General features: G+C 43.3%; 4 protein-coding genes across 4 annotated transcripts in view; 2 read left to right on the forward strand and 2 right to left on the reverse strand.

Moving 5' to 3' along the window:
• Positions 1-2,866: 2,866 nt before the first annotated feature.
• Positions 2,867-21,352, forward strand: timp2a (TIMP metallopeptidase inhibitor 2a). The gene is made up of 5 exons (XM_036960448.2): positions 2,867-6,439; positions 15,600-15,700; positions 15,802-15,910; positions 16,582-16,706; positions 18,692-21,352. Exons 1-5 carry the CDS (start codon positions 6,310-6,312, stop codon positions 18,887-18,889), a joined length of 663 nt encoding a protein of 220 aa, XP_036816343.1. The 5' UTR covers positions 2,867-6,309; the 3' UTR covers positions 18,890-21,352.
• Positions 21,353-29,683: 8,331 nt separating this feature from the next.
• Positions 29,684-32,629, reverse strand: sfxn2 (sideroflexin 2). The gene is made up of 11 exons (XM_021581009.3): positions 32,461-32,629; positions 31,914-32,084; positions 31,674-31,772; positions 31,476-31,551; positions 31,301-31,386; positions 31,132-31,192; positions 30,932-30,998; positions 30,688-30,737; positions 30,427-30,476; positions 30,232-30,279; positions 29,684-30,110 (listed from the first exon to the last, which is right to left on the reverse strand). The coding sequence occupies exons 1-11, from the start codon at positions 32,613-32,615 to the stop codon at positions 30,011-30,013; spliced, it is 963 nt and encodes a 320-aa protein (XP_021436684.1). The 5' UTR covers positions 32,616-32,629; the 3' UTR covers positions 29,684-30,010.
• Positions 32,630-40,062: 7,433 nt separating this feature from the next.
• On the forward strand, positions 40,063-59,866 carry arl3b (ARF like GTPase 3b; the record flags this gene model as incomplete). The annotated part of the gene is made up of 6 exons (XM_090218054.1): positions 40,063-40,137; positions 46,984-47,127; positions 55,449-55,565; positions 55,705-55,755; positions 55,855-56,040; positions 56,142-59,866. Coding segments are annotated over 6 exons (621 nt in total), but the record flags the coding sequence as incomplete, so codon positions are not given.
• A 9,558-nt stretch (positions 59,867-69,424) lies between these two features.
• Positions 69,425-72,089, reverse strand: part of trim8b (tripartite motif containing 8b) — a 7,374-nt gene continuing 4,709 nt past the window's right edge. Inside the window, exons 3-5 of the mRNA XM_021581011.3 lie at positions 72,069-72,089; positions 71,738-71,853; positions 69,425-71,608 (exon numbers count right to left, since the gene is read on the reverse strand). The exon at positions 72,069-72,089 is cut by the window's right edge and continues 245 nt beyond it. Of these exons, the coding sequence (XP_021436686.1) occupies positions 70,944-71,608; positions 71,738-71,853; positions 72,069-72,089 (802 nt within the window). The 3' untranslated portion in view covers positions 69,425-70,943. The remainder of the gene's footprint in view (positions 71,609-71,737; positions 71,854-72,068) is intronic.

Below are 72,089 nucleotides of genomic sequence, written 5' to 3' on the forward strand. Positions count from 1 at the left end.
CAAACAATAGTACGCAAGTATAAACACCATGGGACCACGGAGCCATCATACCGCTCAGGAAGGAGATGATGTTCTGTCTCCTAGAGATGAACGTACTTTGGTGCGAAAAGTGCAAATCAATTCCAGAACAACAGCAAAGGACCTTGTGAAGTTGCTGGAGGAAACGTACAAAATCCACAGTAAAACGAGTCCTATATCGACATAACCTGAAAGGCCGCTCAGCAAGGAAGAAGCCACTGCTCCAAAACCGCAATAAAAAAGCCAGACTACGGTTTGCAATTGAACGGAGAAAAATATTGTACTTTTTGGAGAAATGTCCTCTGGTCTGATTAAACAAAAATGGAACTGTTTGACCATAATGACCATTGTTATGTTCAGAGGAAAAAGGGGGAGGCTTGCAAGCCGAAGAACACCATCCCAACCGTGAAGCACGGGGTGGCAGCATCATGTTGTGGGGGTGCTTTGCTGCAGGAGAGACTGGTGCACTTCACAAAATAGATGGCATCATGAAAATGATGTGGATATATTGAAGCAACATCTCAAGACATCAGTCGGGAAGTTAAAGCTTGGTCACAAATGGTCCTTCCAAATGGACAATGACCCCTAGCATACTTCCAGAGTTGTGGCAAAATGGTTTAAGGACAACAAAGTCAAGGTTTTGGAGTGGCCATCACAAAGCCTTGACCTCAATCGTATAGGAAATTTGTGGGCAAAACTGAAAAAGTGTGTGCGAGCAAAGAGGCCTACAAACCTGACTCAGTTACACCAGCTCTGTCAGGAGGAATGGGCCAAAATTCACCCAACTTATTGTGGGAAGCTTGTGGTAGGCCACCCGAATTGTTTGACCCAAGTTAAACAATGTAAAGACAATGCTACCAAATACTAATTGAGTGCATGTAAACTTCTGACCCACTGGGAATGTGATGAAAGAAATGAAAGCTGAAATAAATCATTCTCTCTACTATTATTCTGACATTTCGCATAATTAAAATAAAGTGGTGATCCTAACTGATATCATACAGGGAATTTTTATTAGGTTTAAATGTCAGGAATACTGTTAAATGTTGTGATAAACTGAGTTTAAATGTATTTGGCTAAGGTGTATGTAAACTTCCAACTTCAACTGTAATAACCTTATTTCTCGAAGTCTTCATCTCTCTGGTGGATAACACAACTCTAAACCCAGAGGGTTTTATACACTGGCCTGAGGGGTATATTACAAAGTAGGATCAAGGACTTAACCAGCTAACAATCTAAATATTCAAACATAACTACTTTTTCGTGATATCCAATTACTATCTTGTCTCGTCGCTGCAACTCCCCAATGGGCTCGGGAGAGGCGAAGGTCGAGTCATGTGTCCTCCAAAACACCTACCTAAACGCACTTCTTAACAGCTTAACCCGGAAGCCAGCTGCAACATTGTATTGGAGGAAACAACATTCAACTGACTACTGAGGTCAGCCTGCAGGCGCCCAGCATGACACAAGGAGTTGCTAGAGCCCAATAAGCCAAGTAAAGCCTCCCCCAGCCAAACCCTCCCCTAACCCAGATGATGCTGGGGCAATTGTATGATGGTGGGGAAATTGGTGGCAGGGTAGCCTAGTGGTTAGAGCGTTGGACTAGTAACCGAAAGGTTGCGAGTTCAAGCTGACAAGGTACAAATCTGCCGTTCTGCCCCTGAACAGGCAGTTAACCCACTGTAACCTAGGCCGTCATTGAAAATAAGAATTTGTTCTTAACTGACTTGCCTGGTAAAATAAAAAATTACAAAATTGTGCGCCACCCTATGGGACTCCCGGTCTGCAGTGATGACTCAGTGCCTTATGCAGTGCCTTAGACTGCTATGCCACTCGAGATGCCACAAATCAATAGTTATTTCTGGTTACTTTTTAAAGTCAGCTGTGTAACTCATTGAAATGGCTTTCTAGCCCTCTGGTTGCCAGGTCTTTTTTAGCCAAATGTTTTGCTCTCCACACGGTGGTGCTATTGCTTCAAGTGACAAAAACTTTGTCCTCAACATTCATAAAACAACCTTATTTACATTTACGATTCATACATTTCGGTAACTAAAGTGGTTGTAAAATCTCACCATGGACTGAGCAAAACAGCAATGGAAGGTTGCGTCTGTGTGTGATTACCTGTGTGTGTTTGAGAAGCTGTGTACTGAGCAAATGCATGTGTATGTGTGAGTGTGTACCAACGAAGCTGTAACTTTCACAATTGTCATGCCCTGGTATTGCTACACATCTCTTCTGGGCACAGCTTCTGTATATTATCTGCATTTCCTCACCCCCTAACATCCTATCATCAGAAAGCAGAAGAGTTAGAAGTAGTGTTGCAGCCTCACGTGATGATGAGCCTTGCTTCAGACATGGAACATCCACTTTTGCTGTCAGACCGGAATCTAGCTTTGATTCACTCACTCGCATGAACACACACACACACCTTATTATCATGACGGTTAATTGCCTGTGCTGATAGAGTTGGTGCTTACAAATGAACTATGATCACTGACTACTGAGCAGACATCTTGTTTTGGGGTCATTTCATAGTGAGATGAGAGCAGAAAGATGACTAAACCACCAGTTCTGGGCACACACTGCACATTCTCTGCATAGTTTCCCAGTTGAGTCGATCACCACAGCCATTAAAGTACATTTGTCCTCCCTGCTCTCTCTTTCTCACAAACACACACGCACAAACAAAGACAAACATACACACACCCTGCACATCAGCGACACCAACAGAGGCATCCAGATAGTCAAGCCACCATATTGCATTGTTATACAGAAGCACTTTTTTAAAACGTGTGTGTATGTGCTTGTGTGCACGTTTTTAAAAGGGGGAAAGATAAGTTCTGCAGGGTTAAAAGGTTATTTGTCTGGATTGGGTTGACTCAGCCCTGTTGGGGTTTCCATGGTGACAGTGACACATATTTGTACTTCTGTACTGTCTGTCATACTATGTCTTGTGTGTCACTTCCAGAGGTGTCCCCATACATTCAACTGTTGTCATAGATGTACGTCAACATATTCTGTTTTAAAGGTCAACTCTCGGTCGTTAAATCCTAACTTTGGTGACCAACAGCCGCAGTGTCGAAAGCCTGATGTAAATCCTGACCTCTTGACCTCTATCTCTATCAGGTCAGGGGTCAGGGACAGCGCACAGTGGGGTCAAAAGAAAACCCCTACTCTTCTGACCTTTCAGAGGGTCTCTCTCTCTCGTTCAATTCAAATTTGCCTTATTGGCATGGGAAACATACTGTATGTATGCATTGCCAAAGCAAATAAACAATAAACAAAAACAACATCAACAAAAAACTATTAGAAATTAACAGTAAACAAGATTTCAAAAAGATAAAAACATTTCAAGTGTTTTATACTGAAAAATAGAAACTCAATACGTAAAGTGTTGGTCCCATGTTTCATGAGCTGAAATAAAAGAACACAGAAATGTTCCATGCACGCAAAAGGCTTATTTCTCTCAAATTTAGTGCACAAATGAGCATTTCTCCTTGGTGGTGTTATGGTATGGGCAGGCAAAAGCTATGGACAATGAAACAATTTTATCGATGGAAATTTGAATGCAGAGATACCCTGACGAGATCCTGAAGCCCATTGTCGTGCCATTCATCCACCACCATCACCTCATGTTTCAGCATGATAATGTATGGCCCCATTTCGCAATGATCTGTACATAATTCCTGTAAGCTGAAGATGTCCCAGTTCTTCCATGGCCTGCATACTTCACCAGACATGTCACCCATTGAGCATGTTTGGGATGCTGTTGATCAATGTGTACGACAGCGTGTTCCAGTTTCCGCCAATATCCAGGAACTTCGCAAAGCCATTGAAGAGGAGTGGGAGAACATTCCACAGGCCACAAAGCCTGATCAGCTCTATGCGAAGGAGATGTGTCACAACGCATTAGGCAAATGGTGGTCACACTAGATACTGACTGGTTTTCTGATCAACAACCCTACCTTTTTCTTAAGGTATCTGTGACAAACAGATGCATATCTGTATTCCATAGATTAGAGCCTAATGAATTTGTTTCAATTGACAGATTTCCTTATATGAACTGTAACTCATATAAAATCTTTGAAATTGTTGCATGTTGTGTTTATATTTTTGTTCAGTGTATTATCAGCTATATACAGTGTTTTACCAATGTGCAAATAGTTATAGTACGAATAGTGGGGGAAGATACATTGACCCAAAGTTACCTCTGCTGCAGAGGATAAGTTAATTATAGTTACCAGCCTCAGAAATTGCAGCCCAAATAAATGCTTCACAGAGTTTAAGTAACAGACACATCTCAACATCAACTGTTCAGAGGAGACTGCGTGAATCAGGCCTTCATGATTAACTTGAGATGGTGTGTCACTGGTCTACACACAATACACCATAATGTCAGAGTGGAATTTGTTTTTAGAAATGTTTACAAATAAATAAAAAATGAAAGGCTTAAATGTTTTGAGTCAATAAGTATTCTACCCCTTTGTTATGGCAAGCTTAAATAAGTTAAGGAGTAAAACTTTGCTTAACAAGTCAAATAATAAGATGCATGGACTCACTCTGTGTGCAACATTCAATTATCTGTAAGGTCCCTCAGTCGAGCAGTGAATTTCAAACACAGATTCAACAACAAAGACCAGGGAGGTTTTCCAATGCCTCACAATGACAGGTACCTATTTATAGACGGATAAAAATAAAAAACAGACATTGAATATCCCTTTGAGCATGGTGAAGTTATTAATTACACTTTGGATGGTGTATCAATACATCCAGTCACTACAAAGATACTACAGGCCTCTTTCCGAACTGAGTTGCTGGAGAGGAAGGGAACCGCTCGGGATTTTACCATGAGGTTAATGGTAACTTTTAAACAGTTACAGAGTTTAATGGCTGTGATAGGAGAAAACTGACGATGGATAAACAACATTGCAGTTGATCCACAATACTAACCTAAATTACAGATTGAAAAGAAGGAAGCCTGTACAGAATACAAATATTCCAAAACATGCATCCCGGTTTGCAATAAGGCACTAAAAAACTGCAAAATATGTGGCAAGTAAATTAACTTTATGTCCTGAAAACAAAGTGTTATGTTTGGGGCAAAATCAACAACACATCACTGAGTACCGCTCTTCATATTTTCAAGCATGGTGGTGGCTGCATCATGTTATGGGTATGCTTGTCATCGGCAAGGACTAGGGAGTTTTATAGGTTAAAAAGAAATGGAATAGAGCTAAGCACACTCCCAGAGGAAATCCTGGTTCAGTCTGCTTTCCAACAGTAACTGGGAGACAAATTCACCTTTCAGCAGGACACTAGCCTAAAGCACAAGGCCAAATATACACTGGAGTTGCTTACCAAGATGACATTGAATGTTCCTGAGTGGCCTAGTTACAGTTTGGACTAAAATTGGCTTGAAAATATATGGCAATACTTGAAAATGGCTGCCTAGCAATGAGCAACAACCAACTCGACAGAGCTTGAATAATTTTAAAAAGAATAATGTGCAAATATTGTACAATCCAGGTGTCTAAAGCTCTTAGATGTACCCAGAAAGACTCAGCTGTAATCACTAGCAAATATGATTCTGACATGTATTGACTCAGGGGTGAGAATACTTCTGTAAATTAGATATTTATGTATTTCATTTTCTATACATTTGCTAAAATGTCTAACATTTTTTTACTTTGTCATTATCGGGTGTTGTGGGTTGATGGGTGAGATAACAAAAATGTAATCAAAATGTGGAATAAGTCAAGGGGTATGAATATTTTCACTGTAAATAAACAGATAAATATTGGTGGTATTTATAATGTTCTCACTCTCTCTGAATATGCTGATAACGTCAGCAGCAGCTACAGACGGAGAAGAGGGATGCGATTCAGAAGAGAGGAGAATATGAGAAGCTTCAGCGCCTACCGCAGGACGAATCGTTACCGAGGGGGGAGGAGTCCAACATACAGCAGCCTTTAAAACCCATCTGATCCCGAAAGGAAGAGCAACAGACTCCAGTGAACGGTCGCACTGTTCGACAGTGCATCAGCGGTTCCTTCACGACGTTCTGAAGGTGGATTTTCGTTTCCTCCTGCTCAGAACTGCTAAACTGCGTGTCGTTACCTGCGGTCTTTTTCCGTTATTCTTGTCATTGGTCTCGGAGCAACACACTCATTGTAGTTGTACTCACACACAGATCGCCTACGCACACAGACAGCGCTCAACGGATTTCACTCTCAATAGGGACACTTTTTTTCCCCCCCGCATTTCAAAGGAAGGTAAACAACGCGGGAGAAAATGGCGTTGTCAATTAACGGCGTCCTCTGTACGCTGACCGTACTGATTTTGTGGCGGGCAGAGGAGCTAGTGGAAGCTTGCAGCTGTGCACCCGTGCATCCGCAACAGGCTTTCTGTAACGCGGACGTTGGTAAGTGATTGACAGGCTACGCCCTCACGTGTACCTTCTGTTGTTGCGTCATTACTATAGCCTCTGTCAAGAAGTCTGGTCCTTTAAGGTGTGCTTGCCAGTTCTGTCTGTTTTCCCAAAGTCACTACACTGGTGGCAGAGTTGGTCACTTCTTCAGGGTCTTACTCATTAGTAGAAAAAGTTTGTTCCAAATCGGATGTTAGGTACTATATTTATTGAATATGTTAAATAATTTAAATTAAAATGGCCAATTTGTGTCCAATCAATCAATTAGCTTGATGTCTCATCAAATGATATTAAAACAAGCATAAGGAAACATTTTTGTGTTTAAAAAAAAAACCCAACTAATTTCATAATCTGAGATGGTTGGTGTCATGGTTTGCTGAAATGACATGGAACCACCCTTCTTTTCCACACTGGCTGTTGACTGATGAGAATCGATTGACCAATTTCCAACCTCAAATGTAAGCAGGAGATGATTAGTAACTTTGCTTGAGAGATTTGAAGGCTTGCATTGTCTCTACCTGAGAATTCTGCAGACATATTGGACAGGGTCTGATAGTAAGGCAGAGGTGACACATGCATGACATTGTTTCCCCTAGATTTTTTTTGCGTGTGGTGGCAAAGAGTGTGACATGCCCCCAGAATGTTTTATTTTTTTGTAGAACTGTGAGAAGCTAATTTCTGGTGTTTTTTACTCCAGTGAATGAAACTGAATGATGCCAACACCAACTATCTATAATCCCGGCCCAAAAATGAGCCCAATATTGGCAAAAAAAATATTAAGGCTCTTAGCCTGTACATGGCACCATACAATATTATCAGGTAGGTGTGCTATTAGAAATAAGCAAGATTTTTTTCTGGATCAAAGGGGCTACTTTCCTGCAATTCTACACATTTTGCCATGGCTAATTATGTGTTCTTATGCTCAAACAAAATCAATTGGTTTCATTGCTTGAGCTTTTTCTGGGGTCATTTCAAGTTATCGAAGATTGAATGATTGACCTTTTTTATCATTTCTACAAACTTTATCTGGTTATACTCAAGTGTACACTGAAAGTGTTTTTCCATCCCAAAAAGTTATATTAAACCAATTATTTTTGTTTTTATTTATATTAGTACCAGTCAAGTTTGGCCTTACCTACTCCATTCAATGATTTTTCTTTATTTTTACTATCATTCTACAATGTGGAAAATAGTGAGTACATCAACTAGTAAATAACACATATGGAATCATGTAGTAAGCAAAAAAGTGTTAAACAAATCAAAATATATTTGACTCTTAAAAGTAGCCACACTTTGGCTTGATGACAGCTTTGCACCCTTGGCATTCTCTCAACCCGCTTCATGAGGTAGTCACCTGGAATGCATTTCAATTAACAGGTGTGCCTTGTTTAATTTGTGTAATTTCTTTCCTTAATGCATTTCAGCCAATCAGTTTTTTTGTTGTGACAAGGTGGGGGTGGTATACAGAACAGTTACATTAGTGATTTCACAGTAGTGCAACACTAAAAGTTTTTTCCCTTTAGATATCCTAAAGATGTCATTTTCTTTGTCATATTTATATTTAGTAAATATTTGAATTATCAGCTGTTAAAGATAGGAATTTTGAATCATTTGTTTTTTGGTATTTGGTAGAAGACCGTCCATTATTATGGAACAGTTCAAATAAGCAAAGAGAAATTAGTCCATTGCTTTAAGACATGAAGGTCAGTCTGGGAGAAACTTTGAACATTTCTTCAAGGGCAGTTGCTAAAACCATCAAGCCCTATGATGAAACTGGCTTTCATGAGGACCGCAACAGGCAAGGATAACCCAGAGTTACTTCTGCTGCAGAGGAGAAGTTCATTAGTTACCAGCCTCAAGCTGCAGCCCAAATAAATGCTTCACAGAGTTCAAGTAACAGACACATGTCAACATTAACATTTCAGAAGAGACTGCGTGAATCAGGCTTCATGGTCAATTTGCTGCAATGAAACCCCTACTAAAGGACACAAATAAGAATACTTGCTTGTGCCAAGAAATATGAGCAATGGACATTAGACCGGTGGAACTCTGTCCTTTGGCCTGATGAGGCCAAATTTATTATTTTTATCTTTTTGGAGGGGTGGGGGGTCCAACTACCCTGTCTTTGAGACACTGAGTACGTGAACGGATGATCTCCCCATGTGTGGTTCCCACCATGACGCATGAAGGAGGTGTGATGGTTTGCGCTTAGTGGGACTATTATTTGTTTTTCAACAGGCAATGACCCAACACACCTCCAGGTTGTGTAAGGGCTATTTGACCAAGGAGAGTGATGGAGTGCTGCATCAGATGACCTGGCCTCCACAATTACCTGACCTCAACCCAATTGAGATGGTTTGGGATGAGTTGGACTGCAGCGTGAAGGAAAAGCAGCCAACAAGTGCTCAGCATATGTGGGAACTCCTTCAGGACTGTTGGAAAAGCATTCCAGGAGAAGCTGGTTGAGAGAATGCCAAGAGTGCATAGCTGTCATTAAGGCCAAAGGTGGTTACTTTGAAGAAAAGCAAATATAAAATATATTTTGATTTTGTTTGAAGCTTCTTTTTTTTTTTTTGGTTACTACATGATTCCATATGTGTTTCATAGTTTTGATGTAGAAAATAGTAAAATGTAAAAACTCCTTGAATGATTAGGTGTGTCAACTTTGACTCTGCGCACACACACACATACATTCACACACGCATCTCAAGCTCTGCTAGAGTGCTGTTATTGTGAAGTGGAAACGTCTTAGCGCAAAAACGGCTCAGCCGTGACGTGGTAGGCCACACAAGCTCACAGAACGGGACTGCCGAGTGCTGAAGCGCGTAAAAGTGTCTGTCCTCGGTTGTCACACTCACTACCGAGTTCCAAACTGCCTCTGGAAGCAATGTCATCACAAGAACTGTTCATCGGGATCTTCATGAAATTTCCATTTCCATCCGTTTCCATGGCCTAGCAGCCGCACACAAGCCTAAAATCACCATACGCAATGCCAAGCGTCGGCTGGAGTGGCGTAAAGCTCGCCGCCATTGGACTGGCGCATTGACGGAACACTTAATGCTACAGCATACAATGACATTCTAGATGATTCTGTGCTTCCAACTTTGTGGCAACAGTTTGGGGAAGGCCTTTTCCTGTTTCAGCATGACGATGCACCCGTGCTCAAACCGAGGTCCATACAAATGGTTTGTCGATCGGTGTGGAAGAACTTGACTTGCCTGCACAAAAGCCATGACCTCAACCCCATTGAACACCTTTGGGATGAATTGGAACACCATATCGCCCAACATCATTGCCTGACTTCACTAATGCTCTTGTGGCCGAATGGAAGCCAGTCCCTGCAGCAATGTTCCAACATCTAGTGGAAAACCTTCCCAGAAGAGTGGAGGTTGTAATGGCAGAAAAAGGGGGGACAAACCTCATATTAATGCCCATGATATTTGGAATAAGATGTTTTTGCAGGTGTCCACATACTTTTGTGTTTTTTTTTTTTGTGTGTGTGGCAGCAACAATTTAGCAGTGGCGGTGAGCTGCTGCTAAAATAATACAGGGGAAACACTGCACACAGTCCCCTGTGAGTTTACAGTGCTTCAGCGTCTGCTGTGGGGCTAGGAGTATTGCCTGGTTTGTGGACGTGGCACAGCAGGATGAGAGGAAGACATAAAGAGCGAGCAAGGGAGGATAAGATGGACTAAGTAGGTTAGTATAAATTCTGCTTTAGAGTCCCTCTAAGAACTACAGTCTCACAAGTCCTCTCTCGCTCTTTCTCTTTCTATCCTCCTTTCTTCTTTCCCTCCTTCCTCTGAGGGGTGTAGCTGCGAGGAATGACAGGAATGTTCCTGGGGTTTTCCCGCTCCGCACCAGACTAATGCAGTGGGACAGCAACAGACACACAGACCACTTCAAAGAGATTCTGCTGGGGAAAACTGGTTGAGCCAATGTTGTTTCCACGTCACTTCAGCAACAAAAATAAATACAACGTTGAATCAACGTGAAAAAGATTGGAGTTTCAAGAAGTCATCAACATAAGGGAATTGCATATTATTTTTTTTGACATGGTGACATTTGTTGAATTCAAGTTAGTTGACAACTTAACCAAATGTACACTGATCAAAAATATGAAGTCAACATGCAACAATTTCAGATTTTTACGGAGTTACAGTTCATATAAATCAGTCAATTTAAATGAGTTCATTAGGCCCTAATCCATGGATGTCACATGACTGGGAATACAGATACCTTTTAAAGGTAGGGGTGTGGATCAGAAAACAAGTCAGTATCTGGTGTGACCACCATTTGCCTCATGCAGCATGACACATCTCCTTCTTGATCAGGCTGATTTTGGGCTGTGGAATGTTGTAGAACTCTTCAATGGCTGTGCGAAGTTGATGAATATTGGCGGGAACTGAAACACACTTGTACACGTTGACCCAAAGCATCCCAAACCTGCTCAATGGGTGACGTGTCTGGTAAGTATGCAGGCCATGGAAGAACTGGGACATTTTTAGCTTCCAGGAATTGTCTATAGATCTTTGCGAAATGGGGCTGTGCATTATCATGCTGAAACTTGAGGTGACGGCAGCGGATGAATGGCAAACCAATGGGCTTCAGGATCTCGTCATGATATCTCTGAGCGTTCAAATTGCCATCGACTAAAATGCTATTGTGTTCATTGTCCATAGCTTATACCTGCCCCTTACATAACCCCACCATCACCATGGTGCATTCTGTCCACCAATGTTGACATCGGCTAACCGCTCGCCCATATGATGCCATACATGTTGTCTTCCATATACCTGATGCAGGTAGTCTAGCGGTTAAGAGTGTTGGGCCAGTAACCGAAAGGTCGCTGTTTCAAGTCCCTGAGCCAACTAGGTCAAAAATCTGCACTTAATCATAATTGCTCCTGTAAATTGCTCTGGATAAGAGTCTCTGCTAAATGACAATGTACATTTGAACTGTGATTCATCCATGAGGCGCACGCGTCTCCAGTGTGCCAATGGCCATCGAAGGTGAGCGTTTGCCAAATGAAGCGACAGTCACTTACGACACCAAATTGCATTCAGGTCAAGACCCTGGTTAGGACAACAAGCAAGCAGATGAGCTTCCCTGAGACAATTTCTGACAGTGCAGAAATTCTTTGGTTGTGCAAACTCACGATTTCATCAGCCGTCTGGGTGACTGGGCTCCGACGATCCCACAGGTGAAGAATCTGGATGTGGAGGTCCTGGGCTGGCGTGGTTACAAGTGGTCTGCGGTTGTGAGGCCAGTTGGACGTACTGCTAAATTCTCTAAAACGACGTTGGAGGGGGCTTATGGAAGATTCAATTCTCTAGCAAACGCTCTGGCGGACATTCCTGCAGTCAGCATGTCAATTGCACAATCTCAACTTGCGGCATTGTGTTGTGACAACTGCACATTTTTATAGTGACCTTTTATTGTCCCCAGCACAAGGTGCACCTGTGTAATGATCATGCTGTTTAATCAGCTTCTTGATATGCCACACCTGTCAGGTGGATGACTTATCTTGGTAAAGGAGAAATTCTCACTAACACGGATGTCATTTTATTGGTCACATGTTAAGCAGATGATATTGCGGCGAAATGCTTGTTTTCTAGCTCCAACAGTGCAGTAATATCTAACAATTCCTTTACTTTAGATTGTGTGTATTAAGAATGTATAAATATTTGGCCAAGTAATGTCAGAGCGGCATAGACTAAGATGCAGTATATACATGTGAGATGAGTAATGCAAAATATGTAAACATTATTAAAGTGGCCAGTAATTTCAAGTCTAGGCAGCAGCCTCTAATATGCTTGTGATGGCTATTTAACAGTGTGATGGCCTTGAGCTAGAAGCTGTTTTTCAGTCTCTCGGTCCCAGCTTTGCACCTGTACTGACCTCGCCTTCTGGATGATAGCGGGGGGAACAGGCAGTGGCTCAGGTTGTTGTCCTTGAACTTTTTGGTCTTCTTGTGACATTGGTTGCTGTAGGTCAGGTAGTTTGTCCCCAGTGACTCATTGGGCAGACTGCACCATCCTCTGGAGAGCCCTGCGGTTGGGGGCGGTGCAGTTGCCTTACCAGGTGGTGATACAGCCCAAGAGGATGCTCTCAATTGTGTATCTGTAAAGGTTTTAGGTGCCAAGCCAAATTTCTTCAGCTTCCTGATTGTAATCAAATTTGTGGATAAAATCTGAGCGAAATAAATTTATGCGTGTGTAACCAACACTTTACATTGCGTTGCGTTTTTAAAATATTTTTCAGTGTAAATCAAAACTAGTCATTGAAATTACGTCTCTGCCCAGTGGGATGGGTGCTGTGCACACACACTACTGTACATACAGTACACACACATGCATACACTACAAAGAAATGTATATCTTTCTCTCTCTAATGCATTGACATGGCAGCTTATAACATCTGGCTGTCAGTTTTGGGTACTCAAAAGAAAAAAACAAAGTTAAGGACTTCTCACATATGCATGGTATCCATGGAAATGGCACAAACTTCCCTCCTATCCTTCTGACCATTCCCTCTATGATAATCTTTCTCAAACATCTCCAGAGTGGCGCAGCGGTCTAAGGCACTGCATCTCAGTGCTAGAGGTGTCACTACTGACCTTGGTTCGATTCCAGGCTGTATCACAACCGGCTGTGATTGGAACTACCATATGGCGGTGCACAATTGGCCCAGCGTCGTCTGTTTTAGGGTTTGGCCGGGGTAGGCCAAATAAGAATTTGTTCTTAACTGACTTGCCTTGTTAAATTTAAATAACACACACACTATTGACTTGTAGGATGGGATCCTCTGACTTTCAAGTGTTGACTCCTCTTCAGAATCCCTCTGTGTCCTGGTCATTTTGAGCATACGTACATACCTCTTAGTGTAGCAGTCCCACCAAGCTCATCAAAATGAGTTGGACTGCAGTGGGAGGCCAAGAATATGCTTAAGCTATGCTCCCGTCCATATTCAGAGGAAATAAGAAGGAGAGGATGGTATGATAGGATGTGTACTACCGCCAGGATGTGTACTACCGCCAGTTGATAGAACAGAGTCCGTATCCTCTGCAGCCCACACACACAGAGTAGTGGCACTAACAGCTAAGTGATTAACATTTGTCCCTGGTGTCACACACACCTCCCTGCTCCCATGTCTAACTTGTAGGCAGATTTTATTTATTACGTTTATTTGGACAGGGACAATGTACAACAAAAGCATCACTCCGAAGTGAGAACTCACTGGACACATGACTATTCTACCTTGGTTCAATGTAATTTAATTGAAATGACACGGAAACAATGTTGTATCAACCAGTGGGAAGTGACGCATTGCACCAGATTTATTTTACAGCTAATGTTACATCTTTATTCCCTGGGAAAGACAGGGGACTTCCCAGCCTGCTCCAGCAGGGGCTGGGAAGGGGGAGGCCATGTCACCCCCTAGAACCACTGCTCTGATGGAGAGATGGGGTGTGGTGGAGGGTTGGGTGAACTCAGGATGGTTTTCATGGAAAGACATTGCTTAGTGCTGGGATGTATAAGTAATTCTGCATAGCTATTGTTTGTGTGTTTTTTTTTTTATTTTTTTTTTATTTTTATTTTTTTTTTACCTCTTAGCTTTCTCTGCTGCACTCAACACGGGGTGCTCATATGACCTAGTTAAGAAATCGCAAGCAGGGGAAATGGTGCCTATTTAGGAAAACAACATATTTCCTGCAAAAGTCGTTAAACAGGCAGCAGTCCTGAATCACTTTTACATTTTAGCAGACGCTCTTATCCAGCGTGACTTACAGGAGGGTTGAGTGCCTTGCTCAAGGGCACATCGAAAGATTCTTCACCTAGTCAGCTCTGGGATTTGAACCCACGTCCTTTCGGTTACTAGCCCAATGCTCTTAACTGCTATGCTACCTGCCGCCCCTACACTTTTACCCTGAGCTGAGCGTTCTCTCTAGGGCTGGGAATTGATACGGACCTCATGATACGATATCACGATACTTAGGTGCCGATACAATATGTATTGCTATTCTCACGCTTCTATATGTATTGCGACTCAATACTGTGACTGTGTTGTGATTCCATAGTCCAAACAAATTGCTCACTGTATGTCTGCTGCAGAGGGACAAGAGAGCCACAAACGAGTTTGGATCAGTGATGGAAATGCATAAATACTGCAGCCAACTAGCGCAAAAAATAATATTGCCACATTGTCAAAACGATATATCTTGTCAAAAATAATATCCCGATATGTGATGGTTTCCCCCAAAAATGTATCACTAGTTCTCTCTACACTGTTGTATACCCAGGGTCCTTAGTGCTCATTAGCCTCTGGACCTGAATGAGGTCCGGAAATGAGAGGGGAAAAACTCCCCGGAATGCAGGAAAGGGAGCCAGCCAGGTACACCGCTGGCGTGTGTTTTGCATCAGCCTCAGTCAGCACCATGTGTATGAACTTGAAGTGGTTACATGTGCAGAAAAGCATGCGAAAGAGAGCGGGGGGGGGGGGGGGGGGGGGGGGGCAGTGAACCCCTCTGTATTTGTCTGTTCCATGCCATAAAGAGAACCCAAGGGTGTAGAGCAATGGCAGTCACCCCTGTGGTGTGTGTGTGTCTCTCTGGTGATTTTACGTTATTGCTCATATTTTCCATTCCCATAGCTGAAGCATGATGTAGTCTGAGAGGTCTTTAACACACACACACACAGGAACTACAGCTCGTTCACACTTTCTGTCCTCTATCCTTCAGTGTCCCTATGTTGTGTCCTCTGATTTCTTTCTCTTGCTATTGCTGTCCCTGTCTCTCTTGCGTGCTCTCTTTCTCCTTGATAATGTGCCTCAATCACTCCCTTGTTTCAGTGAAGCACACATCCCTCCCTGACAATATGTGCTGACAATATGTGCTAACAAATCGTGATGTGGAATGGTACTGGCAGCTAGTTCACAACCTGAAACAGTATTAGTACTGTACAGTACTGTATTGTGGGTTGTGTTGGGTCTTATTGATGTAGGAACTACAAGCTGCTGTTTAGGCTGCCTGGGCTCCATCTGCAGGTGGTTAATGAGCTGTACTGTTGCAGGAAGTATTCAAACAGAAGCTTTGCTTTGTTTTTGTGTGTGTATTCTTGATGTCCTCTGACCCCATATCTCTGTCTCCCTGCAGTGATCCGAGCGAAGGTGGTGGGGGAGAAGGAGGTGGATACTGGGAATGATATCTATGGAAACCCCATCAAGAGGATCCAGTATGAGGTCAAGCAGATCAAGGTGAGAATACATCCATGAACTTTAACCCCCCCCCCCTGACCTGGGGTTGTTAGATCGAAGACCTGTGTTCATCTAACCCCTTACCTGTTATTGTGTTGTAGATGTTTAAGGGTCCTGACCAGGACATTGAGGCGATCTTCACTTCACCGGTCTCTGCTGTGTGTGGTGTTACCTTGGATACTAGCGGCAAGAAGGAGTACCTAATATCCGGTAAGGCTAGTCATCTGACCAGACACTGATGACATGGCATAATAATCTCCCTCCGCTGTGTGCTAGAAGTAGTCTGCTCCCAGAGCTGTTTGTGTTCTCGTGCCTACTCCTACGGTTATTGGTATTACAATGACCATAGGAATTGGCAAGACGGCACAAACAGATCTGGGATGAGGCTATGCTAGATGGTGCTGAGTGAGCACAACTGGAGTAGACATACAGAGGGGCATTAGATCATGTACGCTCTGGTTTCCCTACACACACACTCAGCTTAATTACAGGGAACACCAGAACTGGAACTGCTGAGGCTAGCGTTTTCCTCCTTCTGGATTCTTTAGGACTCCGGACGGACCTCAGTATGGTGAAAACCAGTTTCTGTCCGACAAGCATTTCAACAACTCACCCCTCTCGTCCCTCCTCACCATCTCTTCTCCATTTTCTTATCGCTGTCTGCCCCGATCTATAGGGGGGGGGGCTAGTAAAAGAGAAGCTGCTGTCTGATTTCAGTGACTCAGTTATCACGTTTCAGAACCACATCTGTTGCTGTTTTAGAGAACCTTTCTTTCTCGTGCTCCCTCTCCTTACCCCACCCCCTCTTTTTTTTTTTTTTTTTTTTCCCCCCCACCTTGCTCTCACCCTCCTTCTCTTTCTCCCTCTGTTGCTCCCTGTAGGCAAGGTGGAGGCAGGTGGGAAGATGCATGTGACCCTGTGTGACTACATAACGCCCTGGGAGTCCATGAGCCCCACTCAGAAGAAGAGTCTGACTCAGCGCTATCAGATGGGCTGTGACTGCAAGGTAGGGAGGGAGGTGGTGGGAAGCAAGGAGTAATGTGGCTAGGACAACCAATCTTAAAGGCCTAGTGCAGTCAATTCTGTTTCCCTGTGTTTTCTATCCTAGTTTCATCAGCTGTTGTACAACTTTTCATTTTTGTATTTTTTTTTATCAGTTATTTCCTGATTTTTGTATTTTCAACCAGCAACTATCTAGAGGGCCTTCTAATCAGCAAGTTTGCTTGGGTGGGAGTTTTGGCTTTACAGTGCAAATTGGTTAATAGACCAGTAACAAACCTCTCTGCCAATAATAACAGCTAGTTTAGTTTTCCCCTCCCTACTCTGACTTAGCAAAATTCTTGCTTAAGAACAAGTTTTTTTTTGCTAAAAAGCTACAGTGGCACGAATAAGTATATGAACCCTTTGGCACTACCTGGATTTCTGCATAAATTGGTCATAAAATTTGATTTGATCTGATCTTCATCTAGGTCACAACAATAGACAGTCTGCTTAAGCTAATAACACAAACAATTACACGTTTTCATGTCTTTATTGAACAGTGTAAACATTCACAGTGCAGGATGGAAAAAAGTATGTGAACCCTTGGATTTAATAACTGGTTGACCCTCCTTTGGCAGCAATAACCTCAACCAAATGTTTTCTGTAGTTGCGGATCAGACCTGCACAACAGTCAGGAGGAATTTGGGACAATTTCTCTTTACGAAACTGTTTCAGTTCAGCAATATTCTTATGATGTCTTGTGTGAACTGCTCTCTCGAGGTCATGCCACAGCATCTCAATCGGGTTGAGGTCAGAACTCTGACTGGGCCACCCCAGAAGGCGTATTTTCTTCTGTGGAAGCCATTCTGTTGTTGATCTACTTCTGTGTTTTGGGTTGTTATATTGCATCACCCAACTTCTGTTGAGCTTCAATTGGTGGACAGATGGCCTAACGTTCTCCTGCAAAATGATAAACTTGGGAATAAATGTTTGTCTGATAGAAAAGCAGCCCCTAACCATGATGCTCCCATCCACCATACTTTACAGTTGGGATGAGGTTTTGATGTTGGTGTGCTGTGCCTTTTTTCTCCACACATGGTGTTGTGTGTTCCTTCCAAACAACTCAACTGTAGTTTCATCTGTACACAGAATATCTTGCCAGTTGCACTGTGGAACATCCAGGTGCTCTTTTGCAAACTTCAGACTTGCAGCAATGGTTTTTTGGACAGCAGTGGCTTCTTCCGTGGTGTCCTCCCATAAACACCATTCTTGTTTTACGTATCGTAGACTCGTCAGATGTTAGCATGTTCCAGAGATTTCTGTAAATCTTTAGCTGACACTCTAGGATTCTTCTCAACCTCATTGAACATTCTGCACTGTGCTCTTGCAGTCATCTTTGCAGGATGGCCACTCCTAGGGAGAGTAGCAACAATGCTGAACTTACTCCATTTATAGACAATTTGTCTTAACGTGGACTGATGAACAGCAAGGCTTTTAGAGATAATTTTGTAAACCTTTCCAGCTTTATGCAAGTCAACAGTTCTTAAGAGAGATCTCGTTTGTTCAAGGTATGGTTCACATCAGACAATGCTTCTTGTGAATAGCTAACTTAAATTGTGTGGGGTTTTTTTATATGGCAAGGAAGCTCTAACCAACATCTTCAATCTTGTCTCATTGATTGAACTCCAGGTTAGCTGACTCCAATTAGCTTTTGCAGAAGTCATTAGCCTAGAGGTTCACATACTTTTTACAACCTACACTGTGAATGTATTTTCTTGTCTATATTGAATACATAATTGAAACCATTTGTTTTTATTAGTTTAAGCACACTGTCTATTGTTGTGAGATGAAGATCAGCTCAAATTGACTAATTTATGTATAAATCCAGGTAATTCCAAAAGGTTTACATACCTTTTCTTTCCACTGTATTTTTGCCCATTTTTAAATGGATCTATTACAGTAAGGTACTTGGTCCTTTTAACTTGTGTATCTGTCTCGCTCTCTGTGTAGATTGTGCGCTGCCCCTCCCTGCCCTGTGCCATTTCTGCTCCAGAGGAGTGTCTGTGGACAGACCTGATGATAGAGAAGCAGGTGCACGGTCGCCAAGCTAACCACTACACCTGCGTCAAGAGGGCCGATGGCTCCTGTTCCTGGTATCGCGGTGTGACTCCGCCCAAGAAGGAGTTCCTGGACATCGAGGACCCCTAGTCACTTTCTGCCCCTACCCCCTTCCAGCTGCCCACTGCACAACCTGATTAAAGAAAAATGTTTCTAAACATTTCATGAAATATTAGGGGAGAAAATAAGTTCCTTGTGAAAGGACAACATTAATTTGATACACATATAAAATATAACGAGGCAAAGCAGAATGATTTAAGAGAGCTTGGTTAACAATGTACTGGTCCAAAAACAACTCCCAGCTACTACCCCTTGTGTTTGCAGATCTAAAGGGACTGGATATGTTGATAGTATGGTGATGGCTCCACCTAGCCCCCTAAATGGTATTTGTCAAATTGCTTACACCCATCCGGTTCCTTCAGGACTGCAAAACACAGAAGGTTTAGAGGCTAGGGGAAGGAGCTAGACAGGGGCTCAGGATGTTTGTGTAGCTATTTAGTGCCACAAGACCCGTCTATACAGGTCGTGTGGTGGTGATGATGTCACATTCCCCTGAGGCTGGCGTCAGGAGGACAGAATTTCTTGGGGTTATGGCAACAGAGCCCAGGTCAAAAGTAGTGCGCTCTCTACCCCTGTCAAACTACCCAGGTTAGAACGACTCCATATCTATTCAATGATGGCTCAACATTACTTATGTTTCCTCATTCTGTTTGATTTCAAAGCCATATTCCAAGATGCCTTTTTTCTTTTTAACTAGTCAAACGCTATTTGTTGCTTCTCATAACCATGCTGTTAGGACCAATCAGATTGATGGCGAGGCGGGACTTCCCAGCTTGTTCTAATAGACATTTGGTAAGAAAGGTGTTTAGTTTTTATAAATAGTTGCATTTCATTTTGTCTGAATAACCAAAGCAGACCAGTCAGACAAATATGGGAATAACAACATTTTAAAATAACCTTCTTGAATGCATGTCTCACCGGACCAGTCTATGGCATGTGATAGAGATGGATGCCTATGGTATCACATATTACCCCTGCACCCCCCCCCCCCCCCCCCCCCACCTCGATGCCCCTTCTAGACTCAACAACCCCCTCACCCCTCCTCACTGTCTCTACCCACTCCCTCTAGATTGCTGTACAGAACCTATGCATATACTTTTTTGTTTGTTATTTGCATCATTAGATCTAGAACTAGATTTGCACTTTGAAGAGGAATTCCAGTAAAGACCAAACCATGTGATTCTCTAGTGTTTTTAATATCGTACTGCAGTCAGGCAGACTGTGTATCCCAAATGGCACCCTATTCCTATTTATAGTGCACTATATGGGCCCTAGTCAAAAGTAGTACTACAAGTCTCCCAGGTGGCACAGTGGTCTAAGGCACTGGGTTCGAGCCCAGGCTCTGTCGTGACCGGGAGGTCTATGGGGTGGTGCACAATTGGCCCAGCGTTGTCCAGGGGTTACTAGCGACCCCTGTGGCGGGCCGGGCGCAGTGCACACTGACCAGGTGTACGGTGTTTCCTTCGACACATTGGTGCGGCTGGCTTCTAGGTTGGATGTGCATTGTGTCAAGAAGCAGTGCAGCTTGGTTTGGTTGTGTTTCTGAGGACGCATGGCTCTCAACCTTCGCCTCTCCCGAATCCATACGAGAGTTGCAGAGATGAGACAAGACTGTAATTACTAATTTTAGAGAAAAGGGGGGGAATTAAGTAGCACTACAAAGGAAATAGGGTGTCTTATGGGACTCAACCAGACAGCCAGGTCGTCTTAACTGCAGTCAGTTGCATTGTGCAGGTGATCAGATCTCACAATGCCTGGAGAAGTGTAACTTCTCAGGAAACCACATCGAAATGAAATGGCATCTTCTGAGGTCTGAGGCACATACTCCTCAGATCTCAGTAGATTGCTATATTATATTAATTTGGATTTAAAGAATTATGGAATAACAAAAGTGGACTTTCCATTTTTAGTACATTTTTGTTTTCCAGTGTTTAGATTTAACTTTTTTTTTTTTTTTTTGTCTCCCCATCAAGTCTGTCGTTCTCTTTAAAGTGGTGAAAGTCTTCTTGCGCTGGGAGCATGTGAGAGAATGAATCTCACCAGTGGAGGCTACTGAGGACAGCTCATAACAATGGCTGGAACTGAGTCAATGGAATGACATCAAACACATGGAAACTGTTTGTATTTGATCTCATTCCGCCCCAGCCATTACCAAGAGCCCATCCTCGCCAGTTAAGGTGCCACCAACCTCCTGTGAATCTCACCCTTGTATAGATCTAAAGCAGATTGGATATAATAAACATGGTGCTCATTCTCTTTCAGAAGGCAATCCCTTGGTAATACCATATTTCTTCTACCTTATCCAATGCTTTCAGATGTACACGTGCTAAGTTGGTAGGGAAGGGTTGATGGGGTTTTGTGGGTGTAGAGGTGGAGTGTGAAGACAACCAGACTATGCATGTGTTTAGTGCTTTGTAAGTCCCTTGTGGACGTTCAGCCAATGTACAAAAATATACAACAGTATTATCAAATAAAACCAAACCTTTGAAATAACTTTCTCTGTGTGTCTCTGTGCTGTTGGTAGTTATCAGCCCTTGATTTAGTGTTTCCCATGTTGCACCACTAAAGGGTGCTGACTAAATAGAGACTATTGCTGTTTTGGGTCTGAAAATAGAGCCTGCATCCCAAATTGCACGGAGTACTTGAATCACTTTTTCTGGTGAAAACTTTGGTGCTGTTTGTTATTCTTGCAGTGGTCAATAATGGGGCCTTATGTTGGAAATGCCATTCTAAATGTATCAGAAGGCTTAAATGCTAACATAGATTAATACATTTCAAGAAATGCTCTGCTTTTTTTCCTGCTCAGGGAATTGACATTTTGGTGTGACGATAAGTTATGTAAATGGTGACGACTCTTGTTGACAGTATGGTGGCTAACATGGAGCTGTCGTCTCACTGGCCAGATTCTAGCCTCGTTCAAATACTACCTCACATTTATTTTTGTGCATAAAACTCTCCGTTGTACCACAACCATCAAATGCATCGAGGACTCGCTAGTCGTTGCTATTCTCCCTTTCTGGGTTGGCTACAAGGCTCTCCTCCTCCGCCCTCCCTTTGACAAATCGGATCATGCCTCCATTCTGCTCCTCCCCACTTATAGGCAGAAACTTGGTCTGACAAATCAGAATCTATCCTTCAAGATTGTTTTGATCACATGGACTGGGAAATGTTCAGGGTCACCTCCTGAGAATAGTATCGACATATACACTGACTTAGTGACTGGTTTAATCAGGAAGTGCATAGAGAATGTTGTTCCCACTGTGGCAATTAGAACTTATCCAAACCAAAATTCATGGATAGATCAAGGGGCCAGGGTTCCGGTCTAGAAGAACAGTTGACTACTCCTACAGTTTTGCTTCGGTACTACAGTTTTAACTGAAAGACAATTTCCATAGGCGGGCATATAGAGATGTCAGATTTGAAATTTGTGCACTTAACATCGATTGAATTATTCAATTCGTTGTCACAGACATCTTTTTTTTCTAGCACTTATAGCCTAAGATATCATTTTATATTCATCCACATGTCTGCCATGTTTTTGGATAACGTGATGTCGCTGATCCCTGTGCACACCAAGTGTACATTTGCTGTTAGTCCGTATAAACCGGATGCAACCCGGATATAGACGGTCCATGGATTGGTGTATGTGAACATGAGTAGGTTACCTTGAAAACAACAGGCGGACATCTTGGGCAGACAGTCTACAGTATTTATTACACCTCAGTGGGATAGATGGCAGCATGGAGCTGCTGATCAGTCTCACTGTCCAGGTTATAGCCTGGTTCAAATATTACCTCAAGTTATTTTTGGCAAAAAACTCATCACAACTGCCAAATGTGTTCTACATTAGTTGAAAAACTTAAGTGTGAACAGAGTTTGGCACGCTATATAGGGCTATCGTTAAAAGAAGTGCACTATATAGGGTCTGGAGAGCAGGCTGTTTTAGGGCTCTACTCAATCAGATCCACTTTAGCCGACAGTGTCAGAGGTGGGACTGCATTAGAGCTGTCAAAGCCACAAACACCTCCTGGCATTATAACTGAAGTGGACATTGCCTTTGAGTCACATTAAGAGAAATCGCATGCAGCCTTGTTTACAAGTTCGAACACTGGAATGTAAGATGAAATCTACAGCTCGATTAGGCTTCATTTATTTATTATAAAAAATGTACTTTACCCCCTTTTTCTCCCCAATTTCGATCTTCTATCATCGCTGCAACTCCCCAACGGGCTTGGGAGGCGAAGGTCGAGTCATGCTTCCCCCGAATTATGACCCGCCAAACCACGCTCAACACCCACCTGCTTAACCAGGACCAGTGTGTTGGAGTAAACATTGTTCACCTCCCTTTGACAAATCAGATCATGCCTCCATTCTGCTCCTACCCACCTTTAGGCAGAAACTTGGTCTGACCAATCGGAATCTATGCTTTAAGATTGTTTTGATCACGCAAACTGGGAAATGTTCCAGGTAACCCTGTGAGAATAGTATCAATACACTGACTCTGTAACTGGGTTAATCAGGAAGTGCATTGTGGATGTTGTTTCCACTGTGATGATTAGAACTCCACTGTGACGAACCAGAACCAGCTATGACCTTAATTAAGGCAATTTAAGATGAAAACCGACAGTACAGGGACAAAGTGGAGTCAATTCAACGGCTTAGACACGAGACCCAGAAAATCACCGATTATAAAGAGAAAGCCAGCCACATCACGTACACCGACACCTCACTCCAGGACAAGCTAAACACCTTCATCCTGCTTAGAGGAAAATAACATTGAGCCGCCGACGCGGGCCCCCATCACTCATGAGAACTGTGTGCTTGCTCGGGTTCTCCATGGCTGATGTGAGTAAGCCAATCTTTCTTTCATCATCCCATCCTATTCAGGCTGCCAGCCCAGACGTCATCGCAAGCTGCGTCCTCAGAGCATGTGCAGAACAGCTGGCTGGAGTGTTTATGGACATATTCCGTCTCTCCATATCCCAGTTTGTTGTCCCCACTTGCTTCAAGGTGTCCAGCATTGTTCCTGTACCCAAGAAAGTGAAGGTAACTGAATTAAATGACTATTGCCACGTAGCACTCACTTCTGTCATAATGAAGTGCTTTGCAAGGTTAGTTAAGGACCATAACCCTTCACCTTACCCGACACTCTAGACCCACTACAATTCGTATACCGCCCACACAGATCCACGGACGACACAATCGCCATTGAACTGCACACTGCCCTATCCCACCTGGACAAGAGAAATACTGTACCTATGTAAGAATGCTGTTCATCCACTACAGCTCAGCCTTCAACACCATAGTGCCCTCCAAGTTCATCACTAAACACAGAACCCTGGGTCTGAACCCCTCCCTGTGAATCTTGTCCTGGACTTCCTGACGGGCCAACCCAAAGTGGTGAAGGTAGGCAACAACACCTCCCCCTCGTTGATCCTCATGGGGGACCCCACAGGGGTGTCATGCTCAGCCCCCTCCTGTACTCCCTGTTCACATGACTGTGTGGCCACGCACATCTCCAACTCAACCATCAAGCTTGCTGATGACACAACAGTATTAGGCCTGATTATCAACAACGACGGATCAGCCTACCGGGAGGAGATGAGAGCCATGAGGAGAATCCTACGAAGCAGGTTTGAGGAGTTAGCAAGGCTACTTTGGTTCAACCTGGGATAAGCGGTCATACCAAAGTGTCTCACCTTTTAGCCAGGTAAATTTCTATGGCAACAAATCATTCAGAACTAACCTGCTCCGGGGCAGGCTAACTCACTTACCCTGAATGAAATGACTGAGTTAAGGACCAATGAAATCAGATTCCGTCCTTCTTGCGAAGATTGCATCATCATCCCCTTCATTTAAGGAAGACAACAAATGCAATATTTTATAAATTACAACTTGTTTTTTTTTAATAGCAATGTTAAAATATATCAGTAATGACAGAATGCATTTTAAACATAATGCAATGTAACACTTTATGACTTCATAATAAATACATTGACAGGAGTGGGTAAAAAGCCCCTGTCCACACAGATAGAATTTTGTCTTTTGGAAGGCTGTCATTGTAAATAAGAATTTGTTCTTAACTGACTAAAGGTTAAATAAATAAAAAATCTAGTAAAAAAGGTGGTTGTGCATTGATAAGCACGCCAAAGACAGCATTAACGATAAGTAATAAAATAATGGCGGCACTTCTAAAAGCCTATTTCACACCATAGCCTAATGAATTTGCAAGTTAACTTTTCTTTCATTTTTCATTTTGGAACCCTGCTGCAATAGCCTATCCATGACACGGATCGACGAGTTGTGCGTTCCGAGATGCCGTTCTACACAACACTGTTGTACCGTTATTTGTCTGTTTATGGCCAGCCAGTTGGTTTGCACAATTCTTGCCATTCTCCTTCAACCCCTCTCATCAACGAGCTGTTTCGTCCACAGGACTGCCGCTGACTATATGTTTTTTGTTTGTCACACCATTCTCGGGAAACCCTACACCCTGTTGTGCATTAAAAAAGCCCAGGTAGGCGGCTGTTTATGAGATACTGGATCATACCATGCTCAAAGTCGTTTAGGTCACTCTTTTTGCCCATTCTAACATTCAATCGAATAGTAACTGAATCCTTCGATGCCTGTCTGCCTGTTTTATATAGCAAGCCATGTGACTCACTGTCTGTAGGAGGGCTCTATTTTCATAAACTGGGTGCTGTACCTAATAAACTGACCAGTGAATGTATGTGTGTGTGTACATTGTACTATCAGTTGGTGAGAGCCTCAAATACCACATTAATTTATACATATCCACTGTAATCACAGTAAATTTAGTTCCTGTTTTTGTCATGTCTTTGGTCACGTGCACGTGGGTCAAACAAAAACACCATAATGTGCTGCATCGATGACGTCGTCCCCACAGTGACTGTATGTACATATTCCAACCAGAAGTCATGGATAACAAGCAACATCCGCACTGAGCTAATGGGTAGAGCTGCTGCTTTCAAGGAGCGGGACTCTAACCCGGAAGCTTGTAAGAAATCCCGCTATGCCCTCCGACGAACCATCAAACAGGCAAAGTGTCAAAACAGGACTAAGATCGAATCGTACTTCACCGGCTCCGATGCTCGTCGGATGTGGCAGGGCTTGCAAACTATTACAGACTACAAAGGGAAGCACAGCCGAGCGCTGCCCAGTGACACGAGCCTACCAGACGAGCTGTATTACTTCTATGCTCACTTCAAGGCAAGTAAAACTGAAACATGCATGAGAGCATCAGCTGTTCTGGACGACTGTGTGATCACGCTCTCCACAGCCGATGTGAGTAAGACCTTTAAACAGGTCAACATTCACAAGGCCACAGGGCCAGACAGATTACCAGGATGTGTACTCCGAGCATGCGCTGACCAACTGGCAAGTGTCTTCACTGACATTTTTAACCTCTCCCTTTCTGAGTCTGTAATACCAACATGTTTCAAGCAGACCACCATAGTCCCTGTGCCAAAGAACACTAAGGTAACCTGCCTAAATGACTACCGACCCATAACACTCACGTCTGTAGCCATAAAGTGCTTTGAAAGGTTGGTCATGGCTCACAACACCATTATCCCAGAAACCGTAGACCCACTCCAATTTGCATACAGCCCCAACATATCCACAGATGATGCAATCTCTATTGCACTCCACACTGCCCTTTCACACCTGGACAAAAGGAACACCTATGTGAGAATGCTATTCATTGACTACAGCTCAGCGTTCAACACCATAGTGCCCTCAAAGCTCATTACTAAGCTAAGGACCCTGGGACTAAACACCTCCATCTGCAACTGGATCTTGGACTTCCTGACGGGCCGCCCCCAGGTGGTAAGGGTAGGTAACAACACATCCGCCACGATGATCCTCAATACAGGGGCCCCTCAGGGATAAGTGCTCAGTCCCCTCCTGTACTCCCTGTTCACGCATGACTGCATGGCTAGGCACGACTCCAACACCATCATTAAGTTTGCCGATGACACAACAGTGGTAGGCCTGATCACCAACAACAACGAGACAGCATATAGGGAGGTCAGAGACCTGGTCGTGTGGTGCCAGGACAACAACCTCTCCCTCAACATGATCAAGACTAAGGAGATGATTGTGACTATAGGAAAAGGAGGACCGAGCACGCCCCCATTCTCATCAACAGGGCTGTAGTGGAGCAGGTTGAGAGCTTCAAGTTCCTTGGTGTCCACATCACCAACAAACTAACATAGTCCAAACACAATAAGACAGTCGTGAAGAGGGCACGACAAAACATATTCCCTCTCAGGAGACTGAACAGATTTGGCATGGGGCCTCAGATCCTCATAAGGCTCTACAGCTGCACCATCGAGAGCATCCTGACTGGTTGCATCACTGCCTGTTATGACAACTGCTTGGCCTCCTACCACAAGGCACTACAGAGGGTAGTGAGTACGGCCCAGTACATCACTGGGGCCAAGCTTCTTGCCATCAAGGACCTCTATACCTGACGGTGTCAGAGGAAGGCCCTAAAAATGGTCAAAGACTACAGTCAACCTCATCATAGACTTTTCTCTCTGCTACTGCACAGCAAACGGTACCGGAGTGCCAAGTCTAGGTTCAAGAGGCTTCTAAACAGCTTCTACCCCCCACTCTTTTACGCTGCTGCTACTCTCTGTTATTATCTATGCATAAGTCAATTTAATAACTGTACCTACATGTATATATTACCTCAACTAAACGGTGACTCTGTACCGGTACCCCCTTTATATAACCTCGCTATTGTTATTTTATTTATTTATTATTTTATTTTATTCTGCTCTTTAATTATTTATTATTTTTATTTAGGTATTTTTCTTAAAACTGCATTGTTGGTTAAGGGCTTGTAATTAAGCATTTCACTGTAAAGTCTACACCTGCTGTAGATTTCACCTGCTGGATAAATCTGAAGCATCCGGTTGGAATTTCCCCTCCCCACCAAATATGATGAGGATAGTAAACCCAGTAGCCGACAGTGGGAGCATGGATTTGAGCCGACATTCTTTTATTCTAATTGAAGAAAAACCCGATCTCAATACAGTTCTGTTCCAAAAACTAAAATCTGTTACGAAGAGAGTGCGCTAGGTTTGGTAAATGTGACCCTTTGTCAAGGTTTCTCAAAATTACATCGTTTACAATGAGTGCAAGGGCAAATTGAGTTAATGCCCACGAGCATTTCAGACGGAAGGCGTTCCCTACCGAAAATATGCATACATGTTAGAACGCGCCAATAGGATCTCGCTAGCTTATGCTTGTTCTGCCCACCATGTGTGATATGCTCCCATTGAAAACTGGGTTAGTTATAAAAATATTTGCTGCTGTGTAGCTGATCTGTCCATAAGGAAACATTGCCCCCTGGTGGTTCTTTTGTATCACCACAACATACCTCAGTATGTCGTGACTGTAGTACAGAGAGGGAGGAACTAGACTGTCACAGCACGCACCAAGGCAGCTTAGTCAATGAGAATCAATTCTACTTGTCAATAACAATCGGTTGTCATTATTGACTTCTTCACAACTCAATTGCTTCACTTCTGAGCATGTGAACACAAACCTTCTAGAACACTAAAAACTGTGGAACCATAGACTCAGAACACTGATGACTAGAGCCGAGGGCAAAACCTAAGAACATTCTATAGAACACCTGCATGAAGGCTTAAGTAATGATCTATTCCTGATATGGCATTACATTGTTTGAGTAATACACTACTCTTTATTTGCACCCAACACTGAGATGTGTACACACACAGAGTAATCATATTTGAATCCAAGGTCAAGAGTCACTAACACAGGCTGCTTCTCAAATGGCACCCTATTTTGCTATATAGTGCTCTAATTCTGGTCAATAATAGTGGACTATATAGGAAATAGGGTGCCATTTGGAATGCATGCAAAATGTCCAAAAAGTAATTGTCCTTCCAGCCAGTTATGGAATGTGTGATTGGAGATACTCAGACAGTACAAACAGTGCATGATGAATAGCATCACTTGAATTATACACTGTGTCACATTAACATTGAGATAGTAGCTAGGTTTCAATTCAATTGGCTACAGATTTTTCAAGCAAATATTCTAAAAACTGCTTAAAAAAAAGCTTATTTCCCACTAGAGATATGTTTTCATCAAATTGACTTGTTGCGGATAAAAGTCTGTGTGTGATGACATAGTGCAAAGTAACTTTTGCAGTTAAATTCCAATGGACTGAATAAAAAATACAAGTTAAATGGGTTTCCATTGCATTTTCAACTCAACTGCTGTTTTTTGCCACACCCATTTTTTTTTTTTTGTATTTATGTCTGTAATAAAGCACTTTTGTGGGGAAAAACTCATTCTGATTGTCTGTGCTTGGCTCCCCAGTGGATGGGCCTGGCTCCCAAGTGGGTGGTCCTATGCCCTCCCAGGCCTACCCGTGGCTGCGCCCCTGCCCAGTCATGTGAAACCCATAGATTAGGCCCTAATTTATTTAAATTGACTGATTTCCTTATATGAACTGTAACTCAGTAAAATCATTGAAATTGTTGCATTTATATTTTGGTTCAGTATATTTATCAAACGGTAGCCAAGCATCGATCCTGTCACCAGAATAAGACCCTCGATATTTAGTGGAAAGGTGCATCAAGCGCCTCACCATGCACTTTCATCAGTTACTCACAACTTATTTCCTCTGTAACCTAATAAACTGTATGCTTTTCTGAGTCATAGTGGGAGGACCACACAACATATCAAGTTTACTTCAATATGATGGTTATTATAAATATGTGTTTCCACCACCATTTCTCACAGAATTAATTTTACAGACACAAAAAGATCCCACTTTGTCAAGTGTATTTTGTTTTGTCAACATTTCGAAAGTTTACAGACAAATCTGCTGTTTCCATCAGGCCTCGTGACATTTTTTTTTATCCAACATGTACTTTACTCGCATAAAAAGGTGGTTTGTGGTACAAAAAGAGAATTCAAACACATTTGAACATCTCCCTTAGAATTACAAAGATTCTTTGAAAATAAAGACAAACAAGGAGAAAGCTATTTAGCCTATGAACCGAAGATGCTGATTGGCTCATCTATAAAAACTGTCAGATGCTCTCCCTGATTGGACAATGATTAAGAAGGCAGGTGTGCGTGTGTTCATAGGCCCTTGTTGAAGTAGACGTATTGTACACTGTCCCCGTAATGACACAAGATGGACTCTCTTAGCTCTGGCTCCAGTTTAGACACAGCCATGGAGCTGAAAGAAAGGGAGAGGAAGAGTGAGAGAGACCTAAACCAAGGGAGAGCCTAATACTAAAACAGCTACTAACATCATGAAGGTGCAAAACTGAATGTTGCCCAGTCGACAGGCTACTTACCATTGCTGAGGGAACAGGGAGCAGGCTGCAGGCACCATGAAGACCAGGCTGCAAAACAGACAGTTAGGTGACTGTGCCTACTGAGACATGTACGTTACATCCCAAATGGTACCCTATTTCCCCCCCCCCAAAAAAAACCCAACCCTGAACCAAACAAATCTTCCTGGTGCAACCTGCTAAAACAGTCCTACTTACAACGCTCCCACCATTATGACTTGTAAAGGTCCGTGGAAGAAGGTGATCCTCTGTTAACCGAAAGATAGAGCTTATTAGCAATAAACTGCAATGCAACGCAAGACAGAATCCACACTGTCAGCATGTTTAGTCAAGAACAACGTAACTGTGGATATTTAGTCAATAGCACTGTAACTAGGAATGCTTATTCAATAACTGTGTAGCTAGCTAGCATATGCATGTCTAGTAGCAGTATTTGGTGTATTTGAATAAAAGACCCACCTGCATAAACTTGAATTTCTCAAGTCTCTGCATGATGACGGGGAGAATGACTAGGAGGAGAGGGGGAAAGGGAGAAAAAAAATTGATAAAGGAGAGGGTGGCAGGTGGAAACAAGAGGAGAGGAATGAGTCATTGAAGGGAGCAACAGGGTCACACCAACACAGCTCCACTTTCCATCGTCTATGGAGCGAGGACTGAGCTCAAACTCTACAGCTCCCCTCCTCCTTAAACCTCTGAAACGTACTCATTCCTGGTGCTGCCATGGTAATTCGGGAAATGACCACCTGGGTGATGCCCTTCACAGCTGCTTTCTGGAAAGAAAGAAGAAAGAAATTGTGGGAACGGAGGTGTAGGTACAATGTAATTGCTCTGCTCTTGTGTAACAGTCAGAAATAGGATATTTAGTAGAATATTTAAATATCCAGACATTCCCAGTGCTGCTACCTTGGAATGGCCAAGTTTGTTTCCATTCTCATCTGTTACAGCTATGCCATTCAGGAGCTCCCTGAGAAAAGAGAAGGTCAACAACTCACTGTTGTCTTCATGGGGGACGCTAATACACTATCAAAATAGATGCTAATACTCAAGTGACTTCAATTAAGCATGTACTCACTGTTGCCTCATCATTGGAATATTGACACAGTTAGCGGACGCCACAGCTGCAAACGGAACCCAGCGCGCCACCAGCGGAGGGGCCCTCTACAGAGGAGGGCGGAGACAAGACGGCAAGGGGAAGTTGAACATGTAATCAAATCAAACCAGTCTGTGTTGTGTTCTTTGAACTGTACCTTTGTGTAGAAGTTAAGTCCCACAGCAGTGGCTAGAGCAGTGCTAGTTGCTGTTAAATAGGCTACTCCGATTTGACTGAAGGGGTAGAGAAAAGAGATTGAGTATAAGACATTTAAATAGCTCTTAATATTCTCCATGTACATTGCAATACATTCACCACAGCAGTGTATGGGTGTGTGTGGTCTGCAGGGTCTTACTTGGGTGTGATGGGGGAAGCTGCATTTCTGTTGGTGTAGTTGACCAGAGCATTAAACGACTGATTCACCCACTGCCAGAACACTACAGCAGGGACTGTCCTAGAGAGAGAGAAAATGATAGAAAGAGGAAGAGAGTGGGGAAAGAGGAATATAAATGTAGGATTAGAAGTCACCGCTCCAAACTCACCTATGGTCGGCTAACGTAAAGATCGGTTGTCAAATCTGTGTGTGTGTGTGTACCTGTAGAACTGAAGCATACCGCCCGTTATGGCCATCCCTCCGGGCACCTGGAAGGACATCCGACCAATCAGGTTCATGCGATCGCCAGTGTCAGGGTGAAAGGCAGAGTCATAGAGCTTCTTGGCGTAGTGCAGCTGTTCCTCTGTGGTGCCGGGGGGAACGGACCCCGCTCTAGAACAGGAGAACCACACAGAACCCAAATTCTCGTCACAGGGAACAAAAACTGCAGACATAATGGAATTACAACTTCAGTGCTATAATAATATAATTTGGTGGTGCTTAATTATATTTGTCCTATTAGACACATGTACAAGTGTGTATTGGAAATGTGTTTCCATATTATCCTAACTCCACCTGAGACACCAGCAGAGAGTTGTGGTCAGAGCCAGGGTCCAGCATTTAACCAGTGTCCCTGGAGAAAATAGGGCTAAGTGCCTTGCTCAAGGGCACAACAGATGTTTCTACTTGTCGGCTCTGGGATTCGAACCAGCAACCTTTGGGTTACCTGCCAAATGCTCTAACCTCATGGTGTCTGTGTGTGCGTTACCTGCAGCTCTCCACCAGTGCTTTAGCCTCATCCAGTCGTGAGTCCGGCAGTAGTGCTGTCCTCCAGTCTGTGATGTTGGCAAAGTGCTTCAATCTTCCCATAAACGTGGACTGATCCCACCGTGGCACGTCAATGTCAAACCCGCTCACTGCCATCGTGACCCTCCGCCTCACAACCTAGGTCTAAAGTCACAAATATGGTCTCCAAACCACCTCACCTGTCCAAAACAGAGTCGAGCCTGCAGTCAATGTTTGGCTTCTTGGTCCTGTACCAACCTGGTCCACTCAGCTCTTCCAGTCTGACTCTGTAAATACAGAAACTCCTGAGTCTTCCTGTTTTCAGTTGTTAGAATAGCCTTGACTTTAGTATAAGCTTTAAAAAAAAAAAAAAAGGTGTAGAACTAATCTTGGGACCACATACAGTATGTTATTATAGTATCATAATTTGCATCCTCAGTATCCTTTGTAAAAAATAAAATAATAAAATCTCTCCTCCCAGGGTTCTCTGGGTAACCTACTTTCTAACCAATCAGACCTGCTCAGAGCAGAGAGCTATAACTTTTGAACCCAGCCTTGGGGCAGCCCTCCCTGTGGTTCCTGCGGTGTCTCTCTGTTTCTCACTCAGCAAACAACTAATCAGAGTTGATTTTCTCACAGGAGACTGAGTAACAGAATCAGTTTAATTAATAAACCACCCTTCCAGAGTTCCCTCAAAGTTCATCTGGGGTCACAGTGTGGCATTGTCTGCATCAGAGCATTTCCTTCCTACCCATTTCAAACAGCCATAGAGAGTGTGTAGCATCTGAAGCAGCAAAAAAACAGTATGTTGACCAGGGTTAAATCTCAATAGACTGAAAATGTCTTCCTCTACTTGTCTCCTTTCTTTCATCTGTATTGATGTTAAAAAAATTGATAAGTTCAAACAGATCTCCAGATTAAAGTATAACCTCTAAGGTTTTTTAGATCAGTGCATGCAAAAAGACTAGGGGAGGAGGGAAAGGAGGCCATTCTAGAGAGTATTGAAATGCACCTAGGACAGCCAGGCTAGAAGCAAGCTGGATCCAGAGCTGGTCAGAGCTGTTTGTTTGAACAGCAGGGTCATGCACTCTCTGCTGTAGCTGCACAATGAGCAGGAATGAACCCAGACCAAGCCCAGTATCTCAGTACAGCGACATATCACTATATCACTGACCAAGTAAATGGATGAATAAACATTAATTAATGAACAAACGTTTTGTATGAATGGTGTGAAGAGAGATAGAGTAAGGGCCGAGAGAGAGAGAGAGAGAGAGAGAGAGAGAGGACTGGGAGGAAGATGTGAATTAATAACAAGGGGGTCAGAGTTGAAGAGAAGCCTGAAAGTGTGTGATGTGATGAGGTTGAGAATAAAGTAAGGATATTATCAACCACAGGTATTTATTTCCCCCAGGGCGGGCTAGTTAGACTGGACTTCAATCATCAACGGCTACATCTCAATACTCTAGTGTGGCCCCTCTCCTCTCCTTCATCTGCACTTATCTGAAAACACAGGGTGTGAAACCTTTGCTTGACGACTCAAACTGAATTCTTCCTCTGCTATATGATCGCAGAAAATACATGTTTGTGGGTGTGGCTGGGCAGTTGGTCCCCAAGTGTCTGGTCTGGAGGGTGAAGTCACAAGCTCTACTGGTCGGCTACTGCATAGCAGCATAGAGGTCCAAAAGCCCTGATCTGCCCTATGTAATTTACGATTGTCATTACTTTTTGGGGCTCTAAAATCTGTTTATTGTGATCATGTTCGATCCCCACTGTGAATTATTGGAAAGTCATCTACAAATTGAGATATTTCATTAACTAGTGATCAATTCTGACTACTACATTTGTCGTCACACAGGACCACATGCTGACAGACCAACCATCCGCTGCAGTCTAGAGGCTCTGGTTGACTCAAGCAGGATGAAAACTACTATGTCGACCATAAATAATCCTTTGCTGGTGCCATTCAGCCAGAGATCATTTTGAGGAGATGGGAAACTCCATTAGAATCTTATTAATCCCCATTTTGTACGCTGCCCACGCGTCGTTAATGTGCCCCGCTGTGCATTCTGGGAGATTCTGGGACAAGGCGAGCGCTCCTTCAGGGAGTGAGCTCCTTCAGGAAGTGAATGGGAGTGAATTGAGCTCTAGGTCAAAAAAGAAACATTAGCATGAATTTCGTTAACAAGAAGTACAACATTACACATATTTTCCGAGATAGTTAAATTGTTCTAGTAATATCGTATAGCTTTGGAATCGTGACATGACTTAGGCTGGTTTCTCTACTCAAATGCCGCATTCAAAACAACTGGAAACTCGAAAATCTCAGTCGGAGCTCGTTTTTTCCCGAGTTCCCAGATGTCTTGAACGCCCGGAAGTCGGAGATTTTTGAAGGCGGCATGCTTCAATTTCAAATACTTCCGGATTCATGCACCATCGGGAGATGTTTTTAAGATTACGTGTATGACGTAAGCGCTAACACTAGCTACTGGTTAAGGTCTATGGGAGCAATGTGGTTGGGTTGACATGCAAGTGAAACCTGTTCTACAGAACCGGTGCAAATAAAGGAAAGGAAATGAGGAGGAGAAGCAAAGATAAATGAGATGTTCCGAGTCTGTGTAGTTAAAACATGAGAGAACTAGTAACCTAAAAAGGCTTTAGTAAAGACATGTCGATGTGCAATTATCTGCAGCAGTAAACAAGTAGCTAGCTAGATTCAAAGCAATTGTGCAAGACTGTCGAGAAGCTAGATTAATTGTTGACATCCATCCTGTGCCTCCAAGTCTAGAACAGCTGCACTCATCCTTATGCATTGGACCATCATATTGACCAGCCTAGTTAAATTAAATAAAAAAAAGCTATCATTCAGACTGATGCAACTTGCCTGTCACGTTACCCGCATTTTGCGAAGCATGCTAGCAGCTTTGTCCAGAAATGAGAGAAGAGATAGCTGGCAACAAAAACACTAACTGTATCAATATCTGCAACAAAGTAGCAGAAGAAACATACGTTACCTTTCAGCGCTGGACTGCAAGATGACACAATGTCACTTGCTAAATGTTTCAAGTCAAGATCTCAGCAGTTAGTGTAGTAAGGGGAGGGTGCACGTGGCACCGCTTCCTCCAATCACAGCCTGGGGCAGCTCCCTTTCCGAACTTCGGCCTCCATAAATAAATACTTTTTAATCAAATAAAATATATACTCATATGTACTTTCAGTCATCTCATCTTTTAAACTCTGTATGCAGTAAATCTTTACCTTTGTATTTCTAAAGCAACGGCAAAATACATAATTATGGCTAAAGCGACCTCACAATGATAAATAGACAATATAGATAAATACACAGTGTTGCTATTTATGCCTCCGCTTGTATTTTTGAAGTGAGGAATGTTTTGTTCACAGAGATGTTAATATTAGCGAAAGTGGCTAATTGTAACGATAAATTAATTTGCTTTACGTGTGAGTTTGTGTAAAACGTCATCACGCCCTAGTAACCTCGACAGGGTCTTGGAAAGGTAGATCGCTAGCTAAAGCAACAATATGGTGAGGTAAATTTACTGTGATACGTTGCTATTATAATGTATTATAATGTTTCCTCTTCAAATTACTGCCACTGTACCCTTCATAAATTGGTGAAAAATTAAGATGTTGGAAAAGCTGACTGCAGGGCCAGCGGTCTTGTTGCTCTATTGGTTTAGCTAGCATCATTATGAGATGTGCAGCCTAGTAGTATAGCTAACTAGCGAGGTAAACTCAATTGAAACTGTTGCTAGCTGCATAATTAGTTAGCTAGTTCAGTCGCTTCAGAACACTTTCCCTCTTTGAAACCACCGTGTCATCCTGAAGAGAGCGTCATTATTTCGAGAATAGTTCTCTATTTTCTGTATCCTCTTAGGGCTGGGCGACATGGCCAAAATATCATATCATGGTATTTTTCAAATGTTACGATATTTTATGTTTTTGATTAATAAAAGTTCTACATTTGCTGTATGAGTAGTGTGTGACTCTAGGGTGGGAACACATATATTCTACATTATTTCAATGGGTCTTTCTCCATTCGGATTGTTTTATACTGTTCAATTCAACTTCAAACTAAAATAATTTCCTGCATTTCCATCAATTCTTGCATTTCCTGCACTCATTTGAGATTATTTCCACACTGCCACGATATGGGCCTTATTTTTAACCAAACGTTGCAATTGCGATTTAGATCAAAACACTTGGGTGAACTTTTGGAATCATGGAAATAGAAAGTTTATTGTAATTCTATATTTAGAATATAAATAATAGTGAGCATTTTGAATACAGTGTTGTTTTACATGACAACGAATGAAAATGCCATGGACGAGTAATTGAACAGGGTAGGATCCAAAGGGATGTAACGTGTTTCCTAGGCGACCCTATAATCTTTGGTAGTGATGGGCATTCCGGCTCTTTTCAGTGAGCCGGCTCGTTCGGCTCAGCTCACCAAAATGAACCGGCTCTTTTGGCTCACAAACGGCTCTTTTAAAAAAAATGTTTTGTATTTTTTCAAGTCAAACAGTTTGCGATAATTTGACTATGATTGGTGTTAAAACAATTCTATAATTAAATTATTAAATGAAATCATACTATACCTTAACCACAATGTATTTAAAAATGCATTGGGTTGTTATGAAAAAGAATGCTATTAAACATTTGCATTTAAAGTATAACTTTTTAATGTATATGAACAAAGTGCATATAAATCTAACCATTCAAAATGAATACAATCAGGACATCATAATAGAGTATTGCACCATATCAAAGAAAAATGGCAACATCCCACAAATTGAAATAAATCTAAAAAAGGATGCTATTACACATGCATTTAAAGTAGAGGTCGACAGATTATGATTTTTCAACGCCGATACTGATTTATTGGAGGACCAAAAAAAAGCTGATACCGATTAATCGGACGATTTTTGTACGTGTGTGTATAATATATATGTAATAATGACAATTACAACAATACTGAATGAACACCCTTATTTTAACTTAATATAATACATAAATAAAAATCAATTTGGTCTCAAATAAATAATGAAACATGTTCAATTTGGTTTAAATAATGCAAAAACAGTGTTTGGAGTAGAAAGTAAAAGTGCAATATGTGCCATGGAAAAAAAGCTAACATTTAAGTTCCTTGCTCAGAACATGAGAACATATGAAAGCTGGTTCCTTTTAACATGAGTCTTCAATATTCCCAGTTAAGAAGTTTTAGGTTGTAGTTATTATAGGACTATTTCTCTCTATACTGTTTGTATTTCATATACCTTTGACTATTGGATGTTCTTATAGGCACTATAGTATTGCCAGCCTAATCTCGGGAGTTGATAGGCTTGAAGTCATAAACACCGCTGTGCTTCAATCATTGCGAAGAGCTGCTGGCAAACGTGGGAAAGTGCTGTTTCAATGAATGCTTACGAGCCTGCTGCTGCCTACCACCGCTCAGACTGCTCTGTCAAATCATAAACTTAATTCTATATTAATAAACACACAGGAATACGAGCCATAGGTCATTAATATGGTCAAATCCGTAAACTCTAATTTCGAAAACAAAATGTTTATTCTTTCAGTGAAATACCGAACCGTTACGTATTTTATCAAACGTGTGGCATCCCTAAGTCTAAATATTGCTGTTACATTGCGCAACCTTCAATGATATGTCATAATTATGTAAAATTCTGGCTAAGTAATTACGGCCTTTGTTAGGAAGAAATGGTCTTCACACAGTTCTCAACGAGCCAGGCGGCCCAAACTGCTGCATATACCCTGACTCTGCTTGCACAAAATGAAAGAGAAGTGACACAATTTCCCTATTTAATATTGCCTGCTAACATGAATTTCTTTTAACTAAATATGCAGGTATAAAGATAATATACTTGTGTATTGATTTTAAGAAAGGCATTGATGATGGGTGCAACGACAGTGCTTTTTTTTGCGAATGCGCTTGTTAAATCATCACCCGTTTGGCGAAGTAGGCTGTGATTCGATAATAAATTAACAGGCACCGATTATTTGCAACGCAAGACATGCTAGTTAAACTAGTAATATCATCAACCATGTGTAGTTAACTAGTGATTATGTTAAGATTGATTGTTTTTTATAATATAAGTTTAATGCTAGCTAGCAACTTACCTTGGCTCCTTGCTGCACTCACGTAACAGGTGGTCAGCCTGCCACGCAGTCTCCTCGTGGAGTGCAATGTAAACGGCCATAATCGGTGTCCAAAAATGCCAATTACCGATTCTTATGAAAACTTGAAATCTGCCCTAATTAATCGGCCATGCCCATTAATCGGTCGACCTCTAAAGTATAACTTTTTAAAATGTATATAAACAAAGTGCATATAAATGTAACAATTCAAAACTAATACAATCTGAACAAAATAATATAATATTGTTCCATATCAAAGAAAAATAAATAAATGTGCAAAACTGCAGCTTCCCACATAAAACCTTAAACTGTTCCCTCTTCTCTCCTTTATTGACATGTTTTTTTTTTATTCTACCTTTATTTAACTAGGCAAGTCAGTTATGAACAAATTCTTATTTTCAATGACAGCCTAGGAACAGTGAGTTAACTGCCTTGTTAACAGAATGACAGATTTTTAACTTGTCAGCTCGGAGATTTGATCTTGCAACCTTTTGGTTACTAGTCCAATGCTCTAACCACTAGGCTACCTGCTGCCTGTTATAACCAGCTGCACACAGCAGCTGGTTGCTTTTATGTGAGATTTGCATTCAGAAATGCAAGCTGCCTCACTTTCGAGGTGCTGATGCGGTCTCAGTAATTATTTGTCCCGTTTTCGAGAAGACCCTCTCAGAGGGAACGGATGTGGCCACTATGCTGAGTCTCCCTGTCATGACTTTGGTAAGCCGTGGGTAGACAGAGGCCTTGTTCTTCCACCAGCTCAGAGGATCTGCAGATCTTTGGAGGAGGGGCTACTCCAATTAGGATCGGACCTCCATTATGGCATCTGCTGAGGGATTCCTTTGTGCTGCCTCCCCAGTTGCTCTCTCATCAAACAGCATCCAAACAGCAGACGTTTATGGCACTACTGCTGGTGCTTCTGCTCCATCTGATCCCTCTTCTTCCTGTTGCCCTGGTGCCTGAGCCAGCTGACTGCTGGGGCTGTCCCTCCCTGCTGCGGAGGTTATTCTTTGAAGAGCCTCATCAATCGCTCTGGCATCACTGAAGGCTAACTTCTTAAACCTGGGGTCAAGTGCAGCGGTTTCTGATAGCACGTGATTATATTCCATTCTGTGGAACTTTCTGTCCATTAATGAACATAGGGTGTCCATCAACTCTGTCACATGTCCTGTGGTTACATTTGCTTCTCTCTCGCGGCTGGCTGTGATTTGCTGCAGACCCTTACACAGGAGTATAATTTTTGAGGCTGTCACATAGCTGAAAAGAGAGAACAGCAACTTACTAGTTCAGGTTCATGGTTTATCTACTAATACTACATTCTCATCTACTGCTCATATACATATATAATACTGGATTAAATAATGATGTAGTAATAACTGCTTACTGTACCTCTCTCCACTGATCTCCACAGTGACCTGCTCAAAGGGTTCCAGGACTCTGCACATCTCCTCCACCACCTCCCATTCCTCTTGGGTCAGAGCATCAACAGGTGCATTGACAATGGCCAGGGTAGAGATTATGGCATCCTTTGACTCAAGAAACCGCTTCAACATATAAAATGTTGAATTCCACCTAGTAGTGCAGCCTAGGCCTCAGCTCAGGCATCCCCATCTGGCGTTGTGTAGACTTTAGTTTTTCACCACCTACTGTGCTCCTGTGGAAGTATTCCACAGCTGCTTTCACTTTGTCCACAGTGTGCTTCATCACCTTCAGAGCATCTCTTACAATCAGGTTGATTGTGTGGGCAAGACATGGATGATGGGTCCATTTTAACATTTTCATGGCTTTGGTTTAGAGGTCGACCGATTATGATTTTTCAACGCCGATACTGATTATTGGAGGACCAAAAAAGCCAATACCGAATGGAACCTTTTCAACTAGGAAAGTCAGTTAAGAGCAAGTTCTTATTTACAATGACGGGCTAGGAACCTTGTTCAGAGGCAGAAGGACACATTTTTACCTTGTCAGCTCGGGGATTTGATCTACCGACCTTTCGGTTACCTGCCCAAAGCTCTAACCACTAGGCTACCTGCCGCCCCGAGTGGGCCGGACATGCCGAGAGATGATTTGGGATTGGTCTGCCACATAGCACACTTCTGTCTATTTGAGCCTGTCAGTATGTCTAGGTAATCCAACACTGCATAAGTGTTGCTCTCCACTTTCTGGAGGTCTGAGTTTTGAAATCAGTGGATTTCGAGTATGATAGCTAAGGAGATTGAGAAAACAACACGTGTCTCAGGATTACATATTCAAACTAAGGGCAACTGTGGCATCAGAGCGGAGACTCGTCCAACCAGGAATGATGTACGGGTAAGATAGTCTAGCTAGCTACATTTTTAGAAATGACACATTTCTAATTTTGACAGAAAGAGCCATTTGCTTGGCTAGCTATAGCCTAATGTTAACTAGCTAACATTGAACCTGGTTGGTTAGCTACCTGTAGATTCATGCAGGATTGTAATGTCATGAGTTGTGATTATGGTTAATTGTTTATCTAGCTAGCCAGCGAACATTAGCTGGCTGGCTCGCTAGGTAACGTTACGTGTATGACCATATTATTTGTATCTCAGAGCTATTTGCTTGGCTAGCTATAGCCTAATGTTAGCTATCTAACATTGAACCTGGTTGATTAGCTACCTGCAGAACTAGCTAGCCACATGTCTTAACAAAATACTCCACTATGCAAGTAACCATTTTGGATGCGTTCGTAAATTCAGTCTGGCCATCTACTTCAGAGCACTCGTCTGTGTGCCAGAGCGCAGAATAACTGATGAATTTACGAACACTCAACACCCGTTGAATATGGCTGGTGTCAGTAAACATAGGCAAAAAAAAGCGTAACTAAATTGTTGCCAGCAGCACAGTCAGTCACCAGCACTCTGGATAACATAAACAGCCTTCCTGGTTAAGTGTGCCTTGAATTCTAAATAAATCACCAACAGTGTCACCAAAGCACCATCACACATCCTCCTCCGTGTTTCACGGTGGGGACCACACATGCGGCGATCATCTGTTCACCTACTCTGCTTCTCACAACACCGCGGTTGTAACCAAAAAATCTCAAATTTGGACTCATCAGACCAACGGACAGATTTCCACCAGTCTAATGACCATTGCTCGTATTTCTTGGCCCAAGCAAGTCTCTTCTTCTTATTGATGTCCTTTAGTTGTGGTTTCTTTTCAGCAATTCAACCATGAAGGCCTGATTTCACGCAGTCTCCTCTGAACAGTTGATGTTGCGATGTGCCTGTTACTTGAACTCTGTGAAGCATTTATTTGCGCTGCAATTTCTGATGCTGGTAACTTTAATGAACTTCTCCTCTGCAGCAGAAGCAACTCTGGGTCTTCCTTTGCTGTGGTGGTCCTCATGAGAGCCAGTTTCATCACAGCGCTTGATGGTTTTTGCAACTGCACTTGAAGAACGTTTCAAAGTTCTTGACATTTTCCTGATTGACTGACCTTCACGTCTTAAAGTAATGATGGCCTTTTGTTTCTCTTTGCTTATTTGAGCAGTTCTTGCCATAATATGGACTTGGTCTTTTACCAAATAGGGCTATCTTCTGTATACCCCCCTACCTTGTCACAAACGCATTAAGAAGGAAAGAAATTCCACAAATGAACTTAACAAGGCACACCTGTTAATTGAAATGCATTCCAGGTGACTACCTCATGAAGCTGGTTGAGAGAATGCCAAGAGTGTGCAAAGGGTTTTTGAAGAATCTCATCTTATTTCATCGTGTTGATGTCTTCACTATTATTCTACAATGTAAAGAAAAAAAAGAAGAAAATCCCTGGAATGTTTTTAACTTTTGACTGGTACTGTATATTTAGCGCCACCTCCATGGTGTCTTAAAGGAAAGATTCACCCATTTTGAATGTTATATTGTTTTTGTGCGTTTCCTAGTGATGTTCTATCGATTCCCCGGGTCATTTCAAGATTGTGTATCTAAGTTATTGGCATTCAAGCAGGCAGAAATCCGGCCTGTTTGACGTGGCACTGTGATAGTCGCTCTCACTACATTGGAAGTTAATAGGAATACTGGAAGTTAATAAGACCTTTAGATCGCGAAAATGATTTCAATACTGGCCGATGTCTTCTCTCGAATGAACCATTGATAATATTTTTGCGATATTCCTACCAATATTCCAATCTTTTTTTTATTTAACGGAGCGTCTAAAACATTTTTCTTATTTGTCTGCCTGTTTAATTCAGGGTGCATAGCATAATGCCGTTGCTAGAGATATCATATCAAGGATATAGGAATCTAATTAATTAAGGAACACAACGCCCCACCCAGCAGACTGTCGACCAATCGCGTTGATGTTGACATGATGCGTCAAGCGGTTGCTAAACTATTCGTCACGTAATCCCTTCTCAAGAAACGTGCATATTTTCTTTAAAAGTACGTAATGTTATGATTCCAAAGCTATAAGATATTACAGATAGCAGGTTAATTATCTCAAATCTCGGAAAATATTTGTAATGTTGTGCTTCTTGTTGACGAAATTGTTTTCCATGTTGGGTTTTTAAACTAGCGCCCAAGACTCCCATTCACTCCTTGAAGGAGAGCGCTCCTTGTCCCAGAATCGCCCAGAATGCACCGCACGGCCCATTGACTTAGCGTGGGCAACGTTTCCCATTTCCTCAAAAGTATATCTGCCGTTGCGAATGTTAGCGGCACATCTATCTGCAGGTTGAATATGGTGAGATTGTAGACCCCTAAATTGATGGTGCAGTTTGTTTAGGCTATTTTTTTACAGCTAACTAGTTACTTTACATGCTAATATTGTTGTTGGTATTATTGTGTGTAGCTACATTTGCTAGCTAGCCCGCCCATAGAGCGAGCATTGCGTTGTGGAATTTGTAGTCTATTTGAGCTGCAACAGATTGTCACCACGATTTCCATGTTGCTACCAACCTTATTATAACGCCAAAATGAAACATTTGTTCTCAAAACATATTGTTTTCACATTGTTATTTAACACTGTAAATCAAATCAAATCAAATCAAATTTTATTTGTCACATACACATGGTTAGCAGATGTTAATGCGAGTGTAGCGAAATGCTTGTGCTTCTAGTTCCGACAATGCAGTAATAACAAGTAATCTAACTAACAATTCCAAAACTACTGTCTTGTACACAGTGTAAGGGGATAAAGAATATGTACATAAGGATATATGAATGAGTGATGGTACAGAGCAGTATAGGCAAGATACAGTAGATGGTATCGGGTACAGTATGTACAAATGAGATGAGTATGTAAACAAAGTGGCATAGTATAGTATAAAGTGGCTAGTGATACATGTATTACATAAGGATACCGTCGATGATATAGAGTACAGTATATACGTATGCATATGAGATGAATAATGTAGGGTAAGTAACATTTATATAAGGTAGCATTGTTTAAAGTGGCTAGTGATATATTTACATCATTTCCCATCAATTCCCATTATTAAAGTGGCTGGAGTTGAGTCAGTGTCAGTGTGTTGGCAGCAGCCACTCAGTGTTAGTGGTGGCTGTTTAACAGTCTGATGGCCTTGAGATAGAAGCTGTTTTTCAGTCTCTCGGTCCCAGCTTTGATGCACCTGTACTGACCTCGCCTTCTGGATGATAGCGGGGTGAACAGGCAGTGGCTCGGGTGGTTGATGTCCTTGATGATCTTTATGGCCTTCCTGTGACATCGGGTGGTGTAGGTGTCCTGGAGGGCAGGTAGTTTGCCCCCGGTGATGCGTTGTGCAGACCTCACTACCCTCTGGAGAGCCTTACGGTTGAGGGCGGTGCAGTTGCCATACCAGGCGGTGATGCAGCCCGCCAGGATGCTCTCGATTGTGCATCTGTAGAAGTTTGTGAATGCTTTTGGTGACAAGCCGAATTTCTTCAGCCTCCTGAGGTTGAAGAGGCGCTGCTGCGCCTTCTTCACGATGCTGTCTGTGTGAGTGGACCAATTCAGTTTGTCTGTGATGTGTATGCCGAGGAACTTAAAACTTGCTACCCTCTCCACTACTGTTCCATCGATGTGGATAGGGGGGTGTTCCCTCTGCTGTTTCCTGAAGTCCACAATCATCTCCTTAGTTTTGTTGACGTTGAGTGTGAGGTTATTTTCCTGACACCACACTCCGAGGGCCCTCACCTCCTCCCTGTAGGCCGTCTCATCGTTGTTGGTAATCAAGCCTACCACTGTTGTGTCGTCCGCAAACTTGATGATTGAGTTGGAGGCGTGCGTGGCCACGCAGTCGTGGGTGAACAGGGAGTACAGGAGAGGGCTCAGAACGCACCCTTGTGGGGCCCCAGTGTTGAGGATCAGCGGGGAGGAGATGTTGTTGCCTACCCTCACCACCTGGGGGCGGCCCGTCAGGAAGTCCAGTACCCAGTTGCACAGGGCGGGGTCGAGACCCAGGGTCTCGAGCTTGATGACGAGCTTGGAGGGTACTATGGTGTTGAATGCCGAGCTGTAGTCGATGAACAGCATTCTCACATAGGTATTCCTCTTGTCCAGATGGGTTAGGGCAGTGTGCAGTGTGGTTGAGATTGCATCGTCTGTGGACCTATTTGGGCGGTAAGCAAATTGGAGTGGGTCTAGGGTGTCAGGTAGGGTGGAGGTGATATGGTCCTTGACTAGTCTCTCAAAGCACTTCATGATGACGGATGTGAGTGCTACGGGGCGGTAGTCATTTAGCTCAGTTACCTTAGCTTTCTTGGGAACAGGAACAATGGTGGCCCTCTTGAAGCATGTGGGAACAGCAGACTGGTATAGGGATTGATTGAATATGTCCGTAAACACACCGGCCAGCTGGTCTGCGCATGCTCTGAGGGCGCGGCTGGGGATGCCGTCTGGGCCTGCAGCCTTGCGAGGGTTAACACGTTTAAATGTCTTACTCACCTCGGCTGCAGTGAAGGAGAGACCGCATGTTTTCGTTGCAGGCCGTGTCAGTGGCACTGTATTGTCCTCAAAGCGGGCAAAAAAGTTATTTAGTCTGCCTGGGAGCAAGACATCCTGGTCCGTGACTGGGCTGGATTTCTTCCTGTAGTCCGTGATTGACTGTAGACCCTGCCACATGCCTCTTGTGTCTGAGCCGTTGAATTGAGATTCTACTTTGTCTCTGTACTGGCGCTTAGCTTGTTTGATAGCCTTGCGGAGGGAATAGCTGCACTGTTTGTATTCGGTCATGTTACCAGACACCTTGCCCTGATTAAAAGCAGTGGTTCGCGCTTTCAGTTTCACACGAATGCTGCCATCAATCCACGGTTTCTGGTTAGGGAATGTTTTAATCGTTGCTATGGGAACGACATCTTCAACGCACGTTCTAATGAACTCGCACACCGAATCAGCGTATTCGTCAATGTTGTTATCTGACGCAATACGAAACATCTCCCAGTCCACGTGATGGAAGCAGTCTTGGAGTGTGGAGTCAGCTTGGTCGGACCAGCGTTGGACAGACCTCAGCGTGGGAGCCTCTTGTTTTAGTTTCTGTCTGTAGGCAGGGATCAACAAAATGGAGTCGTGGTCAGCTTTTCCGAAAGGGGGGCGGGGTATGTTTCTGTATGTTTCTTTCATCACACCATGTCACGTTGGCCATGAGGCATACGCCCCCGCCCCTCTTCTTACCAGAAAGATGTTTGTTTCTGTCAGCGCGATGTGTGGAGAAACCCGTTGGCTGCACCGCTTCGGATAGCGTCTCTCCAGTGAGCCATGTTTCAGTGAAGCAAAGGACGTTACAGTCTCTGATGTCCCTCTGGAATGCTACCCTTGCTCGGATTTCATCAACCTTGTTGTCAAGAGACTGGACATTGGCAAGAAGAATGCTAGGGAGTGGTGCGCGCTGTACCCGTCTCCGGAGTCTGACCAGAAGACCGCCTCGTTTCCCTCTCTTTCGGAGTCGTTTTTTTGGGTCGCTGCATAGGATCCACTCCGTTGTCCTGTTTGTAAGGCAGAACACAGGATCCGCGTCGCGAAAAACATATTCTTGGTCGTACTGATGGTGAGTTGATGCTGATCTTATATTCAGTAGTTCTTCTCGACTGTATGTAATGAAACCTAAGATGACTTGGGGTACTAATGTAAGAAATAACACGTAAAAAAACAAAAAACTGCATAGTTTCCTAGGAACGCGAAGCGAGGCGGCCATCTCTGTCGGCGCCGGAATGGTTAACCAGTTATTACTGGTTTTGGGTGGATTTTCCTTTAATGTAACCATGTTTGCGTTCTGAACCCTTGTAAACTAGTATAACGGTAGGGTCGGAATCTTCTGGTAAATAGCAGGTATGCTCCTCCGTTGGTCATGTCACGACTCGGGATAACCCATAATGGATTGTGTTTTGATATATTGCAGGGTTTGCTGTCAATCCTTCGAAAGCTAAAGAGCACACCTGATCAGGAGGTTCGGATCTTGTTGTTGGGTTTGGACAACGGAGGAAAGACCACGCTACTGAAACAACTGGCCTCTGAGGACATCAGTCACATCACTCCCACACAGGTAATGAGGAACACACACCTTTAGGGGAGCCTAGCATTATTATTTTTTGCGGTAGAAGTGCAGTAATATCAAACAGTGGATGTTTTTGCTATCACTCATTACTGTAGCCTATGCTATTTAGTACTGTAAACTGTACTATGATGAGAATATTCTGTGCCCCCAGTCGAATTGGTATTTATCAAGTCAAATATATTGGTCTCACACACATATTTAGCAGATGTTATTGAGGGTGTAGCGAACTGCTTGTGTTCCTAGCTACAGTGCAGTAATATCTAACAATACACACGCATCTAAAGTAAAAGAATGGAATAAAGAAATATATAAATATTAGGACGAGCAATGTCGGAGTGCCATTGACTAAAATACAGTAGAATAGAGTACAGTATATACATATGAAATGAGTATAGCAGTATGTAAACATTAATAAAGTGACCAGTGAGTCCATGTCTTAAGGCAGCAGCCTCTAAGGTGCAGAATTACATAGTGATGGCTATTTAACAGACGAATGGCCTTGGGATAGAAGCTGTTTTTCAGTCTCTCGGTCCCAGCTTTGATGCACCTATACTGACCTCGCCTTCTGGATGGTAGCAGGGTGAACAGGCAATGGCTCGGGTGGTTGATGTCATTGATGATCTTTTTGGCCTTCCTGTGACATCGAGTGCTGTAGGTGTCCTGGAGGGCAGGCAGTGTACCTCCGGTGATGCGTTATGGGTACCGCACCACCCTCTGAAGGGCCCTGCGGTTGTGGGCAGTGCAGTCGCCGTACCAGGCGGTTATGCAGCCCGACAGGATGCTCTCAATTGTGCATCTGTAAAAGTTTGTGAGGGTCTTAGGGCCAAAGCTACATTTCTTCGGCCTCCTGAGGTTGAAGAGATGCTGTTGCGCCTTCTTCACCACACTGTCTGTGTGGTTGGACCATTTCAGGTCGTTGGTGAAGCTTTTCACCTTCTCCACTGCAGTCGGGTTGACGTGGATACTGGGGTGCTCCATCTGCTGTTTCCTGAAGTCCACGATCAGCTCCTTCGTTTTGTTGACGTAGAGGGATAAGTTATTTTCCTGGCACCAGTCCGCCAGGGCCCTCACCTCCTTCCTGTAGGCTGTCTCATCATTGTTGGTAATCAGGCCTATTAATCAAATAAAAGCTTTTTCTTTTGTCATGTGCGCTGAATACAACCGGTGTAGACCTTACAGTGAAATGCTTATTTACAGACCCTAACCAACAGTGCAATTTTTAAGTAAAAAAAATAGGTATTAGGTGAACAATAGATAATTAATTAAATAAAAAACAACAGTAAAAAGACAGTGAATTATAACAGTAGTGAGGCTATATACAGGCACCGGTTAGTCGGGCTAATTGAGGTTGTACGTACATGTTGGTATGGTAAACAGAGAGTAGTAGCAACAGTGTAAAGAGGGGTTGGGGGGTGGCGGGACACAATGCAGATAGTCCAGGTAGCCAATGTGCAGGGACACCGGTTAGTCGGGCTAATTGAGGTAGTATGTACATGAATGTATAGTTAAAGTGACTATGTGTGTATATATGGTAAACGGAGAGTAGCAGCAAGCTCTCAACCTGCTCCACTACAGCCCCGTCGATGACAATGGGGGTGTGCTCGGTCCTCCTTTTCCTGTAGTCCACAATCATCTCCTTACTCTTGGTTACGTTGAGGGATAGGTTGTTATTCTGTAACCACCCGGCCAGGTCTCTGACCTACATATAGGCTGTCTCATCATTGTTGGTGATCAGGCCTACCACTGTTGTGTCATCGGCAAACTTAATGATGTTGTTGGAGTCATGCCTGGCCACGCAGTCATGGGTGAAGAGGGAGTACGGGAGGGGACTGAGCACGCACCCCTGAGGGGCTCCAGTGTTGAGGATCAGCGTGGTAGATGTGTTGCTACCTACCCTCACCACCTGGGGGCGGCTCGTCAGGAAGGCCAGGATCCAGTTGCAGACGGAGCCGTTTAGTCCCAGGATCCTTAGCTTAGTTTAGAGCTTTGAGGGTACTATGATATTGAACGCTGAGCTGTAGTCAATGAATAGCATTCTGACGTAGGGGTTCCTTTTGTCCAGGTGGGAAAGGGTAGTGTGGAGTGCAATAGAGATTGCATCATCTGTGGATCTGTTTGGGCGGTATGCAAGTTGGAGTGGGTCTAGGGTTTCTGGGATACTAGTGTTAATGTGAGCCATTACCAGCCTTTCAAAGCACTTCATGGCTACAGACGTAAGGGTCTGTCATCATTTAGTCAGGTTGCCTTTAGTGTTCTTGGGCACAGGGACTATGGTGGTCAGCTTGAAACATGTTGGTATTACAGACTCAATCAGGGACATGTTGAAAATGTCAGTGAAGACACCTGCCAGTTGTTCAGCACACGCCTGGAGCACACTTCCTGGTAATCCGTCTGAATGTTGACCTATTTAAAGGTCTTACTCACGTCAGCTATGGAGAGAGTGAACAGCTGATGCTCTCATGCATGCCTCAGTGTTGCTTGCATCGAAGCGAGCATAGAAGTGATTTAGCTCGTCTGGTAGGCATGTGTAACTGGGCAGCTCGCGGCTGTGCTTCCCTTTTGTAGTCTGTAATAAGACGAGTGTCTGAGCCGGTGAAGTACAATTCAATCTTAGCCCTGTTTTGGCGCTTTGCCTGTTTGATGGTTTGTCGGAGGACATAGCAGGATTTCTTATAATCTTCCGGGTTAGAGTCCCCCACCTTGAAAGCGACATCTCTACCCCTTAGCTCAGTGCGAATGTTGCCTGTAATCCATGGCTTCTGGTTAGGGTATGTGTGTACAGTCACTGTGGGGACATCATCGATGCACTTATTGATGAAGCCAGTGACTGATGTGATGTACTCCTCAATGCAATCGGAAGAATCAGGGAACATAATCCAGTCTGTGATAGCCATGCAGTCCTGTAGTTTAGCATCTGCTTCATCTGACCACTGGTGCTTCCAGCTTTAATTTTAGCTTCTAAACAGGAATTAGGAGGATAGAATTGTTGTCAGATTTACCAAATGGAGGGTGGGTGAGAGCTTTGTACGCGTATCTGTGTGTGGAGTACAGGTGATCTAGACTTTTAAAAAAAATGTTATTCCTCTGGTTGTGCATTTAGCATATTAAATAAATTTTACCTAATTTCTATCAAGTTTCCCTGTATTAATTTATGGCTGCAATCCCGTTAAGGGGATAATTGTCATCAACAACCGCTGAATTGCATAGCGCCACATTCAATGAATATTACTAAAAATATTTATATTCATGAAATGACAAGTGTAATATAGGAAAACACAGCTTAGCCTTTTGTTAATCCACCTGTCGTGAAAATATGCTTTACAGGGGAAGCAATCCAACCGTTTAAGTTTATGTATCACTCGACAAAACATTATGTACACTTAGCATCAAGTAGCTTGGTCGCGAAAAGCAATCAAATTAATCGTTTACCTTTGATCTTCGGATGTTTTCACTCACGAGACTCCCAGTTACACAATAAATGTTCCTTTTGTTCCATAAAGATTATTTTTATATCCAAAATACCTCCGTTTGTTTGGCGGGTTATGTTCAGAAGTCCACAGGAAAGGGTGGTCACGACAACGCAGACAAATTCCAAATAGTTTCCATAATCTCAACAGAAACATGTCAAACGGTTTTTATAATCAATCCTCAGGTTGTTTTTAAAATATATAATGGATAATATATCAACCGCAAATGTCTTTATCAGTAGGAGAGGGAAAGGCAATCGCAGCCCAAACTCTGTTGCGCGAGCAAAACTCATGCGACCACCTGACGCGATGTTATCTTTCTGGCTCATTTTTCAAAATAAAAGCCTGAAACTATGTCTGAAGACTGTTGACACCTTGAGGAAGCGATAGGAAAAATAATCTGGTTGATATCCCTTTAAATGGAGCAAAGGGAGGCTATGGAACATGGAGTTTTCAAAATAGAAGCCACTTCCTGGTTTGATTTTCCTCAGGGTTTCGCCTGCAATGTCAGTTCTGTTATACTCACAGACAATATTTTGACAGTTTTGGAGACCTCTGAGACTATCACAGTGCAGATGCATTCATACGGAGACTTGATTACACACAGGTGGATTGTATTTATCATCATTAGTCATTTAGGTCAACATTGGATCATTCAGAGATCCTCACTGAACTTCTGGAGAGAGTTTGCTGCACTGAAAGTAAAGGGGCTGAATAATTTTGCACGCCCAATTTTTCAGTTTTGGATTTGTTAAAAAAGTTTGAAATATCCAATAAATGTCGTTCCACTTCATGATTGTGCACCACTTGTTGTTGATTCTTCACAAAAAAATACAGTTTTATATCTTTATGTTTGAAGCCTGAAATGTGGCAAAAGGTCGCAAAGTTCAAGGGGGCCGAATAATTTCGCAAGGCACTGTATATATGTTGCACCGGCTAGATAGAACAGCACACTCTGGTAAGACGAGGGGGGGGGCGGCGGTCTGTACATATTTGTAAACAGCTGGTGCACGAAATCTAAGGAGACACACTATAGACCACACTATTTTCCAAGAGAGTTTTCATCTATACTTTTTGTGGCTGTTTATTTATCACCACAGTCAGTCAGCTGTATAAGGAAATAAGCAAACAGCAAACCGCTCACCCAGAGGTGGCGCTCCTAGAGGCCGGGGACTTTAACTTCTTATGGCGAGAGCATCATGAAGAACAAGGAACACACCAGGCCGGTCCGAGATACTGTTGTGAAGAAGTTTAAAGCCGGATTTGGATACAAAAAGATTTCCCAAGCTTTAAACATCCCAAGGAGCACTGTGCAAGCGATAATATTGAAATGGAAGGAGTATCAGACCACTGCAAATCTACCAAGACCTGGCCGTCCCTCTAAACTTTCAGATCATACAAGGAGAAGACTGATCAGAGATGCAGCCAAGAGGCCCATGATCACTCTGGATGAACTGCAGAGATCTACAGCTGAGGTGGGAGACTCTGTCCATAGGACAACAATCAGTCGTATATTGCACAAATCTGGCCTTTATGGAAGAGTGGCAAGAAGAAAGCCATTTCTTAAAGATATCCATAAAAAGTGTTGTTTAAAGTTTGCCACAAGCCACCTGGGAGACACACCAAACATCTGGAAGAAGGTGCTCTGGTCAGATGAAACCAAAATTGAACTTTTTGGCAACAATGCAAAAAGTTATGTTTGTCGTAAAAGCAACACAGCTCATCACCATGAAGACACCATCCCCACTGTCAAACATGGTGGTGGCAGCATCATGGTTTGGGCCTTCTTTTCTTCAGCAGGGACAGGGAAGATGGTTAAAATTGATGAGAAGATGGATGGAGCCAAATACAGGACCATTCTGGAAGAAAACCTGATGGAGTCTGCAAAAGACCTGAGACTGGGACGGAGATTTGTCTTCCAACAAGACAATGATCCAAGACATAAAGCAAAATCTACAATGGAATGGTTCAAAAATAAACATATCCAGGTGTTAGAATGGCCAAGTCAAAGTCCAGACCTGAATCCAATCGAGAATCTGTGGAAAGAACTGAAAACTGCTGTTCACAAATGCTCTCCAACCAACCTCACTGAGCTCGAGCTGTTTTGCAAGGAGGAATGGGAAAAAATGTCAGTCTCTCGATGTGCAAAACTGATAGAGACATACCCCAAGCGACTTACAGCTGTAATCGCAGCAAAAGGTGGCGCTACAAAGTATTAACTTAAGGGGGCTGAATAATTTTGCACGCCCAATTTTCCAGTTTTTGATTTGTTAAAAAAGTTTGAAATATCCAATAAATGTCGTTCCACTTCATGATTGTGTCCCACTTGTTGTTGATTCTTCACAAAAAAATACAGTTTAATATCTTTATGTTTGAAGCCTGAAATGTGGCAAAAGGTCGCAAAGTTCAAGGGGGCCGAATACTTTCGCAAGGCACTGTGTGTGTATATATATATATATATATATAATATCTATATCCTGCTACCTAAATATCCATGTCATCATTCATTCAGCCACGATTCTGTGAAACATAAGATGTTTTTTTTTTTTTGATGCCTCGTTGGTAGGATATTCGTGATTGTACCTCATATAATTTATTGTACGTTGGCGAGTAATATTGACGGTAACGGCAGCTTCCCCACTCGCCTTCTCCGGATCCTTACGAGGCACCCCGATCTGTTCTCTGTACCTGCATCTCTTTCTCTTGCCAATAACGGGGATGTTGGCCTTGTCGGGTGTCCGCAGTATATCCTGTGCTTCCTGCTTGCTGAAGAAAAAATCTTTGTCTAACCTGAGGTGAGTGATCGCTGTCCAGAAGCTCATTTTTGCCATAAGATACGGTGGCAGAAACATTATGTACAAAATAAGTTACAACGTGGAAAAAACACATTAAAACTGCTGCCATTTCTTCCAGCGCCAAGTTTGTAGACGACAGCTGTGGTGTACAGGAGGGGGCTGAGCGGGGCCCCTGTGTTGAGGATCAGCGAAGCGGAGGTGTTGTTTCCTACCTTCACCACCTGGGGGCGGACCGTCAGGAAGTCCAGTACCCAGTTGCACAGGGCGGGGTTCAGACCCAGGGCCCCAAGCTTAATGATGAGCTTGGAGGGTACTATGGTGTTGAAGGCTGAGCTATAGTCAATGAACAGCATTCTTACATAGGTATTCAGCTTGTCCAGATGGGATAAGGCAATACGATGGCGATTGCGTCGTCTTTGGATCTATTTAGTCAGTATGCAAATTGAAGTGGGTAGCGTGTAAGGTAGAGGTAATATGATCTATGATTAGTCTCTCAAAGCACTTCATGACGACAGAAGTGAGTCCTACGGGGTGATAGTCATTTAGTTCAGTTACCTCCAGCCAGCTGGTCTGCTCATGCTCTGAGGACATGGCTAGGGATGCCGTCTGGGCCGACAGCCTTGCAAGGGTTAACACATTTAAATGTCTTAATCATGTCAGCCACAGAGAATGAGAGCCCACAGTCCTTGGAAGCGGGCTGCGTCGGTGGCACTGTGATATCCTCAAAGCGGGTGAAGAATGTGTTTAGCTTGTCCAGGAGCACGACGTCGGTGTCCGCGACGTGGCTGGTTTTCCCTTTGTAATCCATGATTGTCTGTAGACCCTGCCACATATACGTCTTGTGTCTGAGCCGTTGAATTGCGACTCAACTTTGTCTCTGTACTGATGTATTGCCTGTTTTGATAGCCTTACAGAGGGAATAACTACAGTGTTTGTATTCAACCATATTCCCAGTCATCTTGCCATGGTTAAATGCAGTGGTTCGCACTTTCAGTTTTGTGCGAATACTGCCTAGTGTCCACAGATTTTGATTTGGGTAGGTTTTAATAGTTACAGTGGAAACAACATCCGCCATACACTTCCTGATGATCTCGGTCACCGTTTCAGTGTTCAATGTTATTCTAGAGGCTACCAGGAACATATCCCAGTTCGCGTGACCAAAACAATCTTGAAGCCTGGATTCCAATTGGTTAGACCAGCGTCGAATAGACCTTAGCACGGGTACTTCCTGTTTGAGTTTCTGCCTATAGGATGGGGTGAACAAAATTAAGTCATGATCGGATTTGCCGGGGGTGGGGGAGGGCCTTGTAGACATCCGGAAGTTGGCGTAGCAGTGGTCAAGTTTTTTTTATTTATTTGTTTTATTTTTATAAAGCAGGCGAGTACTACAGTCAAGTTGTTAATAGAACTTCGGTAGCGTTTTCCTCAAATTTGCTTTGTTAAAATCCCCAGCTACAATAAATGCAGCCTCAGGATATGTGGTTTCCAGTTTGAACAAAGTCCAGTGTAGTTCCTTGAGTGCATTAGTGGTATCGGTTTGAGGGGGAATATACACGGCTGTGACTATAACCGAAGAGAATTCCCTTGGGAGGTAATACGGTCACCATTTTGATTGTGAGGTATTCTAGGTTGTGTAAACAAAAGGACTTGAGTTTCTGTACATTATCACAATCACACCATGACCAATCATGAAACATTCACCCCCGCCTTTCTTCATCCCGGTGAGTTCTTTATTCCTGTGCGCGGTGTACTGAGAACCCATCTGGCTGTATAGACAGTGACTGTATATCTGGAGAGAGCCATGATTCCGTGAAAGAGTATGTTAGTCATAACAGTCAATAACCTACAGAACTTAAGAGAAACTCATCCAGTATTAAGCCATGGAACGCCTTGATTGGCCAGTGAGTGGCCAAGCCCTTGTCACACCTACAGCTTGTTTATTCAGCGAAACCCAGCCTTGCTGCCAGCACTTAGTTTTACCATTGTATTAGGTTTGTTAAAATAGAGTCCTAACACTTCTAAACCCAAGCCCCCCCTCTCTCTCCAGGGCTTCAACATAAAGAGTGTTCAGTCTCAGGGTTTTAAGCTGAATGTGTGGGACATCGGGGGACAGAGGAAGATCAGACCCTACTGGAGAAACTACTTTGAGAACACTGATGTGCTGGTGAGTGGCTCAACCGTAGCTTCCTTTATGGGGGTATGACTTATATAATAAATATATGTGTGTGTGTGTATATATACATACACACACCACCAGTAGTGTGTGAATAATCATTTTGAATGGAGATACTACCGTATTTCAGATTTATGTCATCGACAGTGCGGACAGAAAAAGATTTGAAGAGACGGGACAGGTGAGACAGGTTCTTTCTCTTCAGTGATGTTTGTGTAATGTGCACATTCGACGTATACATACGTTTATATTGGGGACCCCATGCTGGTTTGTGTTCTAGGAGCTGGCTGAGCTGTTGGATGAGGAGAAGCTGAGTGGGGTTCCAGTGCTGATCTTTGCCAACAAGCAAGACCTGCTGACGGCTGCCCCAGCTTCTGAGATTGCTGAGGGACTCAACCTGCACACTATCCGGGACCGCGTCTGGCAGATCCAGTCCTGCTCCGCCCTCACTGGAGAGGGTGTACAGGTGAGACACCAGCCCTAACCCATCAATCTACAACAGGGGTTGGGGTCAATTCATGTTTTCACTTCAGGAAGTGACATTTTATTATTTCTGTTTCCTTTCAGGATGGAATGAACTGGGTCTGCAAGAGTGTCAATGCTAAGAAGAAGTAGCACAGCTGTCTGCTTTCTCATACACACACACACACACACACCCTAAGCCTGTGGGAGGACGGGTTGTACTTGTGAATGTACACACTAAACATGGACTTGAAGAAAGTTTTTAACTGCCTTGCTGGTCAATACACATTGTTTACTAAACTACATTTCTCGCGAAAACTACAACTTCCATTGTTGCTCTTCAAAATTGATTATTTGTATTTGGGGGTACAAAGGGAAGGAAACCCATCCCAGGAGACCCACCAGCCTAACCATATCATAAGAAATTCCGTCCCAGGACATTCCAGACCTTTCTACTGTCCTTCACCACAACACCAGCCTCTTCCCTCTCTCCTATCCTCGGTACCAGTCCGTTTGTCTTATATTCCACTCCTTGTACTGTCATACTGTATGCCAAAGCATAACAGGAGTGGCAAGGAGTGGAATGATATCAAAACAGACTGTTACCCAGACTACCTCTCTCCACCTCTCATTCGATCTTTCTTTCCTCTCTTTCCATATTTTTCTTATTTGTACAGTTTGCTCAGTTTTTTATTCCATGCTCCAAGCTCTTTTCTCGCTGCAGTTCTGTTGGAAGTAGGGTATATTTTTGTAATTCTCTATTTATGGTGAAGTAGAGGGTAATTTGCTTACAAATAATAGATACGGTGTGTGGTTACTGGTTTACTAGGATGACAGGGCAACATTGTATACTGTGCTTTACTCCCCTGAGAAAAGGTTACGTGTGTTAATATGTACATTTAAAAAACGCACACACAAAAACGCTATAGGACAACTCTGAAATGGCACTCTGTTCCCTAAATAATTAACTAGAGTAGACCACAGCCCATATGAGTAGAGCCCTATCTAGTGAATAGTGTGCCATTTTGGACAGAACCTAATAAATAAAATAGAAAAAGACTACATTTTTGATGATCAATTGTATATAACTCGCCCCAATTTTTTACCTTTATTTAACTAGGCAAGTCGGTTAAGAACAAATTATTATTTTCAGTGACGGCCTAGGAACAGTGGGTTAACTGCCTTGTTCAGGGCCAGAACGACAGATTTTTACCTTGTCAGCTCGGGGTTTTGATCTTGCAACCTTTCGGTTACATGTCTAACGCTCTAACCACTAGGCTACCTGCCACCCCTATTCATATGTTATGTGCATGCAGTAGAGCATATATTACACCTGTACTATGTAATCTATTGTATTTGCATATGTAGATCAGTGGAGGCTGGTGGGAGGAGCTATAGGAGGATAGACTGGAATGGAATAATTGGAACGGTATCAAACAAACCACATGTTTGACTCTGTTCCGGTCTTTCCATTCCAGTCATTACAATGAGCCTGTACTCCTATAACTCCTCCCACCAGCCTCCCACTGGTGTTGATAGATTTTAACAGAGATAAATGACCAGTGTATTTCTCAAGTGTTTCATTGTCTTGGGTTTTAGAGGGAATTTAAACAAGGCTCTTTCCTTTTAATATTCTTGAATGTGATCTGTCCAAGGATTGAAGGTCCGTGAATAAAATGTGATGGGAAAAAATGGCATTGTTTTCTGAGCTGGCTGTCGTGGTAGTAAAAAGAGGACCAGCTAACACACACACACACACACACTTCTGTGTGATGAGCTATGGAGGACACCACTTTACCTGTTCGCTGCCTATGCCCTTGTATATTTGCCAGTCCTTGTAAAGGGCTCTGGTGTGGGGTTTCTCCATCTCCAAAACACTAGCGTCTCACACACACAGGTGGGGTCACAGACCAACCTTGCCTCACACAGGTGGGGTCAGCTGGTTTTGACATTGAAAAGGCCCAGCTGGTTTGGCCCCTGAGTGGGGCAGCTCCCTCTGTGTGTGTGTGTGTGTGGCAGCCTTCCGCCACAGTCGACTCCTACAGGCCTATGTTTAACTACTAGTCAGACCACAGCTGTTCCGTGGTTGGTTCAGGCCTGCTGCACATAGTTGTGAGGGTGTTGCATCTGCTACAGGGGAGAGAACACTGGCCATAAAACACTGACATCCAGCTGTGTGCATGTGAGAGAGCAATGCATTCTGAGGGCTTGTGGCTGTGGGACTATAAAAGGTCTCTGTGCTTTTACAAAGACCCATTGTGAAACACTCTTTCTCTCTCGATTCCTACTTGGGCCAGGCACTATCTGAATATATATATATATACAGTGCCTTGCGAAAGTATTCGGCCCCCTTGAAATTTGCGACCTTTTGCCACATTTCAGGCTTCAAACATAAAGATATAAAACTGTATTTTTTTTTGTGAAGAATCAACAACAAGTGGGACACAATCATGAAGTGGAACGACATTTATTGGATATTTCAAACATTTTTAACAAATCCAAAACTGAAAAATTGGGCGTGCAAAATTATTCAGCCCCCTTAAGTTAATACTTTGTAGCGCCACCTTTTGCTGCGATTACAGCTGTAAGTCGCTTGGGGTATGTCTCTATCAGTTTTGCACATCGAGAGACTGACATTTTTTCCCATTCCTCCTTGCAAAACAGCTCAAGCTCAGTGAGGTTGGATGGAGAGCATTTGTGAACAGCAGTTTTCAGTTCTTTCCACAGATTCTCGATTGGATTCAGGTCTGGACTTTGACTTGGCCATTCTAACACCTGGATATGTTTATTTTTGAACCATTCCATTGTAGATTTTGCTTTATGTTTTGGATCATTGTCTTGTTGGAAGACAAATCTCCGTCCCAGTCTCAGGTCTTTTGCAGACTCCATCAGGTTTTCTTCCAGAATGGTCCTGTATTTGGCTCCATCCATCTTCCCATCAATTTTAACCATCTTCCCTGTCCCTGCTGAAGAAAAGCAGGCCCAAACCATGATGCTGCCACCACCATGTTTGACAGTGGGGATGGTGTGTTCTGGGTGATGAGCTGTGTTGCTTTTACGCCAAACATAACGTTTTGCATTGTTGCCAAAAAGTTCAATTTTGGTTTCATCTGACCAGAGCACCTTCTTCCACATGTTTGGTGTGTCTCCCAGGTGGCTTGTGGCAAACTTTAAACGACACTTTTTATGGATATCTTTAAGAAATGGCTTTCTTCTTGCCACTCTTCCATAAAGGCCAGATTTGTGCAATATACGACTGATTGTTGTCCTATGGACAGAGTCTCCCACCTCAGCTGTAGATCTCTGCAGTTCATCCAGAGTGATCATGGGCCTCTTGGCTGCATCTCTGATCAGTCTTCTCCTTGTATGATCTGAAAGTTTAGAGGGACGGCCAGGTCTTGGTAGATTTGTAGTGGTCTGATACTCCTTCCATTTCAATATTATCGCTTGCACAGTGCTCCTTGGGATGTTTAAAGCTTGGGAAATCTTTTTGTATCCAAATCCGGCTTTAAACTTCTTCACAACAGTATCTCGGACCTGCCTGGTGTGTTCCTTGTTCTTCATGATGCTCTCTGCGCTTTTAACGGACCTCTGAGACTATCACAGTGCAGGTGCATTTATACGGAGACTTGATTACACACAGGTGGATTGTATTTATCATCATTAGTCATTTAGGTCAACATTGGATCATTCAGAGATCCTCACTGAACTTCTGGAGAGAGTTTGCTGCACTGAAAGTAAAGGGGCTGAATAATTTTGCACGGCCAATGTTTCAGTTTTTGATTTGTTAAAAAAGTTTGAAATATCCAATAAATGTCGTTCCACTTCATGATTGTGTCCCACTTGTTGTTGATTCTTCACAAAAAAAATACAGTTTTATATCTTTATGTTTGAAGCCTGAAATGTGGCAAAAGGTCGCAAAGTTCAAGGGGGCCGAATACCTTTGCAAGGCACTGTATACATATGCTGCTAACTGTATGTGACTTTGGCTCAAAGTGTCTGTTAAACTAGGTATTTATGCTCAGACGTTAAGATCAAAGTGTAGATGTCTTTAAATCTCTGGGCACAGACCGAGAGGCTACGTCCCAAATGGCACCCTATTTCCTACACAGTGCCCTTACAGCCCTTTGGGCCCTGGTCAAAAGTGGTGCACTACATAGGTAATAGGGTGTAATTTGCTGCCCATGTCCGTTAATGTTGATGATGTGGTTGTTACTGACAATAAGCACATGGCTGAGCTCTTTAATCACCACTTCATTAAGTCAGGATTCCTATTTGACTCAGCCATGCCTCCTTGCCCGTCCAACATTTACTAATCTCTTCTAATGCGACTTTAAAGGGGGAGATCAAGCTGATCCAAACTGTTACAGGCCTATTTCTATTTTGCCCTGTTTATCAAAAGTGTTGGGAAATCTTTCTTGCTGTCTATAGTATTCTCCCTGGTAGGCAATCTGGTTTCTGCTCAGGTTATGTATGTCACTGCAACCTTAAAGTTCCTCAATGATGTCACCAATGCCCTTGATTATAAGCAATGTTGTGCTGCTATTTTTATTGACTTGACCAAAGCTTTTGATACGGTAGACCATGCCATTCTTGTGGGCCGGCTAAGGAGTATTGGTGTCTCTGAGGGGTCTTTGGCCTGGTTTGCTAACTACCTCAAAGAGTGCAGTGTATAAAGCCAGAACATCTGTTGTCTCAGCCACTGCCTGTCACCAAGGGAGTACCCCAAGGCTCAATCCTAGGCCCCCGCTCTTCTCAATTTACATCAACAACATAGCTCAGGCAGTAAGAAGCCCTCTCATCCATTTATATGCAGATGATAGTCTTATATTCAGCTGGCCCCTACCTGGATTTTGTGTTAAATGCTCTACAACAAAGCTTTCTTAGTGTCCAACAAGCTTTCTCTGCCCTTAACTTCTGAACACCTCCAAAACAAAGGTTGTGGTTTGGTAAGAAGAATACCCCTCTCCCCACAGGTGTGATTACTACTTCTGAGGGTTTAGAGCTTGAGGTAGTCACCTCATACTAGTACTTGGGATTATGGCTAGATGGTACACTGTCCTTCTCTCAGCACATATCAAAGCTGCAGGCGGAAGTTAAATCTAGATTTGGTTTCCTCTATCGTAATCGCTCCTCTTTCACCCCAGCTGCCAAACTAACCCTGATTCAGATGACCATCCTACCCATTCTAGATAACAAATATGTAATTTATAGTTCGGCAGGTAAGGGTGCTCTCGAGTAGCTAGATGTTCTTTACCATTCGGCCATCAGATTTGCCACCAATGCTCCTTATTGGACACTACACTGCATTCTATACTCCTATGTAAGCTGGTAATCTCTGTTTACCCATCACAAGACCCACTGGTTGATGGTTATTTAAAAAACCCTCTTAGGCCTCACTCCCCCCTATCTGAGATATTTACTGCAGCCCTCATCCTCCACATTCAACACCCGTCAGTCACATTCTGTAAAAGGTCCCCAAAGTACACACATCGCTGGGTCGCTTGTCTTTTCAGTTCGCTGCAGCTAGCGACTGGAATGAGCTGCAACCATCACTCAAACTGGAAAGTTTTATCTCCATCTCTTCATTCAAAGTCTCAATCATGGACACTCACTGGAAGTTGTGGCTGCTTGATGTATTGCTGTCTCTACCTTCTTGCCCTTTGTGCTGTTGTCTGTGCCCAATAATGTTTGTACCATGTTGAGCTGCTGCCATGTTGAGCTGCTGCCATGTTGTCATGTTGTGTTGCTACCATGCTGTGTTATGTGTTGCTGCCTTGCTATATTGTTGTCTTAGGTCTCTCTTTATGTAGTGTTGTGTTGTCTCTTGTCGTGATGTGTGTTTTGTCCTATATGTTTTAACATTTTATTTATTTTATTCATCGCAGGACGCATTTTGGTAGGCCGTCATTCTAAATAAGAATTTGTTCTTGCCTAGTTAAATAAACAAACATCTTTTAAGACATATTTGGTCACAGAGCAGCAGTTTTTATTTCAATATCAAATCATTTCTGGGTAACAATTAAGTACACTACATGACCAAAACTATGTGGACACCTGCTCGTTGAACATTCATTCCAAAATCATTGGCATTAGTATAGAGTTGGTCCCCCCTTTGCTGCTTTAACAGTCTCCACTCTTCTGGAAAGGCTTTCCACTAGATTTTGGAATGTTGCTGTGGGGACTTGCTTCCATTCAGCCACGAGCATTAGTGAGGTCGGCATAGATGTGGGACAATTAGGCCTGGCTTGCAGTCGGCGTTCCAATTCATCCCAAAGGTGTTTGATGGGGTTGAGGTCAGGGCTCTGTGCAGGCCAGTCAAGTTCTTCCACACTGATCTTGACAAACCGTTTCTTTATGGACCTTGCTTTGTGCACAGGGGCATTGTCATGCTGAAACAGGAAAGGTCCTTCCCCAAACTGTTGCCACAAAGTTGGAAGCACAGAATAGTCTAGAATGTAATTGTATGCTGTATCGTCAAGATTTCCCTTCACTGGAACTAAGGTGCCTAGCCCAAACCATGAAAAACACCCCCAGACCATTATGCCTTCTCCACCAAACTTAACAGTTGGCACTATGCATTGGCATCTGCCTAGATTCGTCCGTCTGACTGCCAGATGAAGCGTGATTCCTCACTCCAGAGAACGCGTTTCAACTGCTCCAGAGTCCAATAGCGGCGAGCTTTACACCACTCCAGCCGACGCTTGGTATTGTGCATGGTGATCTTAGGCTTATGTGTGGCTGCTCGGCCATGGAAACCCATTTCATGAAGCTCCCGATGAACAGTTATTGTGCTGACATTGCTTCCAGAGGCAGTTTGGAACTCTGTAGTGAGTGTTGCAACTGAAGACATATGATTTTTACTCGCTTCAGCACTCGGCGGTCCCGTTCAGTGAGCTTTTGTGGCCTACCACTTCTCGACTGAGCCATTGTTGCTCCTAGATGGTTCCACTTCACATTAACAGCACTTACAGTTGACCAGGGCACCTCTAGCGGGGCATATATTTGACGAACAGAGTTGTTGGAAAGGTGGCATCCTATGACGGTGCCATGTTGAAATTCACTGAGCTCTCAGTAAGGCCATTCCACTGCCAATGTTTGTCTATGGAGATTGTATGGCTGTGTGCTCAATTTTATTTTTTACCTGTCAGCAATGGGTGTGGCTGAAATAGTCGAATCCACTAATTTGAAGGGATGTCCACATACTTTTGTATATATAGTGTACCTTACTGTGAATGTTTTCAATTAAAATGGTCAAAAATAACATCTCGGCATAGAGCAATTTCTCAAGCGAGAATTTTCTGGGAGATTTCTAAGTGGGCAGCGGAAAGCTAAAAAATGAGCTGTTATTGGCAGAAAGGTTTGGAACTCTTTCTTATTGGTCTATTAACTAATTTACTGCCTGGGGATGACACCAGGCAGGCAAAAACTTTGTCCCACCCTAACAGGCTGACATTTCAGGCAGTCTTTCAAACAGCTTACACTAAAAAGACATGATAATTTTCACTATTTCACAGTATTATTCCAACCTCCAGAGTGGCGCAGTGGTCTAAGGCACTGCCTGTGCTTGAGGTGCCATTACAGACACTCTGGTTCGACTCCAGGCTGTATCACAACCGGCCGTGATTGGGAGTTCCCAAAGGGCGGCGCACAATTAGCTCAGCATCATCCAGGTTTGGCTGGTGTAAGCCGTCATTGTAAACAAGAATTTGTTCTTAACTGACTTGCCTAGTTAGAGGTTAAATTTGAAAAATGTATAGTGTGAAAATATATATAAAATACAGGACAATCTGGGCCTTAAAGGCCTGTTATCTACAACAATCTGAATGAGTAAGTTCTGTGGTTGGTTTATCTGTGCATAAAAGTCGTGTGTGTGTGTGGGCGACGTGGGGAGCCAGACAGAGGGGAGTGTGATGCCTATCTATGAGGCGACAGGATTACTGCCTTTTTCTCCTCTTGAATCAAGACAGCTGAAAGCGAGAGAGATTGTGTGTGTGTGAGAGAGAGAGAAACCAGCACGCTTCATACCGGCCTCTTTCTCTTCGACCAATCACGTCTGAGTTGCGATGATTACAGATGAAACAGGAAACAGATTTCATATCCCACCAACAGATAGGAAATAGGTGGGAGTTGTACAGAAGGTGGGGGAGACGTGGAGGGGAAAAGGATCATGCATTATAAGAATGTGAATCACTTTGAAATGTTAAGAAAAATTTAGCCATACTCTCAATACACCTTATACATCTTCCTACCTCACCCACCAAGCCCATGTCTCCCTGAGTCTATCCTCCCATGAGCGCTACAGATAATAGGGTTAGCATATCAAATTTTATACACATGGTTAGCAGATGATAATGCGAGTGTAGCGAAATGCTTGTGCTTCTAGTTCAGATAGTGCAGTAATATCTAACAAGTAATCTAACAATTCCCCAACAACTACCTAATACACACAAATATACAGGGGTGAATGAGAATATGTACATGTAAGTATATGGATGAGCGATGGCCGAGCGGCATAGGCAAGGTGCAATAGATGGTATAAAATACAGTATATACATGTGATGAGTAATGTAAGATATGTTAACATTATTAAAGTGGCATTATTTAGAGTGCATTGTAGAAAGTGACTAGTGATCCATTTATTAAAGTGGCCAGTGATTGGGACTCAATTCCGGCAGCAGCCTCTGTGAATTAGTGATTGCTGTTTAGCAGTCTGATGGCCTTGAGAGACTGAAAAACAATTTCTCTCTATCCCAGCTTTGATGCACCGTACTGACCTCGTCTTCTGGATGGTAGCGGTGTGAACAGGCAGTGGCTCGGGTGGTTGATGTCCTTGATGATCTTTTTGGCCTTCCTGTGACATCGGGTGCTGTAGGTGTCATGGAGGGCAGGTAGTTTGTCCCCGGTGGAGCGTTGTGCAGACCGTACCACCCTCTGGAGAACCTTGCGGTTGAGGGTGGTGCAGTTGCCGTACCAGGCTGTGATACAGCCCGACAGGATGCTCTCAATTGTGCATCTGTAAAAGTTTGTCATGGTTTTGGGTGACAAGCCACATTTCTTCAGCTTCCTGAGGTTGAAGAGCCGCTGTTGCGCCTTCTTCACCACACTGTCTGTGTGAGTGGACAATTTGTTTGTCCGTGATGTGTACGCCGAGGAACTTAAAACTTTCCACCTTCTCCACTGCTGTCCCTTCGATGTGGATAGGGGGTGCTCCCTCTGCTCTTTCTTGAAGTCCACGATCATCTCCTTTGTTTTGTTGACATTGAGTGAGCGTGGTTTTCCTGACAACACACTCCGAGTGCCCTCACCTCCTCCCTGTTGGCCATCTCGTCGTTGTTGGTAATCAAGCCCACTACTGTTGTGTCGTCCGCAAACTTGATGATTGAGTTGGAGGCGTGCATGGCCACGTAGTCATGGGTGAACAGGGATTACAGGAGGGGGCTGAGCACGCACCCTTGTGGGGCCCCAGTATTGAGGGTCAGCGAAGTGAAGATGTTTCCTACCTTCACCACCTGGGGGTGGCCTGTCAAAGTCCAGGACCCAATTGCACAGGGCAGGGTTGAGACCCAGGGCCTCCAGCTTGATGATGAGCTTGGAGGGTACTATGGTGTTGAATGTTGAGCATTTAGTTCAGTTTTTTTTTTGCCTTATTGGGTCCAGGAAAAATGATAGCCATCTTGAAGCATGTGGGGACAACAGACTGGAACAGGGAGAGATTAAATATGTCCGTAAATACACCAGCCAGCTGGTCTGCGCTTGCTTTAAGGACGTGGCTAGGTTGCCGTCTGCCGTCTGTTTGTCTGGAAGAGTGACGTCGGTGTCCGTGACGTGGCTGGATATCTTTTTGTAGTCCGTGATTTCCTGTAGACCTTGCTACATACGTCTCATGTCTGAGCCATTGAATTGCGACTCCACCTTGTCCCTGTACTGGCATTTTGCTTGTTTGATTGCCTTGCGGAGGGAATAGCTACACTGTTTATATTCAGACATATTCTCAGACCTCTTTCCATGGTTAAATGTGGTGGATCGCACTTTCAGTTTTGCCAAAATGCCACCACCCATTCACGGTTTCTGGTTAGGGTAGCTTTTAATAGTCACAGTGGGTACAACATCTCCAATGCACTTCTTTATAAACGCACTCACCGAGTCAGCGTATAGGTTGATGTTCCGGTCAGCCTCAAGAGAACAACATCTTCCAGTCCTCGTGATCAAAACAATCTTGAAGCTTGGCTTCCGATTGGTCGGACCAGCGTTGAATGATTCTCGTCACTGGTACATCCTGTTTGAGTTTCTGCCTATAAGATGGAAGGAGCAAGATGGCGTCATGGTCGGATTTGCCAAAGGGAGGGCGGGGGAGGGCTTTGTATGCATCGCGGAAGTTAGAGTAGCAGTTGTCGAGGGTATTGCGTATGCGCGTAGCGCAATCAATATGCTGGAAGAGTTTAGGTAGACTTGTTCTCAAATTTGCTTTGTTAAAAATCTCAGCTACAATAAATGCAGCCTCAGGATGTATGGTTTCCAGTTTGCATATAGTCCAGTGAAGTTCCTTGATGGCCGTCTTGGTGTCTGCTTGAGGGGGAATGTACACAGCTGTGACTATAACTGACGAGAAATGGCCGGCACTTGATAGTAAGGAATTCTAGATCAGGTGAGCAGAAGGACTTGTTCCTGTATGTTGTTATGATTACACCATGAGTCCTTAATCATAAAGCATACACCCCCGCCCTTCCTTTTCCCAGAGAGGTGTTTATCTCTGTCGGCGCGATGCATGGAGAAGCCCGGTGGCTGAACTGATTCCGACAACATATCCCGAGAGCCATGTTCCCGTGAAACAGAGAATGTTACAATCTCTGATGTCTCTCTGGAAGGCAACCCTTGCTCGAATTTCATCTACCTTGTTGTCAAGAGACTGGACATTGGCTACTAGTATATTCGGGAGCGGTGTGCACGTCTGCGGAGCCTGGCCAAGTGGCCGCTTCGTCTGCTCCTTCTGCTGCATCGTTGTTTTGGATCGCCTACTGGAATTAGCTCCATTGTCCTGGGTGGTGGTCCGAATAGAGCTTCCGCTTTGGCTAAGTCATATTACTGGTCGTAATGTTGGTAAATTGACATTGCTCTTATATCCAATAGTTCTTCCCAGCTGTATGTAATAACTTAAGATTTCCCGGGGTAACAATGTAAGAAATAATAAATAAATAAAAAATACTGCATAGTTTTCTAAGAACTCGAAGCGAGGCGACCATCTCTATCGGTGCTATGCTGGCTTGTTTATTAACAGAGTCATGTGATACTGTTTGTTGGCCAGGGTCGGCCTAAACTCTGTGCTTTGCTGCAGATTATCTGATCTACAATTCACCTCACTGTCCAAACCATTGTACATCAACTAGCTCTGGTCCAGGGCATTAAGTGCAGCTTGCTAATACTGAGCTCAGCGTAAACAAGCCACACTAATGCCCTGGACCAGAGCTAGGTATCGACACGCTGATGATGAAGAGATTAGTGAACCTGCACATGCATGGCCTAGCTAGGAATATGGGTTTAAAGAAACGTATTAGTCAAGCCAAACCTTGTTGACGACGAGCAGATAGTAATGTCCTCCTCTCTTCACACATACACAAAATCTCCCCTATGCTAAAAGCTCATGATCTGTAATAGAAGACCATGTACTGTATCATGTATACTGGATATTTCTGAGTACCATTTAATGTGTAAATCAAACTATTTTCTGTCATGTAATACTGTGTATAGAAATATCATAAATGTGAAATGTATGAATAATGTATATGTAACAAAATAGCTGTAAAGAACTCAAATGTAAAACACTTATCATCATCATCCGAAGGAGAATGAGCTAGCTTGCTGATGGGCTAATAAAATGAATACAAAAATAAAAACTCTCTCTCTGACACACAAGCGCACACACTAATAGTGGATCATCCCTGCTAGCTGAAGAGGATTGAGGTCCAAAGTGCTAGGTGGCAGAAAGCTTTAAAGCTACAGCTTAGTCAGCCTGAAACACACCCACCCTGATAGACAGCTCCTCTCTCTCTTTCTCAGATGTGCCTCCACTACCCATGAAGTTTCCACTGCAATAAAAACCTGCTGATATTACACTACTGATGTTAGTATGTAGTTCTGTTGGTGGGCGAAGTGGGTGGATCTCAGGTTCCTCTTTCGGTAATTTCTCTGGTTAACAGACGACTGTGTGTGTGAGCTGTACGGGTGAGGGGGCGGACAACTCAAGATTCTGACCCAGATTCAGGCACCCGGCCCTCCACAGACCAACCTCGCCTCAGAGATAAGATGACTTCTCCAACCAGTTTGTTTACTGGAGCTCAGCTTTCTTTATAACCTATCCTCAAGGTTTGACCAACTTCCCCACCCCTGACTCCACCAGAGACAGAGCTGAACGACTTTGATCCAGTGTGTGAGATTGAGTGAAAGAGAGAGGCTCCCACCCATATCTCATCACTACAGAGAAAGAGCAGCACAACTTTGTCTACCACCCCTGACCACAGGGTCTTCTGGCAGCTTCACTCAGACGAACACCCAGTAAATGACAGGGTCAGTTGGATGTCTTACAATATGTGTGGTGGTTGTATTCTTATAGGAGTCTCCCCTTCAACCCACTACATACCAAGCAATGATATTTACAGTGCCCTCTAATTTTTGTCACAGTGAAGCATTGTCTTTTATTTTGATTCTATACTCAGATTTGAAATCAAACAATGACTGAGGTTAAAGTGCAGACTGTCAGCTTTAATGAGTGTATTTTCATGCATATTGGGTGAACCTTTTAGAAATTACATCACTGTTAGTACATATTCACCCCCATTTTGGGGGAGCAAAAGTATTGGGACAAATTCACATATGTGTATTAAAGTGAAAAGTTAGGTATTTGGTCCCATATTCATAGCACACAATGATCAAGCTTGTGACTGCACATTTGTTGGATGCATTTGCTGTGTGTTTTGGTGGTTTCAGATTATTTAGTGCCCAAAAGAAATGAACGGTAAATCATGTAGGGGTCACTTAATGTAAATAAGAATATGTTTAAACACTGCTACATAAATGTGGATGCTACCATGATGGTTAATCCTGAATGAACCGTGAATGAGTGAGAAAGTTAGACACACAAATATCATAACCCCCCCCAAAAACAAAATGCTCACCACCTGTTATTGTAGTGGTGGGAGGTTATGTCTTGGGGGTATGATATTTGTGCGTCTAACTTTCTCACTCATGATTCACGGTTCAGCCAGGATTATCCACCATCATGGTAGCATCCACATTCACGTAGAAGTGTAGTTCAGTATCAGTAAGTAAAACTATTTACTTCACAGATCTAAAAATAAAGGCTGACAAGAGAAAAGAGGAAGAGACTTGAGTTGTGATCAAGAAATGGAGGGAAGTATCTTAAATGCCTTGATTTATTTGGAACCCTCAATTGACGTCCTTTATTTTTCATTTCAAAATATTTACAAAAAAAAAGTTTCCCATTTTTTTCTTCTATTGGTTGACTGTTCTTGTAACAGTTCCTTTCCAGCATTTTTTAAAACCAATGCTTAAGTCAAACAGTCCAGTTTCTCATAGAAAAAGTTCATGAAAAAAAAACCTCAACCATTACTTCCACTCATCTTTTTTATTTTTCACTTCTTGTTTTTTATTTTTTTTTTTATTCCAGAGTGCTTTATAAAACTCTTCCCCGCATGCTTACAGCTGCAAACAGGAAGCCGAGAGCGTGTGCTTGTTAAAAGGAAGTGACGTCACCCTGCAGGAAGTACATTATTAACGCATAGTTACCGTCACACTCCCAGATGCTTGAGTTGATTTGTTTGGTCTGTCCAGTACAGTCCAGGACATGTAGTTGCTCGCCGAGCCACCATCCTGTCTACGAGTCCAATTGTCTTCAAGACAAACATGATACCTGCTGATATGGTATGATTACTCATATGCCATATGGGAATCACTCATGTCATGATCTGAATATTAATAAAACTAAAAAAAAAAAAAGGATCTCTCAGATGGAAGAATTCAATCCGATGGGAAGCCTGGCAGCACAACGGAAGGGGGTCGGATCCCCTCTCTGATGGGATTTGGATAAATGGGAACAAAGAAGGTCCATAATGAAGTAGGTTTACAGTTGCCCCAAAACCCTGATCTAGGGACAGGTTCTGCCATTTGACCCACTGATGTTTAAGGTTAGGACTGGGGTACAGGTCAGCTGATCTTGGACCTGTGTCTACAGGGAGGGTAGCTAATCCTAGACCTGTCTACAGAGCAACTTCTACACAGAGAGAAATCCCAACACACCCCCATCCCCCCCCAAAGTGCATGGGAGGGGGTCCCAGTCCACACACAGAAGAGAACTTGGAAGAGCGAGTGTGTTCAAGCTGCACAGTACATCCCTGAACTCAGCAAGGAGAGGAGACAAAACCAGAGCTGTAACAGTAATAAACCATTGTTCTCTTTACAGTTATCAGACCATGTTCAATAAACATGGAAAATAATTATAACATAAGGCTATCGATCTCACTACAACGGGGAAGGAGATGTCGCTAAAACATTTCAGTCGAGCCGAAGTGCTTCAGCGTCAACAGTTTTTGCACAAAGACACGTATATCATCATACAGTACACTGTGTGTCTGACAGAGAAAACGAACACATGTCAACCCTGCCCCCGAGAGTGCTTGTAAGTGCATCTATACGAGTCGTAACATGGTGCTTAGCAGAGGACTGTCCGTATAACATGTAGAAGTGAATGTCTGTGTGTACCTGTATGTATGTAGGTTCTGTGTTTGTCTACATATGTAGACATGCGTTTATTTAACTAGTAGCGTAGTGCTTAGTAGAGAGCTGTTTGCCTGTAGAAGTATGTGTGTGTATAGATAAATGCATGTATGCGTGTTAACTGGTGACATAGTGCTTGGTGGAGGGCTGCCCATACAGGCCATAGAAGTCTGTGTGTCTGTGCGTCTGCTGTGCATCTATCCAGTCTCTGACAGCCAGCCCTTGCATGGCTGGCGCTCCAGAGGCCAGGCCAGGGGGAGGGGGGTAGTCCTGGGTGCTTACCCAGGGAAAGGAGCCTGAACGTGGGTAGGGAGGGTGGCCGCGGTGGCCCGACACAGAGGGTACCCCAGAGCAGTAGCAATTATCCATGGTACACACCAGGATCTTACGCCCGCCATACTGGGGGAGCACTGCCTGCTGAGAAGTATGGGAGGAGCTACCGCCAGCAGGGGGGAAGTGGGAGGGACCGAACACAGACCCTGAATGGTGATTTGTTAGAGAGCCACTTCCACTTCCTGTTCCGCCATTTTCATTCATGTGGGAGGAGCCACAGGGAACCAGAGGCTGCTGATTGGAGGATTGGCCCTCCCCGGGGGCAGAGTTTGGGCCTAGGTAGGGCTGCTTGGATGAGGAGTCCTTGAACCCGGAAGCAGACGTTTTCCCGGTGCTTCCGTTGCTTTCTGGGAACGCAGAGGAGTGTTTGCGTTTCTCTGCCCCGGAGCCAAGGCCACTGGGATACGCCTGGACGGACTGGAGGAACGAGGAGGGAGGGGCTAGAGGGGCTGGAGGGGGGAGAGGTAGAGAAAGAGGGGGATCAGACTTACAAAGCTAAATATGAATTCCCTTGATCTACCAACAAACAATCAGATACAGGTGTGAAGATTCTGTAAAGATGATTCTCTTGATCCTACCTTCCAGTGTTTTCCGTAGGCTCTTCTCCCTCTTGGAGAGTTCTGACAGGAACAGCTTAGAGTTGAGACTGCCCACCTTGTAGGGAGGGAGTGCACTTCCCACGCACGCTTGAGACCTGCAACACACAAATATGTATGCAACAAGCCTGATATATTAGCGCTCCATTAAAAATATAGTTCCGGTTCTGTCTCCCTGTTACATATCTTTTTATGACAGGATCAGACATGTAAGGAGTTTGGAATTCTGTTCTAAATAAATAAAATAGTAATGTATATCATGACAATTGTAACATGACTACAGTTGTAATGTGTGCAATAAGCCATCTCTCACCTCTCCATGAGGATCTTGACA

Source organism: Oncorhynchus mykiss, chromosome 23, assembly GCF_057628025.1.
Source record: "Oncorhynchus mykiss isolate SJ-2025 chromosome 23, ASM5762802v1, whole genome shotgun sequence".
Classification (NCBI taxonomy): Eukaryota; Metazoa; Chordata; class Actinopteri; order Salmoniformes; family Salmonidae; genus Oncorhynchus; species Oncorhynchus mykiss.

Bases quoted from the DNA above. Each gene is read 5' to 3' on its own strand.
- timp2a (XM_036960448.2), top strand. From the start codon at position 6,310: ATGGCGTTGTCAATTAACGGCGTCCTCTGTACGCTGACCGTACTGATT. The intron at 15,701-15,801 runs GTGAGAATACAT...ATTGTGTTGTAG, and splicing joins ATGAGGTCAAGCAGATCAAG to ATGTTTAAGGGTCCTGACCA. The intron at 15,911-16,581 runs GTAAGGCTAGTC...TGCTCCCTGTAG, and splicing joins GAAGGAGTACCTAATATCCG to GCAAGGTGGAGGCAGGTGGG.
- sfxn2 (XM_021581009.3), bottom strand. From the start codon at position 32,615: ATGGCAGTGAGCGGGTTTGACATTGACGTGCCACGGTGGGATCAGTCC. The intron at 31,552-31,673 runs GTAAGACCCTGC...CTACCCCTTCAG, and splicing joins GCTTCCCCCATCACACCCAA to TCAAATCGGAGTAGCCTATT. The intron at 31,193-31,300 runs GTGAGTACATGC...CTCTTTTCTCAG, and splicing joins ATTCCAATGATGAGGCAACA to GGAGCTCCTGAATGGCATAG.